The sequence below is a fragment of the Megalobrama amblycephala genome, linkage group LG23 (genome assembly GCF_018812025.1).
Source record: "Megalobrama amblycephala isolate DHTTF-2021 linkage group LG23, ASM1881202v1, whole genome shotgun sequence".
NCBI lineage: Eukaryota > Metazoa > Chordata > Actinopteri > Cypriniformes > Xenocyprididae > Megalobrama > Megalobrama amblycephala.
In genome coordinates, this window is record NC_063066.1 from 12,081,408 (window position 1) to 12,141,376 (window position 59,969).

The 59,969-nt window shown below is 36.1% G+C and overlaps 2 protein-coding genes and 1 long non-coding RNA gene across 6 annotated transcripts; 2 read left to right on the plus strand and 1 right to left on the minus strand.

The window, feature by feature from the left end:
• Positions 1-8,809: 8,809 nt before the first annotated feature.
• pitx2 (paired-like homeodomain 2) lies at positions 8,810-18,032 on the plus strand. 2 transcript variants are annotated; one of them, XM_048177039.1, is made up of 4 exons: positions 8,810-9,171; positions 11,279-11,347; positions 15,682-15,881; positions 16,799-18,032. In XM_048177039.1, the coding sequence occupies exons 2-4, from the start codon at positions 11,302-11,304 to the stop codon at positions 17,360-17,362; spliced, it is 810 nt and encodes a 269-aa protein (XP_048032996.1). In that variant the 5' UTR covers positions 8,810-9,171; positions 11,279-11,301; the 3' UTR covers positions 17,363-18,032. The 2 variants fall into 2 exon arrangements, with proteins under 2 accessions (XP_048032996.1, XP_048032995.1); XM_048177038.1 differs by lacking the exons at positions 8,810-9,171; positions 11,279-11,347 and adding an exon at positions 14,145-14,976.
• Positions 18,033-30,329: 12,297 nt separating this feature from the next.
• Positions 30,330-49,210, plus strand: elovl6 (ELOVL fatty acid elongase 6). Of its 3 annotated transcripts, none has more exons than XM_048176529.1 (5): positions 30,330-30,659; positions 41,181-41,312; positions 41,806-41,885; positions 42,253-42,404; positions 47,627-49,210. In XM_048176529.1, exons 2-5 carry the CDS (start codon positions 41,286-41,288, stop codon positions 48,058-48,060), a joined length of 693 nt encoding a protein of 230 aa, XP_048032486.1. In that variant the 5' UTR covers positions 30,330-30,659; positions 41,181-41,285; the 3' UTR covers positions 48,061-49,210. The 3 variants fall into 3 exon arrangements, with proteins under 3 accessions (XP_048032486.1, XP_048032487.1, XP_048032485.1); XM_048176530.1 differs by having other exon boundaries at positions 30,331-30,659; positions 41,809-41,885; XM_048176528.1 differs by lacking the exon at positions 41,806-41,885 and having other exon boundaries at positions 30,349-30,659.
• On the minus strand, positions 35,607-52,508 carry LOC125259131. Its single transcript, XR_007182730.1, has 4 exons — positions 52,435-52,508; positions 37,470-37,619; positions 37,193-37,235; positions 35,607-35,727 (listed from the first exon to the last, which is right to left on the minus strand). It is a non-coding gene; the product is annotated as an uncharacterized LOC125259131 (long non-coding RNA).
• Positions 52,509-59,969: the final 7,461 nt, after the last annotated feature.

Genomic DNA, 59,969 nt, shown 5'->3' on the forward strand with positions numbered 1-59,969 from the left:
GTTTACAGATAAACCAGCTTAAAGAAAGACCTCTGGAGTTAAAAACAACTGAAAACTTACTCTTGCAAATAATTCATGGGGAGAGTTTGTATTCCAACTTCGGAAAGCCCCCTGATGTTTGGCTGCATTTGGTACATACCAGGGGTTACTTGCCATGCGGGAGAGCAAGGTGCCATCAAGACCTCTTGGAAACATTTTATTTTAAGCAAAATTTACGAGGTCAGCACCTGCCATCAAAGTAAATTATGATAACGCTTAAGCTCGGCCCATTAGGCATTTATTCAGAACTATGTAGCACTCAACAAATCACAGACAGTCAGAATGGAATTTATGATGCCTGTCGCCCTCCATGCATTACAGCTATAAACTTTCAATGCATTTGCTGTGCATTAAATGACACTGGTGTGACTTCAGCTTTTTTAGATCTTTGATGGTTGCCCTCTACTGCGATGAAGTTATCTTGGGGAAAGCTATATGTAATGCAGTAAAAAAAAAAAAAAAACTGAGTCAAGTACATTTTTAAAACAATCTTTATTGTTAATATACTAATTTTACTAAAATTAAATATTAAAAGGCCACTACCATTAAAGGGCTCTATGTGCAAGTTTTTCACCATTTGAGTAAAATACTGTTTAAAATAGTTTTATTATCATGTTACACCATAGGTTTTTAACTCCCCAAAATTATTTCATGTCAACTACCCGCATATAGTGAATCTCAACAGATATTCAAGCACAAAAACTTAAGCATTATTGAGAAGTAGAGGAATATTCAGTGTTTACCGTCTGTGTTGGTGCAATGCACTGATATGAATAATTGAGCGTGTGTTTAAACTTGGACAGGAGCGTGCTACTATAAACGTAAATATGTTGTGCCAACAAGCTTGTGTCTTTAGCAAGCAGCACCCTGCTTATGTGCCAAGAAAAACTTCTCAGGTTCAGAAATTTATAGTGGCTTTGAGGGTTTTCAAACTGGTCGTGATGCAGTTATCTAAAGGGCTGATAAAGATGAAAGATCATAAGGTAAACTTGCAGCGATTTTGCGTTTTTGCTCATCTGTTGGACCTAATTTAGTGTTAAATACACCTGGAAAATATTGTTCTGGTCCAAATATGCATACATATATCCAATGTTATTGAAACATCCTTCCACCATTAAACAAAGTCAAAAAAACAATTCAACTACAAGCACATAAGTGGGTCAGATACTTCAAACGCATTGCAGTGATGCTTGTGAGTGAAACATCATACCAACAATGAACAGGCTCAGAGGAGCAGGCCATGCTAGATTAAAGTCTGAATGATGCTTAACCCTGGCCTCTGCTGAAATGAACGGGACTTTAGCTCTCTCTTGCACACACAACACACGCACCCATACACCAGCACAAAGGCTTTGATCCACACTAAAGTGGCTTTGATGGCTGAGGTACAGGAGCCTTGTGGAATCATCACTACCTCATCTAATCTTAGCAACCGATGCTTATTTGTACTAAGCATCTTAGAGTTACAGTGTCTTACTCTGAGATACTTTCTACATATGGGCCCTTGTCCAAAGAAAATCGCATAGGCTTGGTCAAATTTGGGTTTGGTAAATTAGTGATATTTATATTATTAAAAGGAAATGTGATTCCCGTGCTACTGTGCATATTTCTGTGTGCTGTTTATGCGATTTGTGTATTATTGTATGTGTGTGAATAGATGGGAGCATCTGCAGGATTTTTCATACTGTTTTATCCATAAACAAAATAAAATCATTCTCCTTTGTCCATCAAAAATGAGATCGAACATTCAAACATTTGAGGTCGTTAAGATTTTGTAAGGTATTTTAATAAAATGAATACTGATTTTGTACACACTCCTTTTCAAATGTTTGGGGTAAGTATGATTTTAAATGTATTAAATATTTCTATTTAGCAGGGATGCATCACATTGATCAAATGTGACAGTAAAGACATTTTCTATTTCAAATAAATGCTGTTTTTTGTGGACATTTTCATCAAAGAATCCTGTAAAAATGTATCACTTTTCCACAAAAATATTAAGTAGCACAGCTGTTTTAAACCATTGATATTTTGATCAAATATATGAAGCCTTGGTGAGCATAAGATACTTTTTTTTAAAGAAAAGGAAAGTGCATATATGCCATTCTTAGTAACCATATTTTAATAGTACGATTTTTAATGTATTACTATATTTCACTTGCTGCACTCCAGATGTAATATTATCATTGTCTTAAATTCTCCAAATTATTTCAACTTATGACCCTCACTACCTGAAATACATCTCGAGGAGTTTATCCAAAGGTCTGTGGAAACTAGAGAAAGAGTCCTCAAAAGTGAACATCCAATAGGGAGAGTAAACATTTTTCCCCTCTCTCTTTTCATTTCTACTTCGTTTTAGTGCTTTACGTGTAAAATTGAGGTAATATTTAGTTACTATAAATAGAATTTGCTGCACCATCAAGAATGGTGGATGTTGGTGCTCTCATTATCACATGATGACACACATCAACACAGGGTATTAAAACGTTTGTCTCATGACAGTATATGAAACAGAATCATAAATCTTCATTAGGAAAAGCACTGTGTATTTTCTAACGTCAAGAAGTAAAACTAAAATAAACTATTCAACTCATGCAGTCAAACAGACCACAAACGATATCATATGAACGTCATATCAGCTTTTGGGGTTTTTAAAAACTTACATTTCTGTGATAGTCGTAAACATTTCGCAAGACAAAAAACTAAAATCTTATGGAAATGACAAATCACGGATGTGTCATTATTTTAGAGTAAAGATTGATCCATCTGTCTGTCTGTCTGTATGTATGTGTGTGTGTGTGTGTGTGTGTGTGTGTGTGTGTGTGTGTGTGTGTGTGTGTGTGTGTGTGTGTGTGTGTGTGTGTGTGTTAATCTCCTTTATCCTCGCATCAGGGCAGGGCGTGTCTCCCTGTCTCCAATAATAGGCAGCAATGAGAAGCTTGAGTAAACACAATCAATGTGAAACAGTACAGCACACACAGGCAAGATACACACTCCGACAAACATGAACACACATATGAACACACACCCCACTCTCCTTCCTGCCACCAACTGCACCGTCCACAGCCACTTCCACTGCCAATTATTGCAAGTATCGATCGGCAAAAACTACCCAGCCCAAAGAAATGATTGTAGTCACTATCGTCAATTTAGAGGTAGACTTGAAATAAAAACTGCACTGTTGGACAGCAACTGTCCCCCTCTCACACTTTCTTTGATGATTTCAGATTACGATCTCTTCATCCATTATTGATGAAGATAAAGTTGTGGCATGCTGAATGTGTTGCATAGGAGATTTGGGGCTAATCCAGCAGAAAACAGGCACAGGCACATAATGAAGAAAAAAAGGCACAAATGTCAACAGTTTCACATAGGGACTGGATTAAGCAACCCCCCACAAAGAGACTGTCTCTTCGTACACAAACACTCACACAATGTCTCAACTGAGGATTAACGCACAACCAAATAGTAAATCTGAGCTGATTTGTGTGTCAAAGTACCTCTGGAGGCGCCAGGATGAACGCAAAGCGTAACATATAATATTCTCAGCATCAAGGTAAAAGCACAAAGGATGCTTGCATTGTCAATATTGACAATATGACCTTTCCTTTTCACTTTCTGTCTCACTCTCTGTCTCTCTTAGCCACAGTGGACTAATTAAACACTAAGCTTACTCTAGTGGAGGTCTGTGGTGCACCTGAGCAGTTGTTGTCAATGGTTCAGTAACCATCTGATCTCTTTTGCTGATGACCGAGTGCTGGCGTCCATCATGTTTGTCTCATTACCTCAATTTCATTCTTGGACAATTTTCCCTCCGGCAACCCAGGGGCATCACCACAACTATCCACTTTCACTCACTCACTCCAGCTGTTTATTGGTCCCCCTGCATCAGTAATTAACACTGTGTGCTCACATATATATTTTCTACTCAAAGAAGGGGGGAAAAAGTACACAAACAACTCAATTTAGAGATTATATATATATATATATATATATATATATATATATATATATATATATATATATATATATATATATATATATATATATAAACACTATCTACAGAAGAGCCAGCGGCAAATTCCCGAAGGACCAACCTGATCTCATGGCAATTTGTACATATTTTACGAGGTGGCTAATTCGTGCTAATTCGTACGAATTTGTATGTTTTTTGCTAAATCATTTTACGAGTTCCCAAATTCGTACGAATTCGCACAAATGACCTACCCTTAACCCCGCCCCTACACCTACCCGGGGTTTAGATAAATTGTATGAATTAGCCACCTCGTAAAATACGTACAAATTGGTCGTGAGATAGCGTTGAAAGGATTGGTCGAGATTAAGCTGTTCTCTGCGGGTACATGAGCGTTGAACAGTCGCTGTCAGCCTGGAGCTCACATCTCCGAAAGCGTCTAAACAAATTTTCAAATAGGTGCTATATTTACATATAAATCAAATATCTGAGGTCTAAAAAAAACTATATTCTTGCCTAAAAAACTACATTCCGTAAACTCGCTGTGACAATGCTGACAGCGGAGTGATTCAAACGGTGAAACGGTTCCCCTGGCGATATTGGTAGAATATTGCATGGCTGGAAAGACCTCTCAGCCAATCACATTCGAGAACCAGAAAGAACTGTTGTGTATGTATATATACACTCTACACTCTAAAAAATGCTGGGTTAAAAACAACCCAAGTTGGATTGAAAATGGACAAACCCAGTGATTGGTTTGTTTTAACCCAGCAGTTGGGTTGAATGTTTGCCCAACGTACTGGGCAGTTTTATTTAATAGGTTGGAAATTAAAAATCAGACACATAATTATTAGAGGAACAACAATAATGATCAAAAGATTAACATTTATTAATACACAATTTAATAAATGTTTATTAATTATTATTCATTAAACATTAATAAATGGTAATTTATTAAACATATTAATAAATGTTAATTTCCCAACATACTTTGTGCTCATTTTAAGCAAGCAATACAGTCATTTTTAAACAATGAGTTAAATAAAACTACCCAGCAGGTTGGGCAAACATTTAACCCAACCGCTGGGTTAAAACAACCCAATTGCTGAGTTTGTCTATTTTCAACCCAACTTGGGTTGTTTTTAAAGTGTAGTTTAAGCTGAAGTAACACTGCCTTGCAATAAACTAGAAGATATTAAATCATTTAACATTCAAAACCACATTACATCAGTGAAAGTTTTTGCTACTATGGTAAATGAGATGTTAATACCATATCGGCCGAAGACAACTGAAGTTGAGTGTTTTTTAAATATATACTACAGCGTTGTTGGGTTCAGTGTGGTGTGTGTGTGTGTAGGTACTGACTCCTACTGCGTACCATATTTGTCCTTCATAGGCCCGGTCATGTCAGTAAATGTTAACCGCAGTGTATACTATGCAATGGCATTGCGTTTCAGAATATTCTCACGCTCTGAACGCTATATTGAAATCCTTTTTAGCCATTTCAAGAACTGTCGGTAAAACAGCCATCAGGCTAATGAAGGGCTCTTGAGCATATTAGCTAATCTTACAAATCAACCTGGCAAATGGAAATTCTTAATGTCTTGAGATGTTCTCTCCCTTTCCCCTTTTCTTTATTTCCCTCATCAGGCACTTTTCCATCTTCCTTATAAAAAGTAGTCATCGTAAAGAATTTACACCCACAATAAAGTCTCTTGTCAATACTGCTGGTCTAACATATTAGCAGTACATAAACTGATTTGTTTAATGGTTTGTGGTTTTGAGTGCACTACTTTGACAAGCAACACTGGAAATATCATAAAAACACTGCATGAAGACAGTAGTGTGTGACAACCCCTGTTTACAGTAATTGTTTGAATATAATCTATGAAGCAGCACTGTGATTATAATCTGGGTTACATCAATAATCTGTCAAACTACAGCAGTTTTCTGCTTGAGCAAACAGAGCTTCTTGTGTATTGAATGGCATCATAATGAAACATACAATTATTTCTTGTGCCCACAGCCTGACATACTAAGTCATATTTAATTGATTCCTTGTGTGAAACTCAGTTCACCCTTAATGAATCCAAACTGAACAAAAGCAACAATAATTTGTTATGTTGAAGCAATTACCCAGCATGTCAGAGGGTCTAAACTGTGATAGAAATAGATCTTTCACACCTTCCGTCTTTTGCCAGTATTAGTCAAATCATTGCACTGTACCAAGAAATATGTTGAAAACTAATTACATTTTAGTAAAATAACTGTTTTATGAGGGCATGAGAAATATTCTGTCAGTTATTTTATATTGTTACTAAGATAAACAAGACATCTCAAAAGACAAATCATCCATGGAAACTACTCCAGAGGCAAAAGCAGAAAATAGTTTTATGCACTGCATCCCCTTTAATGATCCAGTTTCAGAACACTGTAAAAAAATATTTTCATGATTTATCGCAACATTTTTTCTTCTGTCAAATCAACTTAAATAATTAATGTGGTTCAGATGACATAATATTTTGAGTTTCTGTTGATTAAACTAATCGCCTTCTCTGTATTAACTCAAATATTTAATTTCAATGAACTCAAAATTTTAAGGCAACCAGGAAACTTACTTTTTTAAGCTAAACCAACCATTCTTGTTTATAGTGAAGTTAATATTGAAATTTAGATACTGATACTCTGAATGCCATTTTAACTAATTGGCTGGTGCATGTGCATCTATTAGACAATTAAATCATACTAACATTACTCAATAGTTCATCTTTATATTAGATGTATTTCTATGCATCTCGTTATATTTATTAATTTAAAGTGATCATATGCACACCACATCAGGGTCTTATGATGGAGAGGTTTATGTGGTTATGAAGTCTTTGAACAGTTTTGCTCGGGTCATTTCAGCCCACACATCAGAGCCCTGTACGATAGTCTTTCAAGTGTCCTTCTACGACGCCAAAGATGACAACAGCGAATCGATAACGAGGCAGAAATGAAAAGAAGCCGCCGGTCTGCCCCCGAGGCATGAAGATCTTCGAGCGACCCCTTTTTCTGAACTTTGGGCATTCCTTCGCAGGCTTTTTCAGCGTGAGAAAGCAAAGGCTCCAGCTGCTGCCTGATGAAGGTAAGAACGACGTAAGGACGCGTCGCTCCCACGGAACCGTTGTGTTGGATGTGATCGACATTCAATCGATCAAAAAAAATATTATAGGGTTCTTTAACGCACCTTAGGTTTGGATAAGAAACCTTGGCTGTATATGGGTAAAACGTTTTTGATAGAATTATTTATCTATATTATTATGGTTCAAGTGATTTTCTAAATAAAGAATAAAAAAGGTCTTTTTGTGGAACCATTTTGGTTATTATTGTAATTTTTTTTTAAAAAGGATTACGGAAATGAGCACTGTGATTGCTAAATAATTTTCTTAATTAAGCCGTATTAAACGATTACAAAACAGCTTTAACAAATTATTGAAAAATTATCAAATATTTTAGTAGGCTATTTTGAAGCAACAACTTAAATACACTTTGTGAATTTAGGTTGATTGGAATACTTTTTCCCAGTCATCTCAATGGCAAAAAAGTGTCCCAATCAACCTGAATTCACCCATATAGCTTCGGAGGTTGAGGGGGTGTGTATAGCGACTACATGCATCTTTATTTTATTTGCAAACAAAAAAAAAAGATGCTTATTGGGTTAATTTTTGTTTGATATATTTGTATCACCAGTAGATAACCGTCAGCGTGTAAAATTATAAACATGCATGTCATTTTTTAGGCTCCCAGGCCTATTAACGCTGTGACAGAGAGAGTGGGGTATTCCAACACAGGCTTGGGAATTCCCCCATGGCCGAGCGCATTAATTACTCGCTTAATGGGTGTATGACCCACAATGTAAAAAACGGATTAGGCGCGTGAAACCTTCGTCCGGTCTGCTTTGCTCGCGTGAGATGCAGATGGAAAACAGTCCGGTGCACGCGGATCTTTAAAGATCATTTGCATCCAAGCCAGCTGTTCACTTCATTTTTTAAACCTGACCGACACTGTTTAAGCACACACACTTTTCAACACAAGTTAGTATTTTAATTTACAGCAATGTTATAAAAATTACTAAATTTTACATGCTCGATTTATTGTCAGCGGATTATTAGCATCTCATCTGCAAATAGGCCTTCTCACTTTTGGATAAAAATAAGTCTAGACTGTCAAGACTACCTGTGCATTAGCTGTAGCCTACAGACCAAATACAATAATTCAAAATAGCCTACAATAACTATTTTAAACATTTCGTTCAATTCTGGTAGCCATATATATATATATATATATATATATATATATATATATATATATATATATATATATATATATATATATATATGCTAGTATAGCAGTAGTAGAAAAAAAGTACATTCATTTAAACATTTTTGGATTTCTTAATGTCACTCTATATTTCTGCTGCTCCATAGCATGAAGAAATAACGTAGTCTAATGACATTGACTCATTTATTGTCAGCTATTTAAATAAATAAACAAATAAAATATCTTGATTTGATTCATATTTAGCCATGACAGTTTTAGCGTTCATCGGGTTTAATTTGTTCGTTGAATTAACGTATTACCGTGTTTTAATGGCTAATTTGTTATCTAATTTAGCCTACCGTTTCGCATCACAAAGTTCACCCCTTACACACACTCTACGTGTTGGTTGTGCATACAAACACACCCACTGTGGCACGCATGCACACGCACGCGCTTATACACACAAACTCTCACTCACGCCCACGCGCTGACAGTCAAAGCTCGTGAGAGGGGGGAAATGCACCACTCTCTGCGTCTTTGTACGGAAAAAAGTTGCGGTCGTGGAGGCTCTGCAGAAAATATGAGTTACTAAAGCAACTTAGTTTAAGACACTCTGGGTTTAAGGTAACATATGCATGTTTTCGTGCTCTTTGAAAGAAGCCAGAAATATCCCTAATCGTTCTCATTGAGGAAAGAAGAGGTTACGTTCCTTTTGGACCTGGTAGCAACAGTTTATGTATCCGGACATCATCAAGGGCAAAGATAAACTTGTTCGGAGGTGTGGAATTTATCTTTTTTTAAAAAAAAGAAAATCAAGACTGGCACGGCTGCAAAGCGCCGCTTTTCAACAACCACTGGTAAGTGCACATGACACCCTATCTTGAATGTGAGACAATGCAAGTGAAGGAATTCGTTCCACCTCAGGGTTGCAAGCCATGGGTGAACTTCAGCTTTAGTGTAGTTAGATGGAGAGGCATGATAAGTGATGCTCTGGCAGCTCTCACCTTGACTTTGCAGTTGATGATAATAATATATCGTTAACACTGTGAGACAAAAGGCACACGGATAACTTTATAGTTACAGCGTGTAATTTACATTAACACATGTAGGCTATTATTGGTTTGCATAACCAGAAATAAATCATGCTAACGAAATTTGCTTTCAAAACCATATAGCAAACAACCTTTATATACTGTTTTTAAATGCTTTTTTAAAAAAAAAAAACTTTCCTAAAATGAATATTATTTTGTAATAACATTTACGATGTAATGGGTAACTAAACTAAGAATTTAAATTAAAAGATGAATATTACATTATTATTTACAACTTACATTTATGCAAATAAACCAGTTAATTTTTGAAGATAAGAAGCTCTTGTCCTGTGGTGAAATATTTCTGTAAACTAATACAGTGTTTTCATTTTGTTCAATTATGTAAATCAAGCATAGCTAAAAAAAAAATAATAATAATAATAATAATAAATAAAAATAAAAAAAAAATCACACACAAATTAAGCAACACTAAAGTAAATCACCTTCAAACTCAATAACAAAATCTCATTTTTTTTCTAGGCGCAAGATTCTAAGATTATATGGTCCTTTCCCTAATATTAACTGAAAACAATATCACCAATTTAAAACTAAAAATAAAGATCTTTTTTCCCAATTAATCACTGGAACAATTATTATTATTATTATTATCATCATCATTATTATTATCAACATCAGTAGTAGTAATTTGTTCTGTTTTTGTTATTGTGTAAACTAAGTTTTAAATAGACTAAAATAATAAAAAAGAAATACATTACAAAAATCTACACGTTTTCTATAGATATTTTCCTCTGTTGATGCGCTTCATTAACCACTTAATTTGCATTGCATTGATGCAGTTCAATTTATATTATCAATCTTATTCACTGTAACGTGTATCTTACCTTTTCCAGCTTGAAAATTGCCTCGCTATAGTACATATTTAACAGGACATAGTATGAAATTCAGGTATATATATATATATATATATATATATATATATATATATATATATATATATATAGTAGCCGAAATAAGTATCAAAACTGCCCTGAACACACTCGGAAGAACGAAAGAAACAACTTTACTTGGTCATTTCACAGACTACTTAGAAATGAATATGGTAAATAATTTGGACACATTTAGAAACACTTATTTTGTACTATAATCTCAAAATAGTATTTAGATGAATGACTTTCCCCTCACACGAATTGCATATTAGGCCTACTCGGCACACGTACAAAGAAACGCACACAAATTTAATTTCCAGAGTCTCAAGCCTTCGACTAAAGGCACAGATGCGACTGCGAGGCAGGTGATATAAGGGAGGGTAAAGTAAAGCGTTGCATTCGGTTCGGAGAGAGAAAAATGGAGAAGGAAAACGGTTAACAGCATGATTGCATGCAAATTTCAGACTGAAATTATCATAAGCAAACAGCTGAAGCCTGGGCTAATAAAGGCCCATCTGTGTTACTTCATATCGGGTTAGTATAGAGCTGCGATAATGAATTTTGTAATATCCAACCGACAGACATCTCAATCAGACACTAATCCTCTGATTTTACCGCGGAATCACTCAACTTCGTGCGCTCAAACTGCTCTCTTTCTCTCACCGACACAGGGTGCACTGTCTCTCCTCTTTGTGCGTTGTTTTGGAGACACGAGTCTTAATTAGGAGGGACTCGAGCAAGCGCTAAGGGATTTCAAAACAAATGATGAGGAATGTGCACATCCTATTACAGACAGGAACCATCCAATATATTACAATAAATATATCTGGTCAGATAGCTTTATCAAGTGATGGACATGTGTAAAAACTAAACGTATACTCAAACAGAAGTTGGCATACACACATGATTATTCCTGACATAATATAAACATTTTATATATATTTTTAAAATAAAATACAAAATTAACGTTTCCCTTTTTTTCACAGGTGCTCAAAGTACAATCTATCAAATGGACTCCCACTGCCGTAAACTTGCATCAACCTGTGCTCAATTAGGTAAGATGATCTTGGTGAATGACAAGCCGCCCTCCTTGTTAGGTCTCCAGAGAAGGTCTGGATTCATTAATAGCCTATATTTGGTTGGTTTAAACAAACACCTCAACATTGTCTGGCCTATAAAATATAGCAGGTCTATGTAAAAGTAAAACGTGAGTAAAACATCTTTGCTGGTGTTTGACGTATGACTAGCTATAGGGAAAGCGGTGGCCTACCATTAGACGTTTATAGTCAAAGATGGACATCTGGTGGTAGGACGGGTAAGTGAGAACATCTTCATGATTCCGCGTAGCAGTTCCTGACTGGGAATTTACCATTTTACAGCCAAAGTCTGTGTGATTTTAGAGGTTTATGGTCTCTAAAATACTTTGAATTTGTTCAAACAAAATACTGACGTGATTCTTCGAAATGATTGGTAATAAAATGTAGTTAGGTGGTCACGTAGGTTACGTTTTCAATGAATGATGTAAACGTAGCCTATATCTTTTACAAGATTTTAAATGAAAATATTTATAAATTGATATATAGGTTATACATTGATATTCAGTATGATAGACGCAGGTAGATTAAGCGAGCAAAATATCCAATGAACCATTTTTTCCCAGTAGGCCTACTTTATATTTTGCCGCACAATAACAGTTCTAACAGAAACGTTGACAGATAAAATTAAAGCTGTTGAGGGGAAAAACTGTAGGCCTACTGATACTCCATATAATCTGGCATCATCATTAAGTTAATTAAAGCAAACTGAGAACAAACCAAAAACGCTTATTTAGTCGCATTAGTCCGTTTACCATTTCTCATCGTCATTTAGGCTACTATTGGCTTTATGATAAGAGATGAAAGGAGAAAGTGCATTAAAATGCAAACAGCAAAGTAAAAGGGAAAAGACATTCGAGCGACTTGATTACCGACAATCTTGTCTCCTGCAGTAATGTATGCAGCGCTTGTTAGATAGACTCGGGGGAAAAGTAAATGTGTAATGAAAGCCTCCTCGTGAGGAGGAATATACTAATGGAAGAATCTAATGTCCTCTTAATCCTATGGAAAAGGCTTTGTCGTCTCCCTCATATTGACTGAATTGGTAATTAATGGCTCTGTGGTGCGCCATGGCCAATAATCCACAGCAGGCAGTGAGAGCGCTCTGAAGAATTTTGAGGGTCAAGAATAAATACAGAGCAACAATCTAGTCTATAGCTATCAGGAATCGAGCTCTGAAACTTTTGCCTATGGAATTTCGATACGCACAATTAAAATTTCTGTGCGTAAAACCTATCATTCATATTGTATTTTAGTCTATTTGAGGTACAGAATAATCATGGAATTATTGTAATGGTTTAGATAGTAGTAAAATTAATCTAGAAGAAATAAAAAGAGTGATTTACTTATTATTGGCCTAGACTTTTTTCTTTTCTTTTTTTTCCAAAATGGAAGCTAAGTGTGAGGCAACAGACCGAGACACGATCTTTAATAATGTGCAGTGTCTCGGCGCAAATGCATTGAACACGAGGTCATATAATCATACAAAAAAACCTGCACATATAAAATTTGTCGGTTCCAGTTTCATATATTATGCCATAAATTAATATCCAGTACCAATAGCGTGAGCTGAATCAGTCATAGATGGAGTTGGTCGAGTCATTTTCATAAGCACCTGACCTGACTGCCTTTTCACTCCTTTTTTTTTTTTTTTTCCTCCGTTTTTACCCTACTTGGTGTTTGACGTTTCACGTGATTTTACAGGGCAAGCACTGAAGCAAAAAGGCAGATTTAGGTGGTTTACTCATTTATTTTTTAATAATAATTAAGAAAGCTGCAGTCAACTGCTTTACTGAGATCGGGTTGGCCGCTTCTCTTGTTAGTTTCTATTTTTTATATTACCCATTTACTGTGATTTTTTCATTTGAATGACAACTAAAATATCATCAAAATTTTAAAAGAAATCCAACAAAGATTTTTTCTCTCGCTCATCAAAAACTTCTCCCCTGTGATAATATAATTTCATAATTTTAAATAAATTATTTGCGTAAAACAGCTTAGCGTAAAATGCAAGTGAGGGGAAAAAAAAAAAAAAAAAAAATATATATATATATATATATATATATATATATATATATATATATATATATATATATATATATATATATATATATATATAAAATTTAAAATGAACTAGGGCTAATAAATACATATTTTATTTTTAATAAAACAATGCAATTTGTTGTGATGAGTAAATTAACGCAGTGTTTTGAAGGACAACAAGGTGAAGAAGCTGGAAGTCATTAAAGATGGCCAATTAAAATTCTTAGGCAAATAGGCGTCTTATCAGATTAAATGTTGCCTACTCAGAAAGGCAAAGTGGGAGCTCTCTCCCGCGAAATAATCACGCGCACAAATATACCTCGCCAAAGTGCTTTTAGTCCCTAAATCAAATTATAAAACAATTTTAAGCAATAATTAACTTTTATATTTTTCTGATATTTCTATTTATTCCATAGGGATATAGAATTTATAATTTAATGCCATAACAGAGCTGAGATACAGTTTGTTACCAATGAATTTAACGAGGTCTTTGATACCCTGTTGCGAAGAATCGTTCAATTAACGTGTCAAAAGCGGAACTTTCATTCAGAAATTAGCATCTTTTAGAACGTCATTGTAAGAACCACGTTTTCTTATTTTGTTGTAATTTGCTAATGAGATTATTTTAATTTGACAGACTTTAGTTAAAACGCTAATAAGACGCTGAGTTCTGATAAAACCTGCTAAGAACAACGCGTTTTGAGCGCCAGGTGTGCAATAAGAAATTTTAGGCACTCTTTGCCTTCTCTGAAGCCACTATGAATGCAGTCTCTCTTTATTTTCATGCTGTTAGAGGGGGAAAAGCATTTCAAACTGCACAGGATGCATTTTCTCATTTCTTAAGGCTGTTTCTTAGTGAGTTGGCCATAAAAGCTGTCATGTATAGAGTCTAATGGTCCGTCAGATTGTGGGCGGAGTTTTTGGTGACGTCAGGACGCATAGAGCAGCTCGGTTGGACGGATAGAGGGACAGCTGAAATGAAGAGCGAGCGCTGTGATGTGCAAGAGAGTGTGTGTGTATGCAAGTGGATATAATATCACATACCTGTCCCTGTCACTCTGGCTCTCCTTGTTGCTCTCGGCTGAAACCGAGATCTTTTTACCCAGTCGAAAAGAAAAAAAAAAAAAACTTTAACTTTCTTTAGCACTGGGTTTATTTTATTAAGTTTAAAGTCGTCTGTGGAGTGTCGCTTTGAGTGGTTTAATTGGGAAAGGAGCACTGACAACGCTTGCCGATACTTCACTGCTGGACACATTCAATTTTTTTTTTTATTATTATTTATTTATTTTTTATATATATTTGTGATCTTCGCTGAGGAAGTTATAGCTGTTTGCGAACCCTCCGTAAATCGCTTGTATTATCCATGACCTCTATGAAGGATCCGTTGAGTTTGGACCACCATCACCACCACAATCAGCACATTACCGGGAGTAAACACGCGCCGCTTACGATGGCCTCTAGTCTGCAACCGCTTCAGCGGTCTGTGGACTCGAAACATAGGCTGGAGGTTCACACGGTTTCAGACACCTCCAGTCCAGAGTCCGTAGGTAAGCCCTGGTCCTCCGGAGAGATGTTTAACTGGAGTGTTTTCGGTTTTGGTGTCAGTTATCATGAGGTGTACTGCCTCTGAAAAAGAACTGTTTAAAACTTCTCTCAGTGTGAAAACAGAGCCGGTTAGAGAGGCATGCAAATACACAAGACATCGAACTGGCAGTTAGTTGATTATAGGTCTATTGAAATAGGCTACATAAGTCATGCCCTTTGACAAGACTTTATTTACTTAAATTGTTTGTGGAAAAGGTGGGCTTCTCACAAATGTTTGCACTGTGGCTATTGCATTTTGTTTAGAATAACGCAAACATTCCCCAACTGTAATATAGGCTAGCCTTTTTTAGTATAAGGAAAAAACATATTGCGTTCGTTGTGGTTAAAATATTGTCTAAACCTTGGTTTAAGCGCATTTGCATTTGAGCCACTTTTACCGGTACTGTTGGCTTTGCCAGAAATGTTAAACATTAGCGGTTCATATGAAAATTAGTTAAGGAACATCGTTAATTAAATTTAGCACGCTATGTTGTTACCAGGGAACCTACTTGATATGTTACTATGATGTCAAATATTTTCAATTCAATAAAACGGAATTAGAGATTTGTCTCCCTCACGCAGACTTCTCCAATGTGTCATAAAGCCTGAAGCTTGTTCCTCTTGGATTAAATAACTATTTAAAAATACTGTATCACTTTAAATTGCAGAGAAAGAGAAGGGACAGAGTAAAAACGAAGATTCGACTGATGACCCATCGAAAAAGAAGAGACAGAGGCGGCAACGAACGCATTTTACTAGCCAACAGCTCCAGGAACTGGAAGCCACTTTTCAGCGGAATCGCTATCCGGACATGTCCACTAGAGAGGAGATCGCCGTTTGGACAAATTTAACAGAGGCCAGAGTCAGAGTAAGTTTGATACACGACATTGATAAAACATGTTATAGCCATAAAAATTGAAGACTTGATTTTTGGAAACAAATTCACGATTCAAATTCACTAGGCTTTTAAATAGCCTACTGAATAAAATAATTTGTAGCGTACAAGCTTATTAAAGGCCTACTTAGCATAAAAAATAATTTTAAATCTTAAAATAATAATTAGCCTATAATTATAGCCTACTTTGTGCTGTAGGCTACCTTACTGGAATTGTTATTAGGGTTATACATGTTTGCCTGTTTAAACTATTTTGTTCATAAAGGCCTATTTTATATTTAATTACAGGCGCTAAATGTTGCTAAAATTGTGACGTTAATTTAGTTTACATGCTAAATATGACTTTATTTAATCATTTAAATAAATCTGACACTGTTTGGTGAGAGGATAATTATGGGTGAGCCAAAGTGTTTGCAAGTCAACACAAGTGACGCCCTAACGATGACCTTAATGGAGTCACACAGTCGCTTTTTAAGAGGTGTAAAGCTTGTATTTTGTGATTGTCATTCTCGTGTAGTATAACTTAAGGTTAGTGTGTCTCCGCCTGCTTAGGGAGAATACACATTTGAAGCGTCGGGTGGCCCATTGACTGCTATAAGTTTGGATGTGTATTGGGATTCCCGGGATCAGACAAGATTCCGGGTGACTGATAAAAAGCACTTAATTAGGTAACCAAACTGAGTTTGACACCACCACCCGTATATTTTAGCCTATCTACCAAAAACAAACCAGCAGTGGCTAATTCATGTTGTTCTAATGCACAGGGTGACAGCAGTTCTGAAAACTTAGCCTATAGGCTAATCGCCGCTTTCATTGTTCTCATTGTTTTAAATAAGAATTATGTAGGCTAATTATAGATCTATACAAATTATTTTGTACATTTGTTGCAGGTGTGGTTCAAGAATCGACGGGCAAAATGGAGAAAAAGGGAGAGGAACCAACAAGCAGAGCTGTGTAAAAACGGTTTCGGCCCACAATTCAACGGACTTATGCAGCCCTACGATGACATGTATCCCAGCTATACGTACAACAACTGGGCTGCAAAGGGGCTCACGTCGGCCTCTCTGTCTACCAAAAGCTTTCCCTTTTTCAATTCCATGAACGTCAATCCGCTGTCGTCTCAGACCATGTTCTCCCCACCTAACTCCATCTCTTCAATGAGCATGTCCTCCAGTATGGTTCCGTCTGCTGTCACCGGGGTACCCGGATCAAGTTTAAACAGCCTCAATAACTTGAATAACCTCAGCAACCCTTCTCTAAATTCGGGGGTTCCCACGCCGGCGTGCCCTTACGCCCCACCAACACCTCCGTATGTTTATCGGGACACTTGTAACTCCAGTCTTGCCAGTCTGAGACTGAAAGCCAAGCAGCACTCGAGTTTTGGATACGCGAGCGTGCAGAACCCGGGCTCCAATCTCAGCGCCTGCCAGTACGCAGTGGATAGACCGGTGTAAGAGTCGATTGTAGAGTTTACAATCCCGAATCCCAGAAACGAGAGACTACACTTTTTGTTTCAAGGGCACTAGAAGAATAAACCACTGAAACGCGTCCAGTTCTGTGATGGAATGTCAAGCGGGAACGGAAGGCTAACGCGCCATTTCTAATAAGATTTGTTCTCTACACTAGCAAGTGCACGCTAGCCAGTGAAGAGTTTAGGACTCCAGAATATTTAAAGAAAAAAAATCTCATTTATTTTGACGTTTCAATTTTTGGACAGTAATTGACTGAACGGTTGTATATAGGCCATACATATATCTTAATATCATCTCCAATTTGTAGAGCCGAAAGCTGTAACTCTTAAGCATTTTCGAGAATTCAGTTTAACACAGCATGTGGAAAACGTACAGGAATCATGTCTTGCTTGCGATCAAGGGAATGTACATACTAAACGCACCAGTCGTGTGTGTGATATTATAAATTTATTATTAAATGTCTGTGTGAATATAGATCTAGAATAGCAACCCTGGGTAATAATACGCAAATGTTTCTGCGAAATGAACTTGGTTTTTGCTCTGTGTATAATATTTGGTACGGAATTTTTTGTTTCGTTTTTCAACATCCCAAAAATAAACTATTGTGTTTTATTTAATGGAAGTAAATATATTGTTCTAAAACATTTCAAAACGTTTTCTTCACAATTATTGCATTCGCCTGCTTGTATGTAGCACACATTGTTGCTTTGTGGCATTTCTAAGGTTTATAGATAGAGAGAGGGAAGGAAAACGTATCTAATACACATCAGCGTGACATGAGAAGTCCGGTGAAGAGGGCGAGATGTCCCGAGCAGATTAGGAGTCGAATATACAAGACTGACTAGAGGCTGGGCCTCCAGTGATCACCGACGCTTGAAATAACATTGCTATAAGATCGGGACAGACTGGACCACACATCACTGAACCATCTGCCGGTTGAACTCCTTTAAAAAAAAAAATGAAGTGATAGGTCATGACGGTCCAGTATTAAGCTCATCAGCATCTCATATGAATAATGAATGACTTATTATAATTATAGTGTCATCCTACTGGGCAAACAAAACATTTTTATCAGACTCACAGTAGGCGCATATAATTAAAAGTAATCGCGACATCGAGTGTCATTTTGCAAACAAAGAAAGCTCACAGCATCAAATTACTGTATAAAAACACTACACAATAAATAAAGAGTGGAAAGAGGATTATAAGGGAAATGTCTTGTGCTCATTATACAATGTAAGTTAACTGCTATCTCGCGTGGATATTAAATTCTAATTTAATGAGCAATTCTCTTTCTCGGGAATATTTACATTGTCACTATTGTTAGGCATTGTCTGTTGTCCATCATTAGCTGCACTGAAGCATGTAGCGGATAAAAGACCTCTATAGCACAGTCAATCTCATTTATAGAAGAGCAATCAAAACAAAGAGAGGTATTCTACAGAGACAGGCGTGTGTGTGTGTGTGTGAGTGTGTTTCTGTCCATGAAATTCATGTCACAGCGCGTACAGATCAGAATTTGTGAACATTTACTTTGGGTACAGCGTGGTTGGAACAACACGAGCGTGCTGTTTAACATGAATGCTCTCATATAGTGGTGATTAATGAGGCAGACAGAACAAGGGTGGAGGGAATTGTAAAATTGAATGCTACTATTACAGTTATTCAAAATAAGTATTTCTGCTGAATGAAAAGTAAAACGCCTAGTTTGAGAGCGTCTACATTAAAACAACTAACGTTTGTCTAAAATCCACAGAACATAAATCAGGTGTACACATTCCTGATTCTCTTAGTGAAGAGCTCTCAATCTAACCAGGCCTAAATTATTCATTCCTAGCAACATGACGGTCTGGGGTCCCAATACACATCTCAATAAACACTGTGAGCGGGGGGCCCACGGGAGCAATACAGAGCAGATCCAGAGAGGAACCCTTCAGTCGGCCTAAACACAGCCAGGAAAGCTGTTCCCTCTGTTCTCTACAAGACTGCATGAAGGTAAGGCATTTTAATGCGCATTATCAGCAGAAAACTAAAAACATGTCCTTGCATGACGAAGAGAAGCGCCAAAAGTTTGATTACTACTCGAGTTTTCTAATAGGCTTCCCTGCACAGTGTTGTCTTGCCGTGTTCTTGGTTGTTTTACGCGCCGACAGAAATAAAAGCTACTTTAGTAGTATCTTTTGGGAAAATGTTGTGAAAATGTTTAGTTAAATATTCCCTGACGCGGAATATTTCTTCTATTGCGGCTTGAATTCAATGGTTTCTGAAATGTCCATGCAACAATTAGGCTATGTTAATTTGTTAAATTCCTTTGTAATAATGCATGTTGTAGCTGACAAGTATACGCTACGTTTGAATGTAAAGTAATTTAATATCAATTACTATTTTTCTATTTCCAAAATTAATGTTACCCTTAATGTGTCTGGTCTTTTCGAAAGTAGCCTATTAAAAATATTTATATAGCGGAACTAAATATAGTTATTTGGGTATTGCAGCCTTCCTCAGCGGCTGCAATACCCAAATATCCTCCCCGATAGTCTTATACTGTATGACTACTGTAATAAATAACACTGGTATCACTATAGGCTATCACTTATGATTTCCATAATAATAGGGGATTTTGGAATTCAAACTGTGCAGTGGTCTCTTATTGGGTTTTTTGTTACAGCTTTTACACACACACAAAAAAACATATTTCATATTGAGTTTGCAATAATTTTGGGAAACCATATTTAAAATTTTGCAGTAGGCCTTTTTCATTTTGATGAAATACTAACATATGCACCATAAAACCAAAACTATTTTAACTGCCGTCACAAATCTCGTTAAATCCCTCTGAAATCCAGCAAGGTGTAATAATTCTGAAATAGTCAAATACTCACAACTGAACTAACAGCCAAGTATATAGGCCTATGGTTACGTTATTGTCTACCAGTAATGAGTGTGAATGGACTGATCTACTGAAAAGTTTGATAAAATTGGATATAGCGTTAAAATATTAAGTCATACGTGAAATCTGTTTAGTAAAATTACAAATAGCCTACTATATTAGGTTGTGGAGGACAGGCCAAATATATTTTTGCACATTTTCCAAATGCCTTGCCCATAGATTACTGCTCAACAAGTCCGTTTTATTAGATTTGTTGACATCGTCGCTGCATGAGTATAGTCTATATAGGCCCTAATGATGAACTGAATGGTCATGTTGTTACCACTTCACCTCAGCAAAAATCACAGATTGTCCAATCAGATGTGAGCGATTTAAGCGCAAGGTCGGGGTGGGATGACCTCACACATTCTCGCGCTTACCTAGTTCTCCAATGAAAAAAACAACAATGACTGACCTGAAACACATTCAGAATTTAAAAGAATGCGACAATTTTCATATTTCCAAATTACTCAATAAAATATTTCCTTTTTTCCCCAACAGTAGCCTACCACTTTTGGTAACGTCCCATCACGTCAATCATCACAAATTGTCCGTATTTCTGTAGAATAACTATATTAGACAGGCAAATTTATCAGCTGACATTTGGCTATTTTGAGATGATTATTGGCACTGTCCAAAAACAGGTGTCCACATGGCTAATTAACGTAAAGGTTATGTATCAGTTCCAAAATCCACTGACAGTCATGTCATTTGATGAACTTTCCATTTACTTTTTTAAATCACTACAGTACAACATAAGAGTTAATTCTCTTTCAGATGTACATCTTATTTACAGTCAAATAAACTGCATTATAGGCTTGTGATTGCATTCATTGGCTATTAACCATATTGGGCAACTACAAATATATAACTATCTCTTTTGCACAACAATTACTAAGTTATTTAGGGTTAGGGTTACTGTATGCCTCATTCAATAGGTTCTGAAATGCAACTCTCTTGTGCTCTTGGTACCAGCTTGTGCTGACCCAAAATGACTCTGTAGATCCTCCAGTCACTATATGTGCAGACCCACTGACTGAGTTGAAGGTTTTCTAAAGAGTGAGCAAACATTGGATAGGGTGAGCTTGAATTGTTGGAGAGAATGTATGTGAGGATTATGGGTGTGGAAGTGTGTATGGAAAACCTCACGTGTCATTGCCTTTAGTTAAAGGGCTAGTTCACTCAAAAATGAACATTTTGTCATCATTTACTCTTGGTCCAATCTGTGACTTTTTTTCTTCTGTGGTACAGAGAAGAACATATTTTGAAGAATGTTTCAACTGTTTTTGTCTGTACAATGAAAGGGGTCCTAAAGAACCACGCTTACTTTCACTGTATGGGGAAAAAAGAGAGAAAAGATATATTTTTAAAAAATAAATAAAATCTTCCTTCCTTCCTTTGATAAATAATCCCCTACAGGTTTGGAACAACATGAGGGTAAATAAATGACAGAATTTTCATTTTTGGGTGAACTATCCCTTTAAGTCCAGACTATTATATGGGGAAAAAAAAAACAAAAAAAAAAACTCATGATTATATGCTTACTATAAGGCAACTATGTGTCTGTGTCTGTACCTGCATCTGTAAATGTGCCTCTTCTCTCTTTGTGTGCGTATCTTTATTCTTTTTGCTGGCATATTACTAACATGCATGTCTACCCTTTCATCCAAAGTTTCGTTGGTCAAAGTGTGTGTCTACCTCTCTTAGGATGTGCCAGAGCTTGTGTGTATCCGTGTATATATCCTATCCCTTGTCATGCTTGAGTGTTGGTTTTTTGTGTATTCGGGTGTGTGTCTGACACGGCCCTGCCTTTGATGAGCTGAGTATGACGCCGGGACGGCTTCTCTGGCCGCAGGCGTGTGCTAGTGTGGGAGCATGTGAACGATCAGACATGGAGTAAACGTCCATGACTCAGACACTTCCTGCTTTCTCAACTTATATTAAAAAGAAACATTGCAAATGTTTTGACTTTAAAATGAGGAATTCCACACAGTGAGTACCATGAAATCACAGATGCACGGATGTGTGCGGAATTAACAAAGATAGTATCAGTGAAGAGGCCGTGCCTACTGCAACTTTTCTCTATTGTTTTGCAGTGGAAAGAGAGTGACGGAGGACTGGTGATGTAATGCAACACTTAAATAAAGCCTATAAGCTGTCCAGACTGCAAGAAGCTTTAATTTTGGATACAGAGTATTTTCCCAAAATAACAGCCGTGATTCTGTTCTAATAATATTGTAAGGACATAATGCATGTTGATAGAATGCACAAGTACTTACGAGTTTAAAAATAATGTATATATAGAGAGAGAGTATATAAAGTTCAATCATTAATAACTCAGGAATCTTTAAACAGAAAAAAAGTGGAACAAAAAGATATGGAAATATAAGACTGAAAAAAAAAAAGCTTAATAACCAAATACCTATTGGCCGTTCTCTCATAAACAATTCAAAAGAAATTACAGTCATACACTGTAAAAAATATTCTCATGATTTGTTATCAACATTGTTTCTTTTGTCAAATCAACTTAGATAATTAATGTGGTTCAGATAACATCATATTTTGAGTTTCTGTTGATTAAATCAATCGCCTTCATTGTATTAACTCAAATTTTTAATTTCAGTGAACTCAAAATTTTAAGGCAACCAGGAAACTTACTTTAAGTTAAACCAACTATTCTTTTTTACAGTGTAGTTAGGAAGAACACACCCTAAAACAAACTAGAGTTCTTCATAGGCCCAAAATATGCACTCTTCTCTATTGTGCTGTCAATTCTGCATTTGCCGTGCAAACTTTTGAAAAGCAGCTGCATACACACACACACACACACACACAAAAGTTGTAATGTATAAGAGTTGCAACCGGTGTTGATTTGTGAGTCTGCAGTGCCTAAAGAATTAAGGGAAAGGTAAGAAGAGAATGAATGACAGCATTGTGAAGCTCAGTCTTCACAGTAACAAGAAACTCCAGCTCTCTCAACCTCATCACCTTTCACAAATATGACATCAACAAATACTTAAGCCTTAATACATCAAATGTGAAAAGGACAAGAGCATTAAGCCTCAAGCAAGTCAGCCATATCAACACTGTTACTACTCACTTGCTATAGTATAGGGCTAAAAAATGTCGACTGCATGAGAAAATATTCAAAATGTCACTTATTATAAGCAAATCTGATGCAGGATGTTTTGCAACCCTGGAAGTTGTACGTTAATACAAAACCGCCTTCATCTGACGTTTTAATTTTTCATAAGGGGGGAGACATGTTTGAACCCGCAGGCGGCCTAATAAACCAGTCAAAGCAATCTGCTGTGATTCTTTTTCAAACATCCTCCTCATTACGTGCCACAGTTTGTGCTCTAAAATCCTGCTAATCTCAGTGGAAAGATGACGTGAGCTGATCGACATTAATGGATCAGTAGATGCAGAAGTGCAAGACACACACAGGGCAGAGTTTAGGAGGGAGGAATTTTGCATCCTTCCATCAGCTCTGCCTCATTGCGTCTCTGTGATGGCTTGATTAGCTCCAGTATAAAGCTTGCCAAATGACTTTCCAACTTCTCACTACAGCAGGTGCAGTTTTCCCTTTGAGATGACATACAGCAGGCCACTGTGACCTGCTGTGATTTCATAACGAATTTTGATGGGCAATCTACATAGAGAAGAAATAATATAGCTTTCAATTCCAGTCTGATGTTATAAAAGAATGTGAATGTAATGGGGTAACTAATTTAACTATGATAAAGAGTATGGTTGCCTTTTCTAAAAATACCATTTATCAACATTTTTAGCAGATGGGAAATTCATTTGTAAACAAAATGTACTGTACTCACAAAAACATCATCAACTGCCCTGCAGTATTCAAAACTCCACCAAACACACCTAACCAAACCCTAAATGCCCTGAAGCACAATTTCAAACGTTTGTAAAAGTGTAATGCACCTCGCGTCCAACAGGGGGCAGTACAACTAATCAAGTTAAGAGTAGAGTGTATTTCACTATTGTCCTACACATCGATGCTCATTTGTTACACAAGGACATTAAAAGCACAATTTGTTCAAGCTGTCACAACTTGATTAGCAAACTAGAGTTGTTTTAAGTAAATTAAATGGTAATCATTGGTAATATTTTTTTTTTTAATTAATAGATGTATCAACATCTATATATAATGCAGAAGATTAGTAATTTAGATGCTTTAGTCATTTTAAAGTGTTTTAAGAAAAAAATTGATAAAATAAATGTACAAACAGAAATTGCTGATAATTCACAATAGAACGGTTGTTTCAGTGTGTCACCACCAGATGGCGCAGTAAGTAAGAGGAAGAAGACAAAGTTTTTTTTTTTTTTTTTGGTTGTTTGTTTGTTTGTTTGATTGATTGATTTTTGCCAACCAAGAGTTAAATAACAATAATTTCTTAATTAAGTTCCAACATCTATGATATAACACAACAAACATTTCAAATAAATAAATGTAGAAATGTGTACTCATCCATTTATTTATTCAAACTGTGCAATGCTGTGAATATAAATCTTTCACTTTATGTTACAGGTTAATTTAAAGGTTTCAGGTTCACATCCACACAGATGATTTGTGAACTAAAATCGCCGAATTACTATGCTTTACACTTATCTCCAGATTGCACATTGAATCTCTTAAATGATTGTACTATAATTTCATATCTCTGCCATTACTGTAGTAAATTCACCTGTTAAGTGACAAGTAACCATTAATCTTTAAAGAACAACTTGAATAACACATACAACATCGTAACAGCTTTGGCTCAATATCAAACAAGGTCTTATTTTAACAACCTACAGGATCTGGCATGTTTGATCCACGGATGACAAATAAGGATTGGACGCATCTGTTAAACCAGTTTTTAAGGAAAAACAAAAAGCTCTACAGTCATTATGCAATATGATCTGGCTCCATGTATGGATGGTATACTAAAAAAATGAACTGAGCAATTTAACATTTAACATATTGGCATGAGTGTTCTACTTTCATAACTGAAATCACTTTCTGTTTACATTATTGATAGAATTTCAAAAGATCAAATGCAAGTAGGCCTATAGTACTTTCACCAGACCAGTGTGATGCATCAATTTGGCCTTTCAGATATGCTCTAATTAGACATCACCAATCATATTGCCTGTACCTACATAAGAGCAAAAACACGAATGTCAAAAGTAAATAATTGCACATGTTGACAGATAAATCAATGTCACAATAAAAATATGACATCTGATAATATATCTGGATATAATTGACTAACTTCCTCTCTCTCCACTGTGACTCACATCCTCTCACTTAGCTACACCCTCTGACTTTAATTCACTTGCAGTCTCCCTCCAAGTCTGTTTGCTAAACTTGCTAAACTTCTTCACCCGTCCAGAGCACATGGTGTTCCTATAGTGAATTGTTCTTATAGTTGAATCAATTTTGGTCCCTAGAATCAATACAACTACTGTCCCCAGAGCTGAAATAAGCTCATAGTTGCCGGAGCTCCTTAGAGGCTCCTTGATGAAGTTAATGAAGGGCTTGTAAGATCCACTGACACAGACACTAGAGCATTTGAATTCATATGGGTAAATGATGAAACCAGCAGTAATGACATCAGAGATACCAGAGCCTGTGTGTGCAGTAGTTGGGCTATTATTGTTTTTCAAATAAGTGGCTTATTTAATTTAGTCACTTCAAAAATGTATGTACAAGTTAAAGTAAACTATGATATTCTTTGTTATAACATTTTAATAAAAGCATAAAAAGGGATAGTTCACTCAACAACAACAAAAAAAAAAAAAATCTGTGATCATTTACGCACCTTCAAGTTGTTCCAAACTTTTCTTTCTTTTGCTGAACACAAAACAAGATATTTTGAAGAATGTCAGTAACCAAACAGTTGATGGGCCCCATTGACTTACTATGGAAGGGTGAGTAAATGATCACAGAATTGTAATTTTTGGGTGAACTATCCCTTTAAATTTGTACTTTAACTGATAATCTTAGTGCATTTGTAGGGAACACACCTGTGGACGTTATAGGCCAAGCCCATAGGCATATCCAAGAAACCATTTAGTTAATTTCTGCGGATTTCTTCCACGCCACAGCAGACAAAGAAATCATCTCTTCTCTAGGCGTTGGCTCGGACTTTAGACTACTCCTGTGTCACTGCTTATCATAGTCCAAGCACCAATAACTGAAGAATAATTAGGTTAAAAAAAAAATAAAAAAAAAATCAGTTATTTTAAACAGTAATAATATTTCCCAATATTACTGTTTTTATTGTATTTCTGACCACATGAATGCAGTCTAAGTGAGCATAAGGGCCGTCTTTCAAAAAGAAAATGTGTAGTGTACATAATAGTCTGATAACCCTGCATAGAACTTCCTACGCTTCTGAAATCTGAAACTATTCTTGCAATGTGAAAATAATAATAAAATAAAATAAATAAAAAATAAATTATATATATATGTATATATACATATATATATATATATATATATAGATGCTCTAGCAACTGACACTAGGGTTGCAGCCCTTAGCCTCCTTGTTAGAGTGTCTGACTCCCACACCAGAGGCCCACGCATCACGGGGCGAGTAGGACCTGGGTAGAGGGGTTACTTTATATATATATATATATATATATATATATATATATATATATATATATATATATATATATATATATATATATATATATAGACAGCAACATAGTGTGGCCCAGATCTGGCCCACATCTGGTACATGTGGATTACACGTGGACTAGATGTGGGCCGGATCTGGGCCAACACTATGTTGCTGTCAGGGATATTATATATATATATATATATATATATATATATATACACAGTACAGTCCAAAAGTTTGGAACCACTAAGATTTTTAATGTTTTTGAAAGAAGTTTCGTCTGCTCACCAAGGCTACATTTATTTAATTAAAAATACAGTAAAAAACAGTAATATTGTGAAATATTATTACAATTTAAAATAACTGTGTACTATTTAAATATATTTGACAAAGTAATTTATTCCTGTGATGCAAAGCTGAATTTTCAGCATCGTTACTCCGGTCTTCAGTGTCACATGATCCTTCAGAAATCATTCTAATATGCTGATTTGCTGCTCAAGAAACATTTATGATTATTTTCAATTTGAAAACAGTTGTATACTTTTTTTTTCAGGATTCCTTGATGAATAGAAAGTTCAAAAGAACAGCATTTATCTGAAATACAAAGCTTCTGTAGCATTATACACTACCGTTCAAAAGTTTGGGGTCAGTAAGAATTTTTATTTTTATTTTTTTGAAAAGAAATTAAAGAAATGAATACTTTTATTCAGCAAGGATGCATTAAATCAATCAAAAGTGGCAGTAAAGACATTTATAATGTTACAAAAGATTAGATTTCAGATAAACACTGTTCTTTTGAACTTTCTATTCATCAAATAATCCTGAAAAAAAATATTGTACACAAATATTTTGTACAATTGTACACATTAAATGTTTCTTGAGCAGCAGATCAGCATATTAGAATGATTTCTGAAGGATCATGTGACACTGAAGACTGGAGTAATGATGCTGAAAATTCAGCTTTGCATCACAGGAATAAATTACTTTGTGAAATATATTCAAATAGAAAACAGTTATTTTAAATTGTAATAATATTTCACAATATTACTGTTTTTTACTGTATTTTTAATTAAATAAATGTAGCCTTGGTGAGCAGACGAAACTTCTTTTAAAAACATTAAAAATCTTAGTGGTTCCAAACTTTTGGACTGTACTGTATATATATACAGGGAGTGCAGAATTATTAGGCAAGTTGATTTTCTGATCATATTTTTTTCCCAAGCACATTTTACCAATTCCAATCCACATCAATCTTAATAACTACTATTAATATTGTTTTTAATCATTTATAAGTGATATATAATTGTTCATGAAGGCTGGAAATGAAAAATGCCTTATATTCAGGTGTGCAGAATTATTAGGCAAGTTTTCTTTTACAGGCAAAATGAGCCAAAAAAGAGATTTAACTCAGACTGAAAAGTCAAAAATTATTAAATACTCATGAGAAGGACGCAATACTAATGCAATACTAGAAATTGCAAAGTTAAAGCATGACCAAGGGACAGCAAAATGCTCATTGGGTCAGCGGGGTCAGACAAAAACAGGTGGAAAAGAAAAGACACATGTTAACTGCAAAATAATTAAGAATTATGTGTGAAACCATCAGGAAACCTTTAGTCTCCAGCGCCACCATTTTCCAGAACTGCAACCTACCTGGAGTCTCCAGAAGTGCAAGGTCTCAGGATCTCAGAGACTTAGGTTAGCTAAAGAATCCTAAAAAATGACCCGCACTTGATAAGAATCACAAGCTGAAGTGTTATAAAATACATGAAGACTGGGTTTTTATAGGCCTTATAAACAGACAGCTTGAGAGTGACTCCTGAAGGACCAGCACCACATCCTCTTGTACCACTGTTTGAAGAATTTATCTTCCAGAATCTGGCAGTAAGTTTTGGAAGATCATTTTTAGTCCATCTCTGCAAGACAGACATTTCAGGATAAGAGATGGACTAAAAGTGAACTCAAACACCTTACTGCCAGATTCTGGATAAATTCTTCAAACAGTGGTACAAGAGGATGTGGTGCTGGTCCATCAGGAGTCATTCTCAAGCTGTCTGTCTATAAGCCCTATTAAAACCCAGTCTTCATGTATTTTATAACACTTCAGCTTGTGATTCTTATCAAGTGCAGGTCATTTTTTAGGATTCTTTAGCTAACCTAAGTCTCTGAGATCCTAACACCTTGCACTTCTGGAGACTCCAGGTAGGTTGCAGCTCTGGAAAATGGTGGCGCTGGAGACTAAAGGGTTCCTGATGGTTTCACACTTAATTCTTCACCTTAATTCTTAATTATTTTGCAGTTAACATGTGTCTTTTCTTTTCCACCTGTTGTTGTCTGACCCCGCTGACCCAATGAGCATTTTGCTGTCCCTTGGTCATGCTTTAACTTTGCAATTTCTAGTATTGCATTAGTATTGCGTCCTTCTCATGAGTATTTAATAATTTTTGACTTTTCAGTCTGAGTTAAATCTCTTTTTTGGCTCATTTTGCCTGTAAAAGAAAACTTGCCTAATAATTCTGCACACCTGAATATAAGGCATTTTTCATTTCCAGCCTTCATGAACAATTATATATCACTTATAAATGATTAAAAACAATATTAATAGTAGTTATTAAGATTGATGTGGATTGGAATTGGTAAAATGTGCTTGGGAAAAAAATATGATCAGAAAATCAACTTGCCTAATAATTCTGCACTCCCTATATATTAGTCATTGGTTTATAATTTACACATTTCTGAATGCATTAAAAATGGAAAATAAATAATGAAAATATGTTCCTAATGATTTTTTTATTACTACTATTTGCAACCTTTTAGAATAATAGTGAAGTCATCAAAACTACAAAACAACAAATGGAAGGATGGGAATTATGAAGTGACCAAAAATGCTAAACAAATCAAAAATCAAACCCAAACCTCTGACTGGGAGTGTATGTAGGTTTTTTAAAAACATTTAATTTCTTATAATCTGGAATACATGTATCTTAAACTGAGAAGAACTAAAGTGAGATGAATATATACAGGTCTAATGCATTTGGATTCAACACCTTGGGTCAATGAAGTATATTTACATTTTTACTTTTAATAGTGGTATAGTAGAGACCTGTCTAGAAGGTAAACATTTTTTTATTAGAAGTCATAAAAGAAACTTACAAATGTCAGAGAAAATGATCCAGGTTGAATATCCTGCAGGCTAAATGATGAATTGGTTTTGTTTACATTTGTTTCAAATACACATTAGGCTGACAGGAGTGACAGCTGATTTATTTTCACAATTAAGAAGTGTAGCCTACAGTCTGAAAACGGTGAAAAATGCCTCGTTTATGAATGTATGCCAAAGGTCACCGCAGTCTGAGATGACGACAGCTCAGGAGGATGCATCAGTTCTGCGGCATTAGGACCTTGCGCTCCTCTTCCTCAGAAGAGAGGAGGGCGTATGCCGGCACGGGCTGAGAGTTAAATAGGCTGACATTCGAGAACAACTCAACGAGTGTGCTGGGGGTGGTAAGAGCGATGCGAGGGCAAGGCTGGAGCTGAGCCTGCGAGATATAGATTGGAAATCCGTGAAACTGAACTCATTTAGTCGCCAAAGAAAGGCTAACGTTCTTCAGTAAGCGTTTAAAGGACGAGAGACCATGTCGGTGCTGGCTTTGCAAGAATACGAATTCGAGAGGCAATTCAATGAAGATGAAGCCATTCGATGGATGCAAGAGAACTGGTACAGTAGCTCTGATGCATGACAAATATGCTGGACCATAACAATCACGCCTACAAACCCCGTTGTATCATCAGTTAGCTTGTATAGGCTACTTGTCTTGCACTGACTGACTAGCATATTAAATATTAGAACCATGCATTAATGCTCAAAAACAGGTGACTCTTGAAAGTCACTGGCAGGTACCATCCAGACCACGGTATATGCAGTGTGGTTTTTCCCCTAGAGACTCATCAATATTGTTTCAGCATCGTGTTCTATTCAACATCCAATGAGGGATGCTATATTTGAAGCATCGCTGCTCTAATCAGATTCAAAGCCTGTTCAAGGTGATGCTCTGCTTATGTCCTTCGTGACAATTGGAACTTTCATCCTAGGATGCCTCGCGTGTTCAGATTCCATGCAAACATTTATTCGAAAAACACACGTAGATCGCCTTTTGATTTTTCGCCTTTTTTTTTTTTCGTAAACAAAACTGAATGCATGTTTCAAATCGGCCTTCATCCTATAGGCTATTAAATACCTTGCCCAAAGTAGCGATGTCCGATTCGTGAAAGAATCGTTCTTTAGATTCGGACCTTTCCAATAAATCGGCTGAATGCTTCCGAATCGGACGGAATTAGAGGTTGTAAGGCAACAACTAAACGATTCATTAATCCGTGAGTTGCTTTCTTCGAATATGTAATGAGTCGAAAACTGATTTGAGTGAATTATTTGTCAAATGACATGGTACTTTACAATGTTACAAATAGGCTTACAACATAATGTGTTACAGAGTTCATTTTATGACAGTTAGGCTTAAACTTTAAATAAAATAGAACTGTTTTTTAATAAACATAAGCATTACAATAAACACCCTTATAAATATGCCTAAAACTTCATTTAAAAACGTAATAAACAAGAATATATACATGAATATGGCTTTATTGTAGGCAAACGTTATAGTGTATCATGTAATGTCAGGGACCACGTGGTGACAATCACGCCATGACGTAAAGAATAGCTTTGAACCGATTCCTCTAAACGAACTGTTCAAAAGAACCGAGTCGCGGAAATGAGTCTGACTTCCCTAGGCTCAAAGCCTAGCCTAGCCGACAATCTCTGTAAATGTGAACGCTATAATACGGGTAATCATATGGAATAACAATAACAACAGACGTGCAGGAGAAACGTTATTAGATTCGTTGCTCCGTACAAGGTTGATTCTATGGATAATGGCTGAAATCATCGCTGTTCATTGCAGATTTGTCACGTTTCTCGTCTGGGAATCTGTTCCGCTTGTTAATAGTATCTGACACATAGTAACGTCGACACGATTACTCGCTATGGATCAATAGTCACGCTTTTGTAATTCTGTAGCACGTTTGGAGACAGAGAAGTGAGGCTGGTTAAGAATTCATAGCAACCAATGGGATGTGGTTGTTGATGTCTGCTGACACAAATCTGACCAATCGTGTTTCCGCGTCACTGTGCCGACTTCTCGGGGTTGCCTGCATCACATTTATCACCTTGTAAACCTCCTGTGTGAGGGGGAAAAACCGACTATCTTTACAGTAGGCTACGTGTTTAGGTTTAATGTGCTTAATAATAATTTGGTTTTGTTGATCACTTAAGCCTGTTGGTTGTCTGTACTTAAAAACGGAATGCGAATGAAATGATGGGGAAGCATCTTGAGCTGTTAAATGACTGTCTGCATCCCTGAAATGCGGATTTAAAGGGATGGTTCACCCAAACATTATCATTCTTTATTTCATTATTTACTCTAAAACCCTTTTCCAGCGCTTATTTTCTTCTATGGAAGACCAAAAATGATTTTAGGCAGATTGACAACCTAAGTCACCATTCACTTTCATTGTGTGGGAAAAAGATGCAATGATTGTGAATGGTAACTGTCATTCTGCCTGACATCTCCTTTTGTGTTCCACAGAATAAACTCATAAAGGCTGGGAACAACATGAGGGTGAGTAAATGAAGACAAATTTAAAATGTTGGGGGTAAACTATCACTAAAAAACAACAATGGAGACACATATATACAGACAGGCATCTGATGAGCCATTCAATCATGCAGCCTAAATCATTAATATCAATTCAACACAGCCTTGTAAAATTATTAGGTATTTAGTTAACTTATAACAGTCACAAGTTTCATGACTTCACAATACTTCCTTGTAGTCAAGTTAACTTTATGAGTAAGATAATGATAATGGCCCTTGCTGTCATCATCTAGTTGTTTTTTACTGTTCCAGCTTTGAGTTTTATTCTTCCTGTGCCCACAACTGTTTTTAAAAATTAGTTTAATGCTCTCGTAGTTTTTATTTGTGCTTCCTATCAATTTATCAGAGTACTAAATTACAAGATCCTTGGCTTTAGACTAATATAAAAGACATTCCTCCATTTGTAATGTGATTTCACATGCTATATTTCTATAGCACTTTCTTGCAGCTCAGGGTTAGTGCCAGGATGATGCCTGGGTGGACATTGCGATTTTTCGAGGGGGCCAGTAGCAGAAATCGTGGTCGTGTGGAGGGACATTTTACATAATTTGAATTATGTAAATGATCATTTTCAGTGAAGGCCTATTTTCAGACGTATTTATCTACTGTAACCTACCACATCGGACAGTTTTATCAGGAAAATGTTACCAGGCCACAGCAAATAGAAAAAAAGGATCTTTCACTGCACTAGATGAGGGAAAGCAGATGTTTGCACTGCAACACTGGTGAATGAAGGATCATGTCCAAAATTAGCAAGATCCGGGCAGTTGCAGGGATGTAGGAAGTAGGAACTGAATTAAATAGCGTTTAATATTACCAGTACCCTTATATATTCTTTGACGAAGACTTTGGTTGTTAGCACAAAGGTCATTCTGCCAAGTGAGGTGATGAACAAAGGGGTTAAATACTAATTAGCTGTACTGTTACTCAGCATTTTTAAGACTATAGATCAGTCTGGTAATTCACAGTGTGTAATTACCTCCTTTGCATTAGAGGGAAATGCATAGATATAGAGTGTCAACATTTGCTTGAAAAGCATTTTTCAGAACCCCTCCCATTCGGATTTAAAAAGAAGCTGCGAGGCACGTCTCTCCTTTAGTAATCCCATGTTCCGCTCCGTGATTAATGACTGCAACACTTCAGGATCCATTCGTATATCTTCCTGATGATTAGGGAAACAGAATGTCAGCTCTGATAAACAATTTTTGCATTATTTATGCTAGGCAAGCACAGGTGATTCAGCACAGTCTGTACTGAAGTTCTGTGAAGAAAAGATCTTCAAGTATATGCTGTAATACAGATTTGGGTACAATTATCACCTCAATGAATGCATCCTGTGTTTTCAAAGGCTGTTAAAATTTCCTCATTAACAACATTACAGGATACAGAAAACCTTCTTAAAAGAAACACCCAAAAAAAGTATTTTCAAGAGGCCCATTTATTTGAAGTATGTTTAAAATTCTTTAAATCTCACTCCCAACAGGTACTACTGCATTTCAACAGCCACGTCAGTGCTCTTAAATTCGTTATATGTAGCAGTAAAAGTGTGTGCATGCGTTTTACAGGTCACATATATGTTATGTAAAGCATGACTTGTAAAATTAGTTCATTAATATTTGACAGTGTTGAGTCATAACTGCTAGTGGGCCAAATTGGCATGTGTTCTTGTCTTTAAAAAAAAAAAAAAAAATTAGTAATTTGTTTTTGATTGGCAAAACAATTCTCAGCAAAGATCAATAAGACAGAGCTGCCATAGCTTGTGCAACGAGTTCTGTGCTGGTCTGGCTTGACCAGAGAGAATTAGCCTCAGGTTGTGAAGATAGCCACAGGTCATCTCTAATCTGGGTGTATTTTTATCCTCTATCCTCACTACACTGCACTGCCCAAAGGTTTCTTTAATGAGCTCTCATTGTAAGAGCGTGTCTCTCAAAATAAAGACAAGCAGACAGGAGGCACAGAAACACTTTGGATAAATAAAAGTGGACTGAATTCCGCACAAACTGCTAGGCTTACATAATTGTGACACATAGTAGAGTAGAGTTTCCTGGCACCATCAAACCAGTTGTCTCCTGCAATAAATGTCACTCAATACAATCTTATGAATGCAGACAGCCACTTTACTACAACACATTGTGAGATTACGGCCCGGTTTCACAGACAAGGCTTAGATTAAGCCAGGAGTAGGACTTAGTTCAATTAGGACATTTAAGTAGCTGTTATAAATGTGCTTTAAAAGTGTTACCGGTGTGCATCTTGAGATATGTCAGTGCAAGTTATTGGCTTAAGCCTCGTCTGTGAAACCAGCCATCAGTCTCCGAAAAATATCGCCACTAGCCTTGAGAGATTATCTTCATAAATTATATTTGCTTTTCCTGCATCCTTCAGTTGACACTTAAGTCTAAAAAGTCTTCAACAAATCTTAAGCCTTTGCTCAACTCAGAGCACACACTCAAAAACTGCATTTCGAAATTTGACCTCTGAAAGAGCAGTCACCTTGATTCTATTTTCACCACGAGTAGCCCTGATGAAGGGATTGCGGTTGATGTTTAGAAAGATTGGTGGAGAAAAACAAATACCTCTGGCTAAAGCCCTTTCCACTATGTCACAAATTATAGCATCAGCCAGGGGTTTGTTTAGTCTTAGCCATGTTGTCACGCACACACACATCTTAAATGCAACAACAATTAAGACTGTTAAACAGAAAACTGCAAGAAAACAAAGTAGTATTTCAATATACATCTATATTTTACAGCTTAATGGAATAATAAAAAAGGACTGCATTTGCATGTCCTCATGTCAAGGTTTTGCTCTGACAGAAAGTATTTTGTGTGCTTGAATTCTACCATCCTGCACTTTTCCAACGTTGTGCTGCGTTCGGCTAAAAATCACTGAATCTAGCAGAATAGATTCTGCTATCGTCATTAGTCTAAAACTGCTATTAGGCTGCAGATTTTGTTCATTTAGCTCTAAAAGACTTGGGAAGCACTTCTAGTTCAAACGGCTGGGGCCAGATGTGATCCCCTTGCAAGTAGCTTTACCATCAGTCTTTGTCCACTGCAGGTCTGATGCTCTCAGCTGGAAAAATGAAAGCATAGACAAAAACATAGATGAAGTTGTTCAAGGAATTGATGGTCTTGCAATACATAGACCTACTTACTGTGCGTTGATGACGCAGGACCTGAATCTGTTTTGCTGATATAAAATATTTGTTGTTTAGGATATTTCTGTCCTACAACCTTTTTCGGTGCATCATATGGAAGCTGCCTGGAGCTCTGGTTTCTTTTCCTTTTTTTTTTTTTTTTTTTTGGACATAGTAACAAGGCCTGATGGGAATAGTCTCTCACATCTCCATTGGATGGTCGGTACTAAGAAGCAGGGTTTTACTGCAGCCATATGGCACTCTTCTAGCAGGATATTATTTGAAGTTATTCACAAAACATGTCTCCTGATTTGGTGCTAATAAAAAAGGGAGTGATGCTGTTGTCATTCACTGCAGCACAGCTGTTACCCATTTGAACATCCAATCTTAAATGAATAACCTGGCAGTTTCTTCATGTCTTTGCTGCATCTAGGGCTGGGCATTATATTGAATACTGGAAATATATTTGAGATTATTTTGCTGGAGATATAGAATTAAGCTATTGCAATGATGTAATGCACCTTTCATTTGACAAATAAGTTCCCTAAAGATTATGTCATTAGACAAGTTTAACAGCTCTTTTTAGATGTGTTGATACCATAAACTTTACATTACAGTCCAATTTTTTTATTTTTTATTTTTTTAAAGAAATTAATACTTTTATTTCAGCAAGGACACATTAAATTAATCAAAAGTGACAGTAATTTTAAAATGAACATGTATAGCGTTCCAAAAAAACTATTTCAAATACTGAATTTTCTATTTATCAAAGAATCCTTAAAAAAATATCAGTTGCCACAAAAATAGCACAACTGTTTTCAACATTGATAATAAGAAGAAATGTTTCTTGAACAGCAAATCAGCATATTAGAATGATTTCTGAAGGATTATGTGACACTGAAGACTAACTAGATTGAACTAGATTTGCTTGCATTAAATGGTTATTATCTAATGGCTATAATGGCCATTTGGTCAAAATGATTGTCCCTCTGACTGAAAACAAAAATCTCTTAAATATTGAATAATAGACCTATCTCTGTTTTTTTAAGCTATATCACACATCCCTAGCTACATCTAACGTTCTGGCAAAATACACAACGAAATGCAAACACTGAAGTTTGAAATGGATTAGCATTTGCAGAAGCTGCTTTCTCAAGTACAAGCTTCTTGCTAGCTGGCACTATAAAGAAAATGTGTCTGTTAGAGTAAACAATCAGTGTATTGCAATAACCAGTGTATTTAACTGAATAGCAACCAGTAACAAGAGTTCAATCTTCCAGTAACACTGATAAATCGGTCCCATAATGTATGTGCATACTGCTGCAGTCTCCTTTTGTACACAAAGAACAAAGCAATGACAAGTCAAGGTTGGAGGGGGCTGTATACATAGAATGGACTCACTGTTATAAGCAGAGTGAGGTCAGTGTTTCTCACATCCAGTAGGCTGAAAAATAAAAATGATGCTCACATTACTTTCACAACCTACACACAAGCCTATAGAGGTCGTTTGTAACAAAAAAGACGAGATTACTACATATAAAAAGACAGAAGTACTTCTATTGCATTATATTTTGACTTAATTTTATGTATTATTTGAATTGTGATGATGAATCTGAGGCTTTATCCAATGGGGTAATTAAAACCCTGGCCTGAAGAACCTCTGGGGATCCTTGTTCACCCTTTCGACTGTAGTTCTTGAAAAGAGTAGAGTCACACACATCATTCAGGAGATGATACTGGCAGGGAGAGACGTGCCCCAGTTTTGGCTCATAATGCCAGCTGGATGCTGGACTGGCAAAGCTCCCATCTGGTTGACTTCTGCCATTAACTGAAAAAAAAAAGAAAAAAAAAAATGCTGTCATTATTAATGAAAGCTTGTGTTTTAAAAGGGATGTGAGAAGAAATGCAGTTCATTGTAATTAAAGACCAACTTTTCAGCTAAACTCTGAAAGCACTGAATGAGTATTAATACACATAGCAGACTAAATATCCAACCATTTAAGTTGATCATATTACTTGATATTGGTGTTAAAAAAGTATTTCAAAAAAAAAAACAAAAGCAATAGAACAATTAATTTTTATTAACACAGAACCATGAAATTTCTGTCATGTTGGTATTGAAAGTTTGATATTGTGATGTTAGTACACTTGAACATAATTTTATCATTATTTACGTTTTTAATAGATATACTTTATATACATACATTTCCTAATGGTGTCACAGGAAACCAAAATAGCATTTTCTTTCAATTCCAATTACCTCGGCATTCTTTAAAAAAGGCATGGATGGGGCGTTATGGAAGCAAATTTTTTGCAAATCAGATTAAGGGGGATCAAAATGCCCTCAAAAATGAATTAGACTGCACTGTGGATATTTCCAGCTTCCGTAGCACTGCCAGATATTATGAGATCCTAAAAGCAACACAAGCTGTCAAAATAAGCCCAATAAGCTGTTTGTGATAAAAAGCTCCAACAACAGTTTATTTCATTTTGGCAACAGATAAGAGATGAATATAGGATTTAAGAAACAATTACATATTTATGTAATGTTTGATGCATTTGGACAGAGTTGCTGAGCCAAATACATTACATTAGGATTTAATGTGATATTTAAAAAAAAGAAAAACATCAAAACTTATTTGTTTGTTTTTTTTACAGAGTACATTATTGACCAGTATGCAAATGTCTTAAGACTGGAATTGCGAGTTACAAGAAAAAGCTCTGGCTGTGTTTTTTAACAGCTACATAACTGCATTATAATATAGTCAGAATAGTCACAGAACCAGTTTGCAGGTGGCCATGTCACCATATGCAAAGTCAACAAATTTGACAATGTATGGGGCTTTTGTTACCATACAAAACGTGCCAAAATGCAAATTGAAACTGAAAGAAAATGCAGTGCTTGTGAATTAAATGTTTTGTCAGTTAAAATATGAACCATTAAAGGTGCCCTAGAATTAAATATTGAATTTATATTGGCATAGTTGAATAACAAGAGTTCAGTACATGGAAAAGACATACACTGAGTTTCAAACTCCATTGCTTCCTCCTTCTTATATAAATCTCATTTGTTTAAAAGACCTCCGAAGAACAGGCGAATCTCAACATAACACAGACTGTTACGTAACAGTTGGGGTGTACGCCCCCAATATTTGCATATGCCAACTCATGATCAAGCCATTAGACAAGGGCAGCCAGTATTAACATCTGGATCTGTGCACAGCTGAATCAACAGACTAGGTAAGCAAGCAAGAACAATAGCGAAAAATGGCAGATGGAGCAATAATAACTGACATGATCCATGATATCATGATATTTTTAGTGATATTTGTGAATTGTCTTTCTAAATGTTTCGTTAGCATGTTGCTAATGTACTGTTAAATGTGGTTAAAGTTACCATCGTTTATTACTGTATTCATGGAGACAAGAGAGCCATTGCTATTTTCATTTTTAAACACTTGCAGTCTGTATAATACATAAACACAACTTCATTCTTTATAAATCTCTCCAACAGTGTGTAATGTTGCTTTAGCCATGCAGCACAGCCTCAAACTCATTCAGAATCAAATGTAATACATCCAAATAAATACTATACTTACATGATCCGATGTATGCAAGCAGCATGCATGACGAACATCTTGTAAAGATCCATTTTGAGGGCTATATTAGCTGTGTAAACTGTGTTTATGCTGTTCAAGGCAAGCACGAGCTCCGGGGGAGGGGGGGCACGAGAATTAAAGGGGCCGCAACCTATATATTGATGCATAGTTAATGATGTCCCAAAATAGGCAGTTAAAAAATGAATTTAAAAAAATCTATGGGGTATTTTGAGCTGAAACTTCACAGACACATTCAGGGGACACCTTAGACTTATATTACATATTTTAAAGTTCTAGGGCACCTTTAAAGGGGACCTATCATGCCCCTTTTCAGAAGATGTAATAAGTCTCTGGTGTCCCCAGAATGTGTTCAAAATACCCCACAGATCATTTATTATAGCTTGTCAAATTTGCCCCTATTTGGGTGTGAGCAAAAACATGCCGTTTTTGTGTGTGTCCCTTTAAATGCAAATGAGCTGCTGCTCCCGGCCCCCTTTCCAGAAGAGGGCGGAGCTTTAACAGCTCGCGCTTCAGTTGCTCAACAACAACAAAGCTAGAGAATCTCACACAGACAAAATGATGATTGTCAGTAACAGTGTTCAGCCTTACATTGTTCAAACTGGAGTCGGACACTGATTGAGAGACTCAGGAAGAAGTTACAACTTTTAGAATGCACCTAGATGTTGCTGAATGGTTAGTGGATAAATTTATGTAGTTGCTGTGGAGTTGATTCAACTCATTGACTAGCATGTGCCGTCATATTAATCTTTTGTGCAAAACCCGTATGGACGCCCACTATACATAGCGTACCTGTTTGCCAAACAGAGTCATACACAGCAGGCTAACGTTTATGATTGCTGTCAAATGCTGTATAATATATGCTGTCAAATATTTTTTCTAAAATATTGCTGGGACAGAAACACTCCTTTTTTTAGCAATCAAACTAGCAAGGGGCAACTTGCAGGCTATCCAAGCTAATGAGACTCTAGCTAATGAGTGTTCTAGACTCGTCTGTGCAGTCCAATGACAGAACGGTTAGCATGCTTTGCTTAAGCTTTTGCCATGGCCTTAGAACGGGTACACCGTTTTTGCTTGCGAAAACAAAATGGCAGCGCCGTCGGTGGAAACGTGCCACAGTAATATTATAATAAGATCCTCTTCCTACGTCACTAGGGGAGCGAAATCTGAGCGGCTCATTTTCTCACATGCTTACAGAGAAAGGCTTGCCAAAACAAAGTTACTGGGTTGTCCTTTTTCATATTTTTTGGGTTGGTAGATGCACCAGGTATACCAGTTATAGCACTTAAATACGGAAAAAGTCAAATTTTCATATGTCCCCTTTAAGCATACACTACTGTTCAAAAGTTTGCGGTGATTTTTTTAAAGAAATTAATACTTTTATTCAGCAAGGATGCATTAAATTGATCAAAATTGTCATTATAAATTTCTACTATTTCAATTAAATGCTACTTTTTATTTATCAAAATATCCTGAAAAAAAATGTATTACAGTTTCCATAAAAAAATTTGAATTGTGGTGTACATAAATATATATATATATATATATATATATATATATATATATATATATAATATATATATGCACTTTTGGATAAAAGCATCTGTTAAATGATCCTTTATAGTTGGTTCTGGTATTCTAAAATAAATAAATTAATTAATAAAAATACTGATCTTTGAATTATCTGTGAGCTGATGGACACGCTGAAGGTTGTAGTGGATACTCAAGTTTTCCTGTACTATACTAATTATTTGTCATCTCCCTCATTACAGGAAGAAGTCCTTCCTCTTCTCTGCGCTCTACGCTGCCTGCATACTTGGTGGGCGGCATGTAATGAAACAAAGGGAGAAGTTTGAGTTGAGGAAACCTTTAGTACTATGGTCTTTAACACTTGCAGCCTTCAGGTAAATATGTCTATAGTTAAATAGGTCATACATCTTGCATGCAAATGTTCGAGTGTGTGTATTCAAGGGTGTTACGTGCTTCTATTAATTTGCCTACAGCGCCTGTTAATGCTAAAACATATTTGCTCACTTTTGCTATTATGATGGAAATATTAATGTAGTATGTAAATTAGTAGTAGGTTATTACTAACAAAGACAGTTAAGTGATATTTTTACATCACAAGCAATACGAAGATTTCACTGCACATTAAACCAGACGTCATAATGCGATGGCAGTGCAAGATTAAAGCAAAGTTTGAGACCTCCTTCCCTTGTTATTTTCTCAGTTTTGCTAACAGATTATAGTTTAAAAAGACTTAAACCAGTCAAAATGGAAAGACACTTCACACTTACGTGATGTGCACTTTCTGTTTTTTTAAATGATGTCGCTTTGCACATTACAATGCAAAACTGTAGTGAATACTGTGTATTCATAAGTTGTTTCATGTTTTAGCAGATTAATGGTGAGCATTATAGGCAGAAAAACAAGCCACTTCCTCGTTCCAAGTTACTTCATAAAGACCTGCATATATGGTACATAAGAGGCCTGCATATATGATTTTGTATTGACATCTAAATGATATGGTAAATGGTAAAATGATAGAATATATCACACACTTTTCGAAGTGTGGAGATCAGCACTATAGTGACTGTAGAAAGGGGGTGACACAGACTACCTTGCACTTCCAGGCTTTTCACATGATCCAGCCATTGGCAGCTATTATAAGAAACCTAAAAACTTGCACCTGAGTGCCAAGTAACTGCCCAGCCTTAAAGCATTGTTATTAGTAATGCTATGCCCTGAGTCCTAACAGTCAAATAAAGAACTATACACTATTTAAAAAGCTGATTGTATTTGATTTTAAATGTCTCTTTTGTTTTGTTGCACCTCTTTCTTCAGTATATTTGGTGCCATCAGAACCGGAGGCTACATGATGAACATCTTGATGACCAAAGGCCTAAAGCAGTCAGTGTGCGATCAGAGTTTCTACAACGGACCGGTCAGCAAGTTCTGGGCCTATGCTTTTGTCCTCAGCAAGGCACCTGAACTAGGTGAGATTATACACGAATAGGTCCCATTTCAGTTTTATTGGTTAAGATTAAAAGGTGAATTAAGTTTAAAAGATTAAGATTAACTTTTAAGATTAAAAGCGATTTCTGAGAAACGCTGTTGACAATTAAAATCAAAACCCAAACAAACAATTTTGTGAATATTTGCTAGATGTCTGTTCTGTGTGTGTGCGCATATAGTCCTCCTGGCTATGTAAATAGGAGAAAAAATTGGACCGGACTGTTCACCACAACACTCTTGTAGCCATTCAGCAATAGGGGAATATACGCTCATGAGTGTGAGCAAGACATTTGTAGAATGACTGTATAAAGAGAGATATTACCACAGAGGAAAAGGTCAAGGGAATATAATTGGAAAAAGAAGGGATACAATCAGACAAGAAGACCCGCATTAATATTAAAAAAGCTTTCCAGCACTGGAAAGACTTCAGAGAGCGAGAAGGCCTGAAAACAGACGAGGCTGCTTTGTTTCTGCTCGATAAGTAACATTGGTTTTGCTATGTTTCACAGAACTAATTATGCTGTTGTTGTTGTTGAATCACAGCTGATTCATCCATACTGTTATCCTTGCCTCTGTTGTTGCATAGCGTTCGTTATTTTGGGGGCGGAGCAATGAAGGGAGGGGTGTGTTTTTGTTTGGGCAGGGCGGTTTCAAATATAAACGAGTGTTTCTCAGAAATCGCTTACTACACATTTAAGTCATTTTATATTTTTGTTAGTATGTTAAAAGGTAGGGATGCACAATACATTTGTACCATATTAGTAAATAATAGATTTTTTTATTATTCATCAGTTTTAAATATTTAATTGTCTTTGAACTGAAATTATTTAAATTTTCATTTTTCTGTTACATTTAGATTACTATTGCAGTCATCGCTCAACTAAAGTTTACCATTGAACGCTGATATTTTAATAACACTTCTTCAGAAAATTAATATACATTTTTATATTTTACAATATAATGTTGTGATGCCTAAATCAACTTGCAGCATTTAAAACAATTGTTTTTATTTATTTTTTTAGTCACACATTTTTAGTTCATTTAAACAAAATAGTGTAAAATTGTATATCTGCTACATGAAAATAATTATTGGCTTATCATATCAGCCAGAATTTTAATATTAGTGCATGCCTTATAAAAGTGTATAAATCTAAATACCACAAACTGAGTATCACCAACCTCAGGCATAAAACTGCCATCAAATTTCTGCATCACAGCACAGTCACCAAACTGGTGTAAATTTGTGGTGTAGTAAATATGTATAAACATACCTACACAAATTTCAAACCTGTTCAATACCATTCAATAGTAAATAGGCTACATTTTTTTCGGTTGTAAAGTTAGACTCCATTTTCACACTATTGGATCTGATACAAATACAGTTAATGCAAATAAATGACCACAGAAATGTATAAACAGTTACCACATTACCAGGGGGTCGCAAATCCTCAACTCCATTTAAATCAACTGTAATAATTTAACACAGAGAAATAAAGTTCAGTGGTTCTAGTTAAATACATTCTGCCTATGTAGCCTAGCCTGTTCCAATGACAAAGCACTACTGAGAAGCCTAGTGTTCATCTGCATGAATATAATTGGTTGTGAAAGCGTAACAGAATTTGTTAGTGTGAACCTTGCAGCATAACCCCAAGTCTAAAAATCTGGGATAGTGGTTCTATTTTCCGCCTGCCTGGGCCTATTGTGTTTGCCACATCCTGGCAGTTTATGGGCTACCAGGCCTATTGTACAGACAAAAAGACAGCACTAAGACAACGCGAGGACCTTAACATCCCTTCTAGGGCCAGGCCAACCGTGATGAGTCATGATGCCCTGTCAGTGATGTATAGCAAGAGACACACCAACATATATACACTTTGTTTTGACCAACTGAAACATGCACTTGTCCTCTGATATGTACACCATTTCAATCGCATGTGTTCAAGAGAAAAAAAATCCTGCATGGGAAATTGACGTAAAGTATCAGTAATAAAATACTAAAAAGCTGCTGTAACCAGGGAAGCCTGTGACGCATTTTTCCTACATAATAAATTATTCAGGCCTCAGAGCGAGCAGATGAAATGCAATAAAAATGGCGTCATGTTATCTTGTGTTTGTTGGCAAATGCCTGATGTTTAGAAACCAAATCATTTTAGTGATAGACTTTGACTAAGACATTTCAGAATGACTAAAATAATGTTTTAGATGGTTTGGAATGTGATTGATCTGCTCGTTAGGCCAGTTATCCAGTTGATGCAGATCAGTTTTTTGTTGTTTATCCAGGAATATATTTGTTAAATGTGTTTCCATCATAGTTTTGATCACATTTTCTTATCAAATAAAAAAAAATATTGAGCGTACAATTTTTATGCGCATTAGGATTTTATGCGCATCTTAGCGTTTCCATTCAATGTTTTGTATGCAGTAATCTCAAAATTTGCATAAAAATGTGGATGGAAACATAGCTAATAGGGGTGTAATGATACCCTCATGTCATGATTCGATACATATCATGATACCAGTGTTAATTTCGTTGACGAATAATTTGTCATAATCTTCGACAACGAAATTTTTTTCACGGACGAAAACGAGACAGTGACTAAATAAAAATGCATTTTGAATGACTAAAACTACACTAAAATCCGCTCAAATTTTCGTCAACAAATAAAAACGAGACGAAAATGATAGAGAGGGATGATTTGAGAAGATATCCAGTCAGGACTACTGTCCTGTGTGGAAGATGCGCACATTTGAAGTGTAACGTGCTGATCTAACTGCGTGAAAACGCGACGTTGTTGCACGCTCTACAGGCTCGCCCAGCAGCACTTCCGACTGCTTTGCAATTAATGAATAACGCACATTTATGCCAAGCGATTTCTTATAAGCTAATGTTGATGAATTATGACAATGTTTACTACGCAATGTTTATATGGTAATATGTTTTAGACGATTGTAAGAATGCATATTTTATCTTCCTCATCTGAACTTAAAGGAGCAGACTGCAGACATTTTAAAATAAGAGTCACGGTGTACTTCAGGATAGTTTATAATTATTATTTTCTCCTGGTCATTATTGTTACTTCATTTGCACAAACTGTATTTAATTTAATTTCTATTTAATTCAGAGTTCTGTCACAGGAAGGAAAGACTAAGAACATTATTTGACACATTATATATTTTACAAGTGAAGAGTTTCGTTGCAAAACGAGATAACTTTTTTGAATTTTTCAAAAATCTTGTTTTTTGGTTGTGCATTCCAATTAATATCAATTCAACTGCAGTTGGTTTGTTTTGATTTAAACCTTCATAACTTAAAAAATACAGCTAAGTAGCACCATAAAACAAAATAATAACATGATAACATAATAATAAACATGTTTTGACAAAAATGTTAAAAACGGAGTTATCTCGTTTTGCAACGAAACTCTTCAAGTATAAGGGTTATTATAGTTAACTAAACCTAAAACCATAAAAAATCTTCATTACTTAAAATAAAAGGTAACTGAAATAAAACATAAATAAAAAAAATTATTTTATTTAATCTAGTTTCCAAGCTGTAGCTTAACCTGATGTATTAAAATAACTAAAACAGAAATAGAAAACTTTATAGACATTTAAAAGCAAAAATCAAAAGACAAACACAAAAAATTATTAAAATTTTTTAACTAAAATTAAAAACTAAAAATCAAATCTAATCAAAATTTAAACAAAAAACTATAATAGTACCTCAATGATAAGTGTGTCCATCCCTGACAAGTACTGAATTGAGCTCTTTCGTGTCTTTTTGCACTTAATCTGTCAAAAACTGTCCTCTTTGGCAATTAAAGTACAATTGGTTGTCTTAAGTGAACATAAACAGTTTGGAGAATATCAGATGTGTATCATTGTATTGGATCTGTGTATTGTTAGAGAAATGCTTACTTAATGCATTACAATTTTACTAAATTAGATTTTAGCCAACTAAATCTGTTGTAGATTTAGTCGACTAAAATCTTATGATATTTAGTCAGCTAAAACTAGACTAAAACTAAAACAATTTCCGATGAGTAAAATATGACTAAAACTCAATGGCATTTTAGTCAAAAGACTATGACTAAAACTAAATCAAAATTTGCTGTCAAAATTAACACTGCACAATATTATTGTGATACTCCAAGACATGGTAAAAGGATAACAAAAAATGTTGAATAAAATGCTAAATTTGGTATAACATTGGGAGTGGAAATAAATAGGCTTGCACTTGGTGCTGGTAACCGAATGCACAGGGCAATATTCATGATTCTAACGCTGAAACACCTTTGTTTAAGATAAATATGTTTGCACTCTGTCACTAAATATGTTTGCACTCTATCACTAAAACTCTGTAAATGTGAATTTTTTCCCTCGCACAGTAATTTTCATTTTGGGTGAACTATACACAACACATATTGTTACAATCCACAATATGATATTGTTGCATTTTTTGTATTGCGATATATATTGTGACACGATATATTGTTACACCCCTAATAGCTAATGTCACATCATTAGTTGAGCCAATGTGGCTTTACTTGTAGTCGTCTCTACAACTAATGACCTAATGCAGTGGTTCACAAACTGGGGGGCGGGCAGGGTTATAAAAAAAAAAAGGGGGGGTACGGCAAGGCTAAGGGATAGTCGACAGTCACCAGATAGTTATGCACAAGAAACCTCTTTGGGGTGATACAAGACCCCACTTTGAAATTATGCTGCCTATGCAGCTACTTATTAAATTAAACACAAAATATTAATTTAACATATTTTATTACCACAGGAATAAGAGACCAGATTGCAGGACTGGAAAAACTGACCTAATATGTAACGTTAAAAACTTGAAATGTCTTAAGGAATCATTTTGACCATTCTACAGCACAGTGGTGTTTACGCTGTTTGAACTAGCTACATTAGTCAAATAAAACTTGTTTTGTCTAGTGATTGCTTTGGTATACTTTGCCTTGACCAGATATTCAAGATCTAGAACATAAACATTTAATTTAATACCTTAATCTCTACTCATTATTATCAATAACACTACACAATCACCATGTTCAAAACCCAAAGAGATAGCATATCTGAGACAGCCAACAGTTTCACAATAACCAGCGTTTTTTGTTTTAACAAACAATTGTAAAATCTTTTACTTTCTCCATTCTCCACCTCACAATCAGTTTCTTGCTTATGCTTTCAGGAGACACGCTATTCATTGTGTTGCGCAAGCAAAAGCTGATCTTCCTGCACTGGTATCATCACATCACAGTGTTGCTCTACTCATGGTACTCCTACAAGGACATGGTGGCCGGCGGGGGCTGGTTCATGACCATGAACTATCTGGTGCATGCCGTCATGTATTCTTATTACGCTCTTCGGGCCGCCGGCTTCAAAATCTCTCGCAAGTTTGCCATGTTCATCACCCTGACGCAGATCACCCAAATGGTGATGGGCTGCGTGGTCAACTATCTGGTGTATTCGTGGATGCAGCAAGGCCAAGAGTGCCCGTCTCATGTGCAGAACATTGTGTGGTCGTCCCTCATGTACCTCAGCTACTTTGTGCTCTTCTGCCAGTTCTTCTTCGAAGCCTACATTACCAAGACCAAATCCAATGCAGCCAGGAAAAGCCAATAAATCAAGAAAATGATTTTTAAAAAGTGAATCAATGAGAGATGGGGGAAATCAAAGTGGACCAATGAAGGGATAGTGGATGGATGAGTCTTTACAGTTAGGGCTTATGGACTTGCAGAAGAAAGAAGCGAAGACCATGAGAGGCTACTATCAAAGCTTGTGCATACTGTACTACTAACGTATAGAGATAAATCTCCCTGCCACTAGGGGCGCTCTCTTGAGCTGCACTGAGAAATCATTATGATTATATCAGTTGAACAAAAAAATGTGTCTTTATGTGATGTTTATGTGCCCAATTCAATTCTCTGCATTTAAAAAAATGTACAGATTAAAAAGGGATGCAAAATAAATTATAACAGAATTAAGAAGTTGAAATGGACTGAGACATTTTGAGAAAAAAAAAAAAAAAAAAATCTGAGAAAATTATATGGATAGAATCAATACATGTGTGGTTATGTCTAAACATTACATGTTACTGTTGCATTTTTATTTTGTATTGATACTAGATACTAGAGTGTGTATGGTAGTTTTGTACGAAAGCCATGTCAACGGATGACTGGTCAGTGTTGAGCTAAAAATGCCAGAGTGTGTTCAGCATCGCAGCACCAAAATCCTCTCAGGTCTTAAGAGTTTTCCATTTGATGTTCATATCATTTTAGAAAAAAAAAAGAAAACAAAAAAGGGCAAAATAGTCAAGGTAGTCTAATAGGCCTGAAATGTTAATGCCATTGGATCACACATACACAAGCAACCACACAATTATTTAAAAAGAGAAGAAAAAGACCAATGATGGCCATTTTGAGGACATTTCAGCCAAATGATCATCAGAACACCTGAGGCCCATATGGAGTATGAATCATCGGACCTCTCTGAATCTGTGGTTGTTCTGACCTCTGAAAGGCCTGGCCTTCCTCCCATGGCTTAAGGTCATAATTATCATCTGTTCCAAAGACCGACGGCATAGAGAGTCCAAACAAGCCCTGGCTAAAGGACCATGAAGTCAAGCATACTTACACAAAATGTCTATATTCACTGTAACAAACCTGAATAATCTGTCACTGAATTGTGTCTATTGTGCTCTTGTGCATTTGCACTGTATACATGTAAAGCATCTATAGACGATTTTAACAAAGAGCCAAGAGTGCTGAAATAATAATGTGTCTGTGGTTTTTAATTCAATTTCTCCTTGTTTACCTTGGTAGGACTGTGAGATTTTCTTACTGGTACATATTTTGCTCAGGAAAGACATCTGAGCTGTCACTCTTGCGGCGAACAGGCTCAGCGACATGCCAGATGGGAGCACTATTGCCTCAGCGACAATGACATAAGACATAAGTTCAGACTGTCCTGGTTTCTAAAGCCATACTAAGCAGCATGTTGTGTCTGTTGACTGGGGTTGGGCAGTAAATATGTGAGAAAGAGTGACGGAAATTATGCTAAAAGACATTTAAAACTTTATGGAAATGGTGTTAAAAGGACTATGAAATGGCACAGATTTCATCACATAATGCCATATTTCACTTGGACAGGAGACAAAGTGTGATAAAATGCTGTCCAATAAGTGTTAAAATCATTTAAATTTAGAAATTAAAACATTAACACAATCTTATTTAAAATGCTAAAAACATTATACAAACATATATTCATAGCATGAAATAATATTTTGAAATGTATTTGTTTTTATTACATCAAAAGTACCAAAGGTAGATATCAGCTTAGATAGGAAGTTCTTCTAATATAGTCTCAGACAAAGGCCCTGGAGTCAAAAAGTTTGAGATTTTGGCAAACACCACAAAATTATAGGCCTGTGTAACTATTAAATGGCAACCAATAAATCAAAAACATCCATCTTCAAGTCACAGCTATAGTATGTCACTTTTCAAGAAAACATTTAAGTGCCAAGTAACCGTTCTAGTGACAGACACAATGAGGATACTCTGGTAAACTAAGTGGGCATGAAACAGTGCAATTAACGTCAAATAACTTAGAATTAACTTCAATTTTGGTTGTACAAATCAACTGAATCTGAATGAAAAGGATTTCATGAATTATTGTTCTTTGTACAAATTTTGTGTGTTGTTCCAGTACCTTAAGTCATCACCCTTTACAGTTTTACTTTCCTGATCATCCCTGCATACTTACTGCTTCTGAAACAAGAAAAACTGGTGAAAAAACAAAACAAAATGTGGCTGACAAGATGAAAGTTCAGCCCTTCAGGACTCATTCAACCAGTCACGGGCTACAGGAAAATTACGAAAATTACTTCAGTGCACGATTTTAAGTACTCAGCATCAAGGGGAAAAAGTAAGAAGTAAACCTGTTCCATCTAGACAGACATATATATATATACTTTCTCAGACAGTAATATGTTCTCTAAAGTCTATATCTAGTGTACTGTCAACTGAGTTATCTTCCTTTGTGACACCAAAGGTTATATTTCATTCTCGTCTTTGCATTACAGTCACGTGTAAGGCAATAAACTTGATTTGACTCACTCGCTGGCCTATGGAGAATGCCACGCAAAGCCTTAGGTCAGATGTGCCATGCTCTGTCTAGCTCACAAAATATCACTTATCATTTTGAAAGGTCAAAGACTCCACAGACTGTGCAGCATGTCAATCAAGACTGGGATAGATTTAAAATTGTACAGCTTTCAGAAATTTGTGCATGATTATTAATAAACGACTACAATGAATGAATATACAAATTCGGCAAAGTTAAAAATATTTGCGTAAATATAAATTAATGACTAGCAAGTCTCATTTACAGATAGGGAAAGTTACTTTTAAAAGTAATCTGTTACAATATTAAGTTACTCCCTAAAAAGTAACTTTTTCTCACCAATTTTTGGCAAATATAAAGGCCCTTTCACACCAAAAATGAAAGGAATTGGGCTCAGGCTGCAAGGAAATGCAAATTCACACACACCTTTCAGCTGTGCTGCCATTCTGGATTGTACAAAAATTGGATGCAGGAGAAGAAAGTTTAACACCCTTACTTTATACAACGCCTCTGACCCTCGAGTTCTCTCAACATTGGGACAGAAAACGTAGGCCTATCAGTCTGAATGAGAAAACTAAGTAACTTGTGTTACTAATTGAAAAAATAACTCAGATATTTTGTTGTAAATTTAAAAGTAATGCATTACTTTACTAGTTACTTGAAAGAAAGTAATCGGATTACAAAACTCGCATTACTTGTAATGCGTAACTCCCAACACTGCTCATATAAGTCTGAATAAATATACTTTATATACACTGGGTATGTTCAGAATTGAACAGTATAGCCTAGTAGCTACTTTATACTGCTAATACAAATAAGTATACAAATATACAAAATACAAATAAGATTTCCTTTGATTCCTCCGTTCTCATTTTCTTTCCTTGCATCCTTCCCTCACATCCTAATGGTGGAGCAGAGGCATGAGGAAAGGAAACGAGGATGCACAAATAAGAAATGAGAAACACCCCAAAATAAAGGTTTTAAAAGTAGTATGCTACATTGTCACATGACCATCATGTTTAATTTAGAGAATTAAATTCAATTACAGTTTCCAGTTTCAATTTCTGATCAAATCTGAAAATGTCTGCAGTATGATCAAATAATGAGTAAAGAATAAATCCCAGTTGATATTTTGTCTGGTTAAATCACACTGGAAATGTTAAGCACACTGCATTATGGAGTATGATACCCAGTGCAATGTACTTATTATGGCAACTGTAGCATACATCGCACAATATATGCACAACAACAATAGTGTGATATGCCTTTCCAAACACTGTTAAAGATAATAACCAATCAACCATATCTCAAATAAAAAGACAAGCCCCTGTATATGTCCCAATGATAGGCCATTTTTCAAGAAATGCAATAGATAAATAGAAAAGACAAGCTTTTTTCCCCTTACCCTATGTACTTTTAAAGCTACAGCAATGCCTAAAAACAGGTAAAATAAAACATGAGCAACCATTAAGGAATTTTCCCCATGTTGATACCTCCTAATTACAGTACTAAAAGACTAATATGGTTATAGCCAATATATACTTTGAATACATTTCATCAAAAGTAGGATATGCAATATAAGGCCACAAAAAGGCACTTGTCCATGATGCACTTATTTATCCAGTTCACACACTGTCATTTTTAACACAAACATCATCATCATCTTCATCACTATTAGGCTATCATTATAAACAACAAATTGCACAATGTAAAAACAAGCAACAAACAAAATAATCTTCACCAGCAAACAGCATCTTAAATAATCTGTCACAAAAACGTGTGCGTGTCAGTGTAAAAAACATCTTGTAAGTGCAGTGTGAGTCGTTTCATTGCAGACCTGGGGTGGATAAGGGCAACACCTATTTCATATCCTACCTGTTCCACATGGTCCACGATACTCCACAAGGGCTGAATTAGTCATGAGATAGCGTTAACACCTGCATATTGACTCATGCTAACTCTTAATGCTGTTTCACATCGCCCTCTACTGGACAGGTGACACTAACGCAAGCTTTCTCTAATGGAGAGTCATTACTACAGAAACAAATGTATTTTAAAAGTATTTTTCATTTGGGTTTATGTATTTATGTTCTACAAAATGGTTGTGGATGCAAGCCAATGCTGCAAGTAAATAAGAAATTTTAGGAATAGGAAATTTGAGATATGTAGCCTATTATTTATGGATTCAATCCAAATATTTATTTATTGATCAATCTTAGTAAGTTTGTTAATATATTTCCATTGTACACAAGGCTATTATTTCCATTTCCGAGAAGTCCTCAGTTATGCTACAGTAATGCATATACGCATTCCTGATAGCGAGTTAAAAGGTTAGTTCACCCAAAAATGAAAATAATGTAATTTATTACTCACCCTCATGTCGTTCTACACCCATAAGACCTTCGTTCATCTTTGGAACACAAATTAAGATATTGTTGATGAAATCCAATGGCTCAGTGAAGTCATTCAAACTCTCAAGGTCCATAAAGGTACTAAAAACATATTTGAAACCGTTCATGTGAGTTCAGGGGTTCTATCTTAATATTATAAAGTGACAAGAATACTTTTTGTGCGCCAAAAAATAACGACTTTTCAACAATATCTATATGGGCTGATTTCAAAACACTGCTTCATGAAGCTTCTGAGATTTATGAATCTTTTGTTTCGAATTAGTGATTCAGATCTCCTATCAAACGGCTAAACTGCTGAAATCACGTGACTTTGGTGCTCCGATTCACTGATTCGATTCGTAAAGCTCTGAAGCAGTGTTTTGAAATTGGCCCATATAGATATATAGAAAAAGTATTCTCGTCGCTTTATAATATTAAGATAGAACCACTGTATTCACATGAACTGTTTTAAATATGTTTTTAGTACCGTTATGGACCTTGAGAGTTTGAATAACCAAAGGACATACAGGTGTAGAACGACATAAGGGGGAGTAATAAGTTACATTATTTTAATTTTGGGGTGAACTAACCCTTTCAAGGTGGACTCAATCATTTCCTCCTCATTAGAAACGTAATTGAGAAATAGTATTAAATATACAGCCTAGAGCGCCATGGGGGAGACGGTTTGAGATCACATGACTACTACAGATGGGGTCATTTGCGAACGTTTCAGGACCAAGCGTGCTGCACAAGTCCTGAAAAGTGAAGCCAAAGCATCTCAATCGCCCCCAGGTGGTTGGTCCCAGTATAGGTCATAAACCCCGCCCTCACCATGTAATATTATGGACGGAAGACAACCTAAACAATTAAATTACACTGCAGATAATTTTTTCTGTCATAATTGGTTAATTAGTTTCTATCATTTTAGGCAGTTTTTATCACGCTGATGTAAGTGTTCTTTTTTTAAATAAGTTTGGTTTTAGTTAGTTATTTGATGCTATAAAAACGGGGGTGTGACATCATGGTTGACAGCTGTGATTGACAGTTTCTCTGAGCAAAGTAGTCACTGAGGCACAAACTGACTTTTTTGGGGATTTTAGGGAGGAGATTGGAGCTTTAAATCGAACTTTTTCCATAACTGTTTATTTCACACCGACATAATGAGGTGTTCTGCAGTAAACTGTACTAAACAATTCTGCAAGTGTTCGAGTCCCGAGTTGCGCATATTCAGGTTCCAAATCGGCACAAGATGTCAGCGCCATATTGGGACATTGACGGCTTCACTTTTCTACAATGGAAGAGAGTGGAGGTGCTTCATCCATATTTTTTAGTGTATGTTCAGGATACTACTGTCCAGTGATAATTTGTAGAAAACGCGCCCGAAGCCTACTTTTGTTAAAGTAATGAACTGACTCAATAATTACCTCAAATGTCCCTTGTGAATATTTTATTTATATTGATTGTATTTCATGTTGCAACGGAACGGAGTAAAGGTGCAGTCACATTTGCGAAATTTCAGTGAAATTACATGAGCAAAAAGGTCCATTGTCCATTGTCAACATAATGTATGAAACACAGCTCACAAAAAAAGTCACATCAAGCAGCTTTCTGTTGGTCAATACTCCGTTTCAACATAAAATGCAATCAATATAAATAAAATATTCACAAGGGACATTTGAGGTAGTAAAAAGGTTGCAGCAGTTTTGTTTTCTGCCAAGGTTCTTTTTCCTTGTTTCCGGTAGGCCTATAGATGGTCCAGGCACTTAAATGATTTTTAGGTCTAGAAGAGGTTTTCATTCCTGTTCAAACTTATATTTAAGCATACTATGCCAAGATCCCTGCAAAGTAAGAAATTTACCCCAGTCACCCCAGTAAAAATAATTTCCTAAACCTTGTGTCATTCCAAACCTGTTTGACTTTCTGTCTGTTGAACCCAACAGCAGATCACAGGCATAATGCAACCCCAGTCACCATTCACTTTCATTGCATGAAACACAAGCAGAAAAAAAAAAAAAAACTGTGTAAATCATTCATGAATTCATTCTTATGTGCACTTGTCTCGTTCAATTCAATGCAACAATTTATATGAAAATAAGTGTTGAGCTTCAAAAATGTCTTAAGAAAAGATCAAAAAAAGTATCATATGAGTCCACAACTCATGTGTTATGAATTGTTATACAGGTGCTGGTCATATATATTATATTATATTATAATATCATCAAAAAGTTGATTTATTTCACTAATTCCATTCAAAAAGTGAAACTTGTATATTATATTCATTCATTACACACAGACTGATATATTTCAAATGTTTATTTCTTTTAATTTTGATGATTATAACTAAGGAAAATCGCAAGTTCAGTATCTCAGAAAATTAAAATATTGTGAAAAGGTTCAATATTGGAGACACCTGGTGCCACACTCTAATCAGCTAATTAACTCAAAACACCTGCAAAGGCCTTTAGATGGTCTCTCAGTCTAGTTCTGTAGGCTACACAATTATGGGGAAGACTGCTGACTTGACAGTTGTCCAAAAGATGACCATTGACACCTTGCACAAGGAGGGCAAGACACAAAAGGTCATTGCAAAAGAGGCTGGCTGTTCACAGAGCTCTGTGTCCAAGCACATTAATAGAGAGGCGAAGGGAATGAAAAGATGTGGTATAAAAAAAAGTGTACAAGCAATGGGGATAACCGCACCCTGGAGAGGAATGTGAAACAAAACCCATTCAAAAATGTGGGGGAGATTCACAAAGAGTGGACTGCAGCTGGAGTCAGTGCTTCAAGAACCACTACGCACAGACGTATGCAAGACATGGGTTTCAGCTGTCGGATTCCTTGTGTCAAGCCACTCTTGAACAACAGACAGCGTCAGAAGCGTCTCACCTGGGCTAAAGACAAAACGGACTGGACTGCTGCTGAGTGGTCCAAAGTTATGTTCTCTGATGAAAGTAAATTTTGCATTTCCTTTGGAAATCAGGGTCCCAGAGTCTGGAAGAAGAGAGGAGAAGCACACAATCTACGTTGCTTGAGGTCCAGTGTAAAGTTTCCACAGTCAGTGATGGTTTGGGGTGCCATGTTATCTGGTGTTGGTCCACTGTGTTTTCTGAGGTCCAAGGTCAACGCAGCCGTATACCAGGAAGTTTTAGAGCACTTCACGCTTCCTGCTGCTGACCAACTTTATGGAGATGCAGATTTCATTTTCCAACAGGACTTGGCACCTGCACGCAGCGCCAAAGCTACCAGTACCTGGTTTAAGGACCATGGTATCCCTGTTCTTAATTGGCCAGCAAACTCGCCTGACCTTAACCCCATAGAAAATCTATGGGGTATTGTGAAGAGGAAGATGCGATATGCCAGACCCAACAATGCAGAAGAGCTGAAGGCCACTATCAGAGCAACCTGGGCTCTCATAACACTTGAGCAGTGCCACAGACTGATCGACTCCATGCCACGCCGCATTGATGCAGTAATTCAGGCAAAAGGAGCCCCAACTAAGTATTGAGTGCTGTACATGCTCATACTTTTCATGTTCATTCTTTTCAGTTGGCCAAGATTTCTAAAAATCCTTTCTTTGTATTGGTCTTAAGTAATATTCTAATTTTCTGAGATACTGAATTTGGGATTTTCCTTAGTTGTCAGTTATAATCATCAAAATTAAAAGAAATAAACATTTGAAATATATTAGTCTGTGTGTAATGAATGAATATAATATACACGTTTCACTTTTTGAATGGAATTAGTGAAATAAATCAACTTTTTGATGATATTCTAATTATATGACCAGCACCTGTAAGTCTTCTTGTATTAAAAAGACCAAGTTATAATTCATTACTAACCTTAACCTCAGACAGAGATCAAATGTTTTATATTCAAATTGGTCAAAATGCAAATGATTAAGGCATAAGAAAAAAAGAAATCTAGCATCATTGATGCCAAACCTGTCATATTATTTATCTGAGTAAAGTGAATGAGATTTGAGAGCATGAGGGAAGATTTTCAGAGAATAACAGATTTGGTTTTTGTCTGTTTATCACACATTGTACAACAGGACACTCTCTCAGAGTCCTCAGTCTATTAGGGGACTGACGAGCATCCTCGTCGATAAAACTGAATCTTAAGCACATGTGCCTGTGCCCAAATTCATGCATTATCCCTTGCACTAAATCTACTCAAAGCCTAGCAAAGCAGCAGAGCTCTGGGCAGGTCACAGGCCACAGGGGCTCTGCGCTGACCTGGAGGATCAACAACAAAGCCTTTGAGTGGGCATCTAATGCCTTATTTAGTCTCCTCATCTGTGCACCTTTTGCACAGACCAACTGCTTCCTGTCCGATAGGAGGGAAAAGGATGGGGAAAGAAGAACTCTGAAAGCAAGATACTGATCCGTTGTCGCAGGCCAAATGCAAACACCTTTGTTCGCACACTTTTCCTCTTTTCCTCTCTCTCTCGCCGTCTTTCTCTTTCACTCTCTGGTGGATTAACTCTCTCATCCTTTGATCCCCCCCATTTTAATTCCCTACAACTGAGAGAGGGAGTGTGGCCAGATTGTTTCAGATCTTGATTCACGTTTTGTCAGTTGGAAAAAGTAGGAAAACTTGGCTCTTTCCAGAGCATGCTGAAATTGCAATAGTATCAGGGATAATTCAACCAGAAAAGTTCAGTAATCAACAGTTTAGGGTACATTTAATTTCCATTGATGAAGCATACAATCTCACACAAAGATTTTGTGCACCCTATGATTCAGTTTGCTTAAAATAAATCAATTAATTAGTTTAATTTTTGCAGTGTCTGTTTTTGAAATGGTGAGTGGTTCTCCAGTTCAAAATAATGAACAAAAAAGTTAACATTATATTACATTTATTTCTAAAATCTAAATATTAAATTGAGTTTAAATAGAATTTTCTTTCATTTAAGAAAAACACTCTTATGTTCGCAAAAGTTCTCAAACCGAATAACCACCTGCAACTAAAAATGGTTTATCATAACAACATGCAACCAACATCATATCATTACTTTCAACCAGCATCATTACTTTCTTCTGTGGTGGACATTTTTTAACACATTATTGTAAAAGTCCTCTCTTTAATCTAAATAATAAATATTATCAACCTGCTGTTATGGTTTTAAATATTTTAATGATCTGAGTTTAAATATATATTTAAATTTATAGTGTAATCTGGTCAAGAAAATTATGTGGCTGGTCAGACAAAGCCTGCCATTGAAATTGGGGATCAAAATGGTGAAATTGTTACCTGTCAATATAATGAATGAAATATATCAACTGAATCAAATAGTAATACCAGTTTATAGAATGAACCAAATGCTCTCCTTTGGCTCCACTGTAGTGTTATAAAATTAGACTATGATTATTCACTTAAAAATAATAATAATCATAAAAACATTTACAGTGAAATATTGACTTTACAGATAAATATATTGACACAAATATGACCTCAAAATGGCCTTTGATGTGTTGAGACCATTGAAAATTAAGATGGCAAAATGCTGAGAGGTTAAAGAAAAACAAGTCCACCCATTTTGTAGTCTCTTGGCTTTTGGAAGATGTATTATCAGAGAAATTGACGTAGGTTCAATTTCATCTCTATTACAAGCTCCATTCCCCCCAGTTTGGAGTGCAACCTGGGCTCCAGTGTTCATCATATCAGAGAGCAATATATAGATAAGTGGACCTTCTCTGAAAATCAATAGATATGTGGGCAAGTGACGGCAAGAAAAAGAGATTAAAGGAGAGAGCGTGTGTGCTAAGTGTGTGGGTTGTTCTTCCCTCTAAACAAAAGGCTAGCTAACAGATAGTTGACCTCAGTTAAGAGGTCAGATGTTGCTGATAGTCATTTTTCTCCACCTTACTTCTGCTGTAGAACATTAGTATGGTAGTGCTACTTGTATTGTGTTCTTATTGTGGCTTTGGATACAAGTGTCTACTAGGCCTATATAAATAAATGGAATTGTAGCTACATTTAAAAGACGAGGGAATGACACCATATACACTTTGCATAAATAAAAAGAAGAAACCTAAAAATACACAAGAGATTCTTTGCTGTGAGTTTGTGGTTCCTGAAGCAATAGTCTGACCCTGTGTCCCAATCAGCTCCCTAGCTCCCTACGTCGTAAATCAGTATATAATGAAAGTGAATGTGGCTGATACCCTGATCAGTACCCTGACTACTGAACTAGGGAGCTGATTGAGACTCACGGAGACTCTGTTCCAGTATTTATAATCAGGGGTGCACATAACTGGTGCGCATGCGTGGTAGAAATAAATGATGTGTACCAGAAAACGTGGAGGGAAGCGCTTTTGAGTACCAACATTTTTGGGGACAGGGACACGTTTACTTACAGGATTTTTCTCCATCTCTGGTAAGACAGCAATCATGATGATAAGTGTTTTCATTAATTATTAGGCGTGCAACGGATCGCAGTTGATCCGTGATCCGTACGGACCGGCCCCGCGGTTCGGCATGCATGTGATTTGCGGATTAACTGCTAAGTTTAACCATCATAATGTGAAAGTTTATCATTTGGACGCGTTTTGTCTTGCCAATTTACACATTCAAACGATTTTTAAATGCGGAAGAAGAGTTGAAAATTTGATTCGCGTGCCTCACACACCCGAAACGCGCGCACGCAGAGAGAGAGGCTTTCAGACAGCGCTCGAACACCAAATTAATTCTTCTTTCGTGTTTTCTTGTGCTTGAACGGACACATACACACAACATTTTGTCAAAATACCAGTCTTGGCAAGTATTCTCTCGGTTATGTCATAAGTGAGCGGTTGAGAAAGAAACCGGATGTGTGTCAGTATATTCGGTTCCCGCCATTCTTAAAGTGACAGCAGCCTAATATTCCTGCTGCTGTCTGTCATAAATGTTAATAAAATAAAAACAAAACATCATCATCATCTACCATGATCAAGAGAAAAGAAGATAGTGAGGAGAGCAGTCAGGAGAAAAGTGATGATGACAACTTGTAAGATAAATGTGTCACATAAAGTGTGAGTA

What these genes read in the sequence shown, in the direction of transcription:
- elovl6 (XM_048176528.1), top strand. Translation starts at nt 30,577, where the DNA reads ATGTCGGTGCTGGCTTTGCAAGAATACGAATTCGAGAGGCAATTCAAT. An exon ending in CGATGGATGCAAGAGAACTG is followed by an intron (nt 30,660 to 41,180) that starts GTACAGTAGCTC and finishes CCCTCATTACAG; the next exon opens with GAAGAAGTCCTTCCTCTTCT. An exon ending in CAGCAAGGCACCTGAACTAG is followed by an intron (nt 42,405 to 47,626) that starts GTGAGATTATAC and finishes TTATGCTTTCAG; the next exon opens with GAGACACGCTATTCATTGTG.
- pitx2 (XM_048177038.1), top strand. Translation starts at nt 14,793, where the DNA reads ATGACCTCTATGAAGGATCCGTTGAGTTTGGACCACCATCACCACCAC. An exon ending in CTCCAGTCCAGAGTCCGTAG is followed by an intron (nt 14,977 to 15,681) that starts GTAAGCCCTGGT and finishes TTTAAATTGCAG; the next exon opens with AGAAAGAGAAGGGACAGAGT. An exon ending in TAACAGAGGCCAGAGTCAGA is followed by an intron (nt 15,882 to 16,798) that starts GTAAGTTTGATA and finishes CATTTGTTGCAG; the next exon opens with GTGTGGTTCAAGAATCGACG.